Source organism: Dipodomys merriami, unplaced genomic scaffold (genome assembly GCF_024711535.1).
Source record: "Dipodomys merriami isolate MVZ:Mamm:240054 unplaced genomic scaffold, mDipMer1.0.p SCAF_16, whole genome shotgun sequence".
NCBI lineage: Eukaryota > Metazoa > Chordata > Mammalia > Rodentia > Heteromyidae > Dipodomys > Dipodomys merriami.
The window spans coordinates 1247353-1302580 of record NW_027202937.1 but is presented as its reverse complement, the minus strand read 5'-3'; the positions used below and the strand labels follow the sequence as shown (position 1 = coordinate 1302580).

Below are 55228 nucleotides of genomic sequence, written 5' to 3'. Positions count from 1 at the left end.
CCCCAAAGCCAGCGGGAGAGGCTCATTCTGGATTTCACCTCCTGTTCTCTTCAGACTGTTCATCCTCTACTATCTACCTGAAAGTCTGAGCACCACTGATGTATGTCCAATGTCTTCCCTCAGGAAGGGCCAGTTTCTCGGTGGAAAGCAGCAAAGCAGCCTGATCTAATTGTATCTGGACAGCATCATTTTATAAATCATTTTCCCTTTAGCCCTTCTTCAAATGACTGAAGCTAGTCTCTCCTGCCTACAATCTTGTTTGGCTGAGCCAACCATCACCTCCCCCCACTTCCTATTATACCCCCACCCCTCCCCTCTCCCGCCAGCCTACCCCGACCTTCCAGCTCAGCTTCATTCCTCCGGGAAAGGCAGCCAGGACCAGAGAACACTGAGGTACAGAGATCACCATTGGATCTGACCAGAAAATTTTTTTTTAAATCATTTTTGATAATTATTACTTTGGCTTTTTTTTAAAGGGTCTTGCTACTTACTTAGCCCAGGCTATCCTTTAACTCTTGGTTCTCAACCTCCTCAGTGCTGTGATTACAGGCAGGTGCTAATACACCTGGCCCTGTGCATTTAAATAACATAGCTGGAGGTTGTATTCTCTTCTAGAAACGCTTGATAGCTCCTTTCTGTATTATCACAATTGCCTTCGGCCAGCAACATCACCTCGCTCCTAAACTTCGTGAAGTTCTTGCTGAGTTTCCAAATAAACAGGGCTTTCCTTGTAACCCATTTGGGTTCATGATCAGTACCCACAGGTTCAGCTCACAGAGGGTTTCTGGTTGCTGGTCTTTCTTAAGCAGAATGAACAAATCTTAGATTTAGATACTCAGAAATCCCAGATTCGTGTCTGATTTGTTTTTTATTACTTTGCTAAGAGGCCCCCTAAAATGTTCATGTGTTGAAGGTCTGGTGAATGATTGAGAAGTGACTGAATCATGAGGGCCATTCACTAGTCGATCCATTTGAGGAGTTAAGTTTTAACGGAATGGGCTACTAGGAAGCAGGACTTCGTAAGTCTGTCTCTGGGGGTGAGCCTCGGAAGGGATTATTTTGCCCCAGACCTTTTGCCTTATTCTGTCTCTTGACCACCATGAAGCAAGCAGCGGTGCTTCCTAACACCTTCCGCCAGGCCCGAGAGCAAGGAAGCCAGCTAACCACAGACTGACGCCTCTGAAACCATCGGCCAACTCAACGTCTCCTCCCTAAGATGTCTTCACGCAGATATCCTAGATTTATAGGCAAGTCTATTTTCATCTGCACAATGGGCATGATAATGGTACCTTTTCCCCCGTTATGTGGGTTTCATAAAATGAGCACATTGCAAAATGTAAAACCATAAACATGAACAGACGGAAGGCACAAGGATTCTCCAGAAACCAGTCCTGTGGGAGAGGATGAAACCAGAGCCACACTTCTGGCTGTTCACATGGGTGTCCAAGGGCACAGATGGGCACCACCCAGCTCCAGCTTCTCATTGAAAGAGGAAGTGAAAAATGCTGATGCAGTGGGAATCCTGCAGAAACAGGGCCCCGAGCAAAGCTCCGGGGACAGGCACTGAGCAGAGGGACGTTGCCCCGACCTCCCCTCCAGTGCCCCTCTGTGATTCAGGAACAAAGATGTTTCCAACGGAAGCCTGTGATGCAGAGCCTCCCACACGTGGCATGTTTCTTAGAAGGACATGAGCTAGAACACATGGCCCAGTCATTATCTGCACATTTCTTGGGCCTGGGCGCTGTCCCTCAGCTTCTTTTGCTCAAGGAGAGCGCTCTACCACTTGATTCACAGCACCACTTCTGGCCTTTTCTGTGTATGTGGTGCTAAAGAACCAAACCCAGGGCTTCATGCATGCTAGGCAAGCACTCTACCACTGAGCCACCTTCCCATCCCTTATCTGCACATTTCTACCTCCAGGTTCTCAATTCTTAAAAATAGGGTCTGTCTAAAAAATAGGAGCCCAAGAGTTCAAGAAAGGCTTGGTATTTTCACCTGATTCCTTCTCAGTGAACCACCAGGTACCTTTCCAGTTAAACGGACTTTGCTAACTTGCATGGTTCACAGATAAGGAGGGTAAAGGTTTTAGTATACACATACTTTTCCAAATGACTAATCACAGGGTCATAACCAGAATGCATGTACAAAGAATGAGTGTTAGGGATTAAATACACCCAAACTACCCAAGTAACAAACACCTAATATTTATTAATAAATTAGTACACTTGAAGGCATTTTTCTGATCATCAGTTCCTCACGATTACCCACACATCCCGCTCACACAGAGTGAATCCACACCATCTTTGCATTAGAATCTGACCACTGAGCATTGGCGGGTAGATTCATAAATGGGAGCATAGTTGTAAATATATCAGACAAGAGTTCTTACAGCCGCAGCCATTTTTAATTAAAGTGATTGGATGATGAAGGAAATCCAGCAAGGCCCGAGGGCAGGCTAGACCTACCGACTATGTGTGTATAAAAACAAGGGCATCTTTGAAAGCAAAGCTGGGCACATTTTCTATGGGAAAAGGTGCCACTGGCACAGTTTTGTTTTTCCAAAGTGCAGCAATGTGTTCCCGAACAACTCAGTCCCTAAAAGATGAAGTTCAAGTTCTTTGGTGGCCCAGGTGTCAAGCCACTGAAATAGCAAGTAAGTCCTGATGGCTTAAGGATATTTCACCAGCCCAGAGCATATTAGCATTAAGAAAAGCACAAGTAGTCAAGCATTCTACACAGTGAAAACCATACAATCAGCAAGTGTGTCAAGTGTCAGCCATGAATATGATAATAGACAAGGCATAGTGAAAGAGAACTCAACACCTAAGTGCATTACAGTAACTTAACAGGGTCTTCAATTTGCTTAATCCTTAAGAACATTTGTAAAGGACAAATCAAAATATGAAGAGTCTTATTTAAACACAAAAGAGCAGGGATGGACATTGAAAGACAGGATGCTTATAGAATTCACAAGATGCCGTTACCCTCTGAAGGAGTTAGGAAGAGCCTCACAATCCAGTGTGTAAGAAGAGCCACACCGTACTGGCGGCAAGCAAAGAGGATTTAAAGTGCACAGAACAATTGTGAAAATACATAAGAAGGCAAAAAAAAAAAAACACCCAGAAAATATGAAACTTAAAAACTTTAGTGGTGGGGTTTTTTTTTTTTTGCAACAGGTAAATCTTGAAAAGGCTTATAAACTAACTTCCCATAAGGAAAAGAGAGGAGGGGAAAAAGAGGGAAAAGGAAGGGAGCCAAGAAAAGAAGTACCAAGAAAGAACCCAAGCACTGGCCATATACTCTGTTAAACACACACACACACACACACACACACACACACACACACACACACACACACACGCACACGCAAACACACATTTGAAGGGGGGAGGCGGAGAGAGGAGGGGGAAGAAACAAAAGAAAACCACCCTGCCACTAAGTTGATTTCCAGAATGCAGTGTCTGTGTGCTCTACAACAGATCAGGAAGATGGCTATACACGGAATCCAGGAGGGTCTGACTGGCTTCTTGACTCTTGACTCCAATGATCTCGAAGAGCCGGTCCAGTTTGTCCTCAGCCTGAGGGATCTCTTCAATGGTGCGCAGCTCCTCGGGGTTCAGGAGGTGGAGCATGTCATCGAAGATCGGCTGCAGGTCACAGGGATCCAGCCGTACCTGCCGCAACACTGTGTCCTTCTTTTCTGCAGCAACAGAGGTGAGGGAGGGAGGGAGAGAGGCCGGTGAGCAGGGCTGTGCTGGGGGGGTAGAGGGGGGGAGTTCCCCAAGGCGAGTCTACCCTCTCTTCTCACAGCCAATTAGTGTGTGACTCTCAGGCATATTTTACACAACAGTGTTTTACTTGTAGAGATCAAAGACCTGCTTGGTGGATCATTAAGGTGGCACCTGCCTAGATGTGGATGGCTTCTACATTTTCCTGATTGTCAGGAGGAAGATGTTGAAATGTATTTAAAAGAAACATATTTATTACTTTTTCCATTTGTCATGCATCTACACTTTGGCCCATTTCTTTTACGAAAATTCCAAGCCAAGGTAGTCTGTTTATCAGGCTTTATGACTACGCTGCTATACTTTTAAGACCAAACTGAGAGAGCATGTAAATGAGAAAATATTGCTTCTTACATCATACCTTCCATGGGGGTGAAGAATTATATCCCTTCCTAAAATTACACAAGTCTCTCTCTACAGCAGGTGTGACATAAATCTAAATGAAAATACTAATATTCCACACAAATACAAAATAGATTAATATAAATGTGTGAAATATACAGAATAGTAGGAACTTTATAAATTATGTACGATGAAAGCTATTAAAAATACCCTTTCATGAAAACATAATGGAATTACCTAAAAACTAGGGAAGTTGTAACTCAAAACTATTGTCTACTTGGTGTGTATGCTAACTCCCTACTGCACTGTTAAAAATAAAATGGGTCAATTAATTTGCTAGGCATTGCAATCCATTGTTTGTAAAACACTATTTGCTTAAAGGGATTGTGTGGTATATCAGAAATGGGCTTTGTGTTTTTTGCTCAATGCTGGCATACTACCATACTACCACTTCCAATGTTTGGCTGGTTGACTGGTTTACTGGAAATAATGAGTCTCTTGGCTTTGAATCTCAATCCTCAGATCTCAGCTTCCTGAATAGCTAGGATTACAGGCATGAGCCACTATCAACCAGCACATAAACGGAATTTTAGGGTACAGTTTACTCACCAACAGTATACCTCTAATCCAAGATCATTTATACGCTCAATCCTTGGACTGAGCAAGCCTGGTTAGTAATTTTCAAAAAGCCTGCCCGACTAGTTTGGATCACCAGTCCCCAGCACCAGAGGACAAGGGTGACACACACATCTCCTCTGCTCCCGCCCTGCCGTAAAGATTTTCTAGGTGAAGCGGCTTCCCCAAGGCCAGTCCGGTCTGGGAGTGAGGCCAGATCTTCCTGGGCCCATCATCCCAAAGCTCCAAGCTGCAAGCAGATGGTAGAGCCAGGCAGGAAGCAGCCCGAGGCCCGCCTAGGCCTCTCCTGCCGTACCTTTGGTAATAAAGGAGCCGGTCCTGCTGAGTGCCGAGGAGCCGCTGGACGTGGAGTCACAGCGCAGAAGGGGCTCGGACTCGTCCACGAAGAACCCCTTGTTCTTGTCCAGCGGGGAGGGCTCCACGGTCAGGAGAGTGGAGTTCTCAAGTTTCGTATTGGGACTGGGGATGGGGCTTGGGCTCAGCGGCCCGGGGCTCATCGGGAGAGCCAGTTTGTCCGTTTCCAACTGTGGAAGAGTAAAGAGAAAAAGAGTTATTTGTGAATAATTACAGACAGAAAAAACAACAACCAAATAAACCTCCATGGAAACAAAAGTCCTTCTCAAATAGTTCTTACTTCCATTCAATACTGGTCAATCCTTCTATTTTAACTGTCCATAACACTGTATTGTTGTGAGATATACACATACTTCTACAAAATAGTCTACATGGTTCAATGTTGACAAAACAAGGAATAACTGCATGTATTACTTGCTTGATTTTGGTCCTGTTTCTTTGGCATTACATTGTAGCGATTTGTGTAATCTTGTTGTATTACAACAATATTATTCGATACTGGTTTTATTATTAAGCTGAAGCAAAGGCTTATTGGTTAAAATACACTCAATTACTAAGTAATTTTTCCTTTTACTAATTCAAACTTGTGGAAGTTTAAAAAAAAAAGCTAGATAATACCGTACTTTAACCCATTCAAAAGCACAGGTGGGTAGATGTGTAAGTTTTTCAAAAGTTGGAGACCCAGCAGGCACCAGCGGCCCTTGCCTGTAATCCTAGCTACTCAGGAGGCTGAGATCTGAGGATCAGGATTTGAAGCCAACCCAGGTGGGAAAGTCTGTGAGTCTCTTATCTCAAATTAACCACCAAAAAGCGGTTACTCAGGTGGTAGAGCACCAGTTCAGAGAAAAACCACCCGGACTCCACCCAGCCCGAGCTCACGTCACGCCCCATTATCAGCACGCACACATGCACACACATGGGCACACACCCTGAGACACAGACACAGCACAGGCACACACAGAGACACACAATCAGGAAACCCATGAACAACGCCTGTCATCCAAACTACTCTCAGAGGCTGAAGGAGGAAGACTGTACATTGAAGGCTGGTCTGGGCAAATTATTACAACCGTCTCAACAAAGAAACAAACAAATACACAAAAAAATTAGAAGGCATACACCCCAACTGTTACAAAAGGACACAGGAACTGACATAGGCTGAGGACAAAGGGGCCACAATTTAAAATAGAATTAATTTTGTGCGGCTGAAAGCAATCTTAGATATTCAATTTATTCCCCTCCAGTGTGAGCAAATATTTTTCAGCAAACACCACTTTAACTCTAAAAGGAGATATCGACTCTAATGCAGTAAGATTTGAGGAGGGTAATACTCTACTTTCATCAAGAGACAGATCTCCTAGAGCAAAAACACCAACAAAAAAGCGCCGGTGGCTCACGCCTGGAATCCTAGCTACTCAGGAGGCTGAGATCTGAGGATCGTGGTTCAAAGCCAGCCGGGGCAGGAAAGTCAGTGAAACTCTTATCTCCAATAAACCACCATAAAACCAGAAGTGGCACTGTAGCTCAAGTGGTAGAGCGCTCACCTTGAGCTGAAGAGCTGAGGGACAGCGCCCAGGCCCAGAGTTCAAGCCCCATGACCGACCAAAAAAAAAAAAAAAAAGCACTGGGGTTGGGCTGGGAATGTGGCTTAGTGGTAGAGTGCTTGCCTAACATGCATGAAGCCCTGGGTTTGGTTCCTCAGAACCACATAGAACCAAACGCATATACTAACATCTGGGTGCTGCGCCCTCAGCTCTTCGGCTCAAGGCCAGCACTCTACCACTTGTGGGCTTTAGTTTTTAATGAGTTTTCTAGGCTGCACGAACACCTGGACATCAGATGACCAGAGTTGGGGAGTGGCTGGGGAGTGGTGGGCACCGACCCATCGCTTAGAACTCTCATCACTTCAAGAGAATAGTCACAAGCCCCTCATCCAAGACACCGAGTCTCATCTCCAAGAACTGTCATGAGGACACATAAGGTCTACTTCTTGTCGCAGCTTCTGAGAAGTCCTGAGAAGTTCTCGCCACCGACTGCAGCTTGTGAAGAACATGTTTAATATTCTACCAGAACTGCTCCACAGAACCACCACCCACACCCGCTTCTGCTTCAGTGCCACCTGCTGACTCAGACAGCACACATGACGTGTGTGATTTGAATATTTTAATTCACTAGATCCAGGCCTACGCCCCCTCCCTGGACACATCCATGGCCATTCATACCAATACACTTCTTTAGGCCCACAATAGACAATGGACACTTGTCTACATTCTGGTTCTCAGGAACCTAATACCGGGAGACAGATCCATCAATACAGTGCACTGTTCTTCCTTTGAAAAGAAGTTCCTACATGCAACCCCATGTACAACAGACCACGTCCACCCACCCCTTTCCAGAACTCATTTCAAAATGAAATCATTCGTCACTCCCCCAGTTTTACCAAACGGTCCAATCAGTGGGAATTAAACACACGCCATCCAGCATGATTTAGAGCAGATTCTCTCCGTAGCTAATACCGAGCTGAGTGAATGGGGATTGGTCCTATGAATGGTGTAAGCGCCACAATGGAGCTGCAAGCCGGTGAAACCACGTGACAGGCAACTTCCTAGAAACCCACTCCGTTACCAGGTGTGCGTGACGGAGCTGCTCACAGAAATTTCTTCCCTCCTAAGATTTACCACATATCACAGCTGGTCGGCATGCTGTGAAGGGACCAGGCCTTGATTTAAGTGGTATCACTAATCAGAAAATCAATTCATAGGGCTCCATTGAATCAGTTTTATTTTTTTAATCAATTATGAAAGTTCACGGTTCGGCAAAAAAAGAACATGTAATGTAAGACAGAAACACTAAAGCAAGAGATAAATATCTAAACAAGAAAGCCAATTTCCTTACCCAAGGGTCTTACTTTTCTTTAAAAAGCTTTGAGCACAAACACAATAGTAAAGGATTCAATTTATTCCTTAAGTATCTTTGATTTTGTGTGTGTGGGGGGGGGGGGGCTGGGGGTTGAACATACAAGGCTGGCTCGATACTGCTGAGCCACACCTCCAGCCTAGTTTCCCACTGGCTATTTTAGAATAGTCTCACTTGCTTCCAGGGCGCGTGCGCAAGCTGCAGTCTTCCTCCTCTAGGCCCCTGTGTCACCAGGTCATGGTGAGGGCCAGCATCCCCAGCTTCACGGAGACAGTCTTGTGGCCTTTTCTGCCAGCCATGCCTCCCAACCCACAACCCCAGCCCTAAAACCCAACTGCCCACTTTGGGTCCTCAACCAATTTACCACTAGAAACTCAACCTCAAAAACAGCTCCCCAAACATAGTGATATTTGATGTCAGTATAACTTGTGGAGGAGATGGGGAAAAACCAGTTGTTTAAGGATACAGGTGGACCTGTTGCAACAATGAGAAGTACAAGTTGTCATGTCCAAAATGAGCTTTACAACGTTGGTGCGGGGGGGGGGGGGGGGGGGGGAGGAGAAGGATGGGGATTGGGGGGGGAGGGGGGAGGCTGGGAAGTGATGTGAAGGGTAAACAAAGGAGGAGGCTGCAGTGCTTGGTAAGAAATGTACGCATTATCCTGCCCATGCAATTGTAACCCCTCTGTACAGTATGTTCACAAATAAAATTAAATTAAATTAAAAAAAAAAACAGCTCCCCACTTCTCTTAGCAGACGGGAACTCCCCCCGGGCCCGGGCAGGAAAGGAACACGTTCGCTCCCTGGCTCCCTGGCTCCCGGGGGGGACGTGTGAGGCAGGAGCAGTGGGCGATCACGGTGGGGTGGCAGGGAAATGCAGCAAGCTCTCTTTTCCTCTGAGCCTTCCCGAGAACACACCCAAGTGGGCGTGGCCTGGCGCCCCACATTTGTTTCAGCACACGTTCCTCCATTCCCACAGCTAATGTCCCAGAAAACCACTCCGAGGGACAAGGGCAGGCATATCATCGCTAACTATCTGCGCACGCCCTCCATCAGAGCTGCCTCCTCATTTCTAAAGTGAAAGGGTTAGATGAGGCGACCTGTAGGCTGCTTCCGTTTGAATTACGGATGGAATCCATCCTTCATCTGCAGACACCTCAACCCTCACTTCCCACACAAACCCCCTCTTTCCTTCCCAAGTTGCCTCCAACTGGCTCACTCAACTAAAGTTTACCACTGATTTATTTTCAATTACGCCCAATTCCAGCGTCCCTGTGGCTGTGCAATCTGTTTTCGTAAAAACTAAATTAACAACTTCGATGCATCAGTGAGCCCCTGCCATGAAGCGTTTATGACCCAGCCAGGGTGCTCCCTGCCAGCCTGCAAACAGGGCCTTACTAACCCGTGGCTTCTGGCACTATCTCACGGTGGCTATTACCAGGCCCACTCTCCCCAAGATCTGCCTGAGGGTCTCCAGAATAAAGCTGCTTTCCGATGGTACAAAGCCACCCTCTGGTCCACCGTTCCCTCTAGATCCCACCTAAGGCTTCGAGAAAAGCAAAAGCTCTACGTTACGTTTGAAGGAGTCTCTATTGCTTTAACCATGGTTTGTTACAGCCCATTTCTAAATCCAAGTGAAAGTAATTGCTATTCCACGAGCTCATGGAAAGGGACAAAGGGGGTGGTAAGAAAGAAGACATCACCAACATGGCGCCAGATGATTCAACCCAACATAGCTGTGACCTACGGTCTTCACCCCAGGTACAGCTGAGCAAAGCGGGGCTCCTGCCCAAGGTCACAGAGCCTGGGTCCAAGGTCTCAGAGCTGGGTCCAAGGCAGTCTGTCCAGCGGCAAAGTTACCTACTTTCCTGAACCCTGTCACTTCCCTGTCTGGACCTAAAGCACGTAAGGAAGTTGATTGGGAAGGTGGCTCAGTGGTAGAGCGCTTGCCTTGCATGCCTGAGGCCCTGGGTTCGATTCCTCAGCACCACATAAGCAAAAAGAAAAAATCCGGAAGTGGCGCTGTGGCTCAAGTGGTAGAGCGCTAGCCTTGAGCTGAAGAGCTGAGGGACAGCACCCAGGCCCAGAGTTCAGGCCCCCGACCCGGACCCAAAAACAAAATTAAAAAAAAAAAACAGTAAATGGATTAGAAGCAATCACGTGACCACCAGGACTTAACTAGGGGGATTGACCAGAGGGTCGACAAGTACCTCAAAACAGAGGGTATACTCTGGCTGGAGGACTATCCCGAGATAAACATGAGATTCTGTAAACAACAGACTCTTCTACCCAGGCCCAATAATTTTGGTATTTGAAAATATTTCAGATCCTAACAGATGAGTGGCCAGTAGGAAAAACAAATTCAATTTCCACCAAAGGTTTATCTCTCAAAGGTTTATAGACAACTATAAAGGTAAAATGACAACTATGTCAGGGTTGTGATATTATCTCCAGCCTGTTTTTCCCACTCTCCCAGCTGCTCTTGTAATCACGTTCAAATTAGATCTCAGGCCATCCACAGGCGCATGCAGGAACTTCAGATGGGGGAGGGGGGTAGGGTGTGAGCCTCCTGCTTGTCCTGGCCTCCTTGCCGTCCATGACAAGGATTCCTTCAAACAATTTTATAAGCAGCACTCGATGTCCGAGCTTATGAACCCCTGTGTCAGAGAACAGGAATTCAGATGATGGGGAATGGCTTACTATCCAAATCTATGTGGCTCCAGGATGTTACCTATAAATGAAGGTTCAGATAAGAAAATTATTTGTTGCTTTGTATGTCCTTCCCCCATGGTATAACCCCTGCTTTCACTGTATTTGATGTTATAATTTGTGGAGGGGAAGGGAAAAAACAAATCGTTTAAATAGGGATACAAGTGGACCCATTGCAACAATGAGATGTACAAGTCGTTATGTCGAAAATGAACTTTACAACTTTGGGGGGGGAAGGTTGGGATGGGGTGGGGGAGGATGGGAAGGAATGGAAAGGGGAAACAAAGGAGGAGGCTACAATGCTTGGTAAGAAATGTACTCATTATCTTGCACATGTAATTGTAACCCCTCTTTAGGGTATTTTCACAATAAAAAAAATATGAAAAAAAAGAAAATTATCTGAGTCTATTCAATTCCTAAGTTCAGACAATGAAGAATATTCGTATGTAGTGCTATCTCCCTTAAAAACAGCAACTATATCATCATCTTCACACCCCTCTTCCCCCAAAAATGGGAAGGTTGGTTTCGGTATAGCCCCAGAAGAGACAAATAAATTATTCTTAAATTATTGTCTCAAGTGTGAATTCTTGTTAGGCCCAATCCAGGGAAAGAGCCAAACCAAGCCAAGCTACAATCCTTATTTGCCCTCAGCAAAAGCTTTTGCAGACAAAACAACAACAGCTAAAAAAGCCCTTACAATGGAAATAGAGAGACAATGACACCTCAACCTTTCAAAGAAGGGGTATTGTGTGGAAGGAATGGAGGGGGGGCCTCACAAATGGGTCTGCAGAATAGAAACAGACTTCCATGGACACATAAGGAGACAATGTGAATGACTGATGAGTCCACTCGGTAGGTTGATGAGGGTTCCTGTGTTCTCTGTGTTTCATCGATCCTCTTTCTAAGTTATAATGACCAAAAAAAAAAAAAAAAATGAGCCAAATAACTGTAAGACAGAAATTCCCCCAACTTTTCCTAAGCTTGCTTGTCTGGCCAGAGCTGCGGGTGTTTTCTTTCCTTCTTCCTTCTCTCCTGCCTGGCCCAGACCTCAGGAGACAGCTGCAAGGAGAAGCCTTTATTGCATAAGAAGGGAACAGAGCTAACCCTTGACTCTCAAGCCCCAATTAACAGGTTGACAGCAGAGCGCCCCCTGCTGTCTGGATCTCCCCGGGGTCACCGAAGGCCAGGGGATGGACCAGGAACAGAAAGAATTCCAATATGATCTGCTCAGCATCCCCAGGGCCGGGGGGGGGGGGGGGGGGGGGCAGACCACAGCCAAGGCACAGATGACTCAACACTGAGCCCCGAGCCCCGGCAGCATCTGCAAAAGGAAGCCAAGTTCAACCCGGCTCACAAACGCCCCCCAACCACTGATGAGTTACTTTAAGGGGCGTCGTGGCCGTTCCTAGATCCAGCAGGGCACAGGACCGTGGAAAGGGCTTCCTTCCAACCACACCCTTACTGAAGACAGTGCACGGCTTGGGGCGCTGGCACGCCATCCTCTAGGTCCCTGGTCGGCTAGAATGCTGTGCACCAATGTCTCACTGAGGGCTGCCCATCATTTCAGAGTTAAATGTCAAAACAGAACCTGAGGGCTATACTTGTACATAAATGTGCCGTTGGCCAATCCTTGCCGGAAGCAAAAGGATTGTTTCTTTCCCGGGCGCACAGGAGAAAGGCTACAGAAAGACGCAAGAAGTCCGGCTCAATGCTGCTGGGGCTGGTAAGAACCAGTTTGCTGGGGAGGGAGGGAAGGAGGGAAGGAGGGAGAGCTCCGCCCCACTGCTCGGCAGGCCGGTGTCCAGTCTGCCAACACTAACCTTAACGCTGACTCACCAACTAGTTTCTCAACAAAAAAGAGAAAAAGGAAGTAAAGGTTACAACGGAGCTTTCTCAGTTCTACCCACGAAAACAAGTTGTACAAACCTTCCTAAGCTTGCCTGAAGACCTGGGTATAGAAAGTCATTTCACAGGCACTAAGACCTGGAGGTGAGAAGCCTCCCGTCCATCTTCCTGACTCGGGTTTTTGTTTTTTGGAACTTGATGTTTAATATGTCCACCCGCTGGGCTGGTGCATCAGAAGTGACACGCTGTCGGGACACAATTCCACAAGGACCTTCTGCCTTCCGGGCACCAGTCTCTCTCAGCTGTCCTCCCTGGTGACAGCCAACACTGTTACCACTTCCCAGCACCGGCTTCCAGAGACGGTCCCTACTCACTCCCGAGCAATGAATAGGAACAAAACAACTCTTGAGGTTAGCAGATAAGCAGCTGACTCACTCCTTTTGAGGACTGCATACTGTTCCACTGAAAGATGTCTAGGACTTACGTAATCAGTTGTCTAGTGAAGGGCACCCTGTTGCTTGTAGAAATAACATTAATGGGTCCTCTAGAACTTGCTCCACTGGGTGTGTGTGAATGTGTGCGGGCCGGTCCTGCGAGTGGAATCAGATCAGCTGAGCCTACTAGAGGAGACCTGGCCCGTAGCCCACCCAGACTGCTTTAACTTAATTGCCTTTCTTTAGTCCGTCACAACCCTAGAATGCCATCCCTCTTCCTCTCTGCTAGTTGGCAAGACTAGCAATCTGAGTATGTTTACAAGGATTTCCTTTTCTGTGTGCTGTCTTGTTTGTGACACTGTCCATTTTCTTATTTCATAAATTTTTTTTTCCTTTCAGAAGTTAACCCTAAGTGCAAGCAATTTCCTCCAGCTACTGTCTTGAATGGAAGGATGCTTAGTGCCTTTACTTATATTTTATGTTGCCTTTATGGATTCACTGTTTTGGAGTTTTGTTGTTCTGTTTTTTTGTAGTGCTGGGGTCTGGACACTGTAATACTGTATGTAACACACAAGCCTTCCACCCTCAAGCTGCACGAGCAGCCCTAGCTTTATTAAGTCATCAGATTGGCTCTGAATGTCTTCTGTGGTTGACATTCTTCTCTAAGAGCCTTACCTACTCTTTTGATTATCAAAACAAAAACAAATTCCACCATGTTTCTTAGCGATCACATTATTTGATTACTGCCGTCCTGGCTGGCCCTCTGACTCAGCCCAGAAATCACGAGTGCCATCTGTCTTTTTCCCCCCAAGGAAGGAAATAAGTGAGGACTAAGCCATTAAGACCCTGGAAGGAACTGAGATACAATGATATCTACTGTCTACACCACACAATCCCTCATCAGGAGCTCATTCAATATTGACACTAGGTTATATAAAGTCTCTCACCATAGCAGATAGAAGTCAGGCTGAGATGGAAGCTAATAATCTCATCTCATTATATGTTGGGCTTAAAAAAAAACAAAAAAGAAAATGTGTTCTCCAAACACTGGTAAAAGATGGTGAAAATGTTTTTTTTTTTTTTTTAGAAGAAATTGATTCTGATTTCCTCCCAATGCACTTTTTGAGAAGCCAGCAGGTGGGATTAAAACATCAAGTAATAGATGACTCAGCCTCTTTCTTAAATGTTAGACACGGTCTCAGTCCTAGAGACAGAGGAATCGAAGGAGAGAGAAAAAGAGCCCCCTTCCATCTGTCACAAAGCAGTTTCACAGAACATGTTCTAAAGTCTGGCTCACGTTACTCCTCCTACAAAACCATCTGAGTCTTAAGGGCCAATCCTCTGTTTTGATACTCGGTTTCTTTCCATTTAGTATCGCAGGTGTTAAATTGTCTGTGTTAAGCCATCTCATCGTTTACTACGACCTCTACAGTAATAACGATAATGAAACCTGTTCTTTAGAAAAGGAGAGTATATTTGAATAAAGAGCCCAGGAATCTATGTCTTCCAGGGGGTTCTCCTTACAACCTATTCCTACACCAAGTTCATCTTCCATACTTTAATTTGATCATGCATCTTTTTTCACACCTTAACATCTCTGAAGTAGGGATATCAAACCTTGTAACTTACATAACCGTATCTTACCACTGTCTACTACAATTAACAATGCTTTTCTTTCTTTCTCAGGGGCACACATAATAATATACAGTTCCCAGCTAATACAAGACCCAAGGAGATGACAACATGTCTTGATTACAATACCCACCTCGAGATGCCACAGGGCCATGAAGCTTGCTGAAAAAGCACAGGGGCAAAGCACCCCGAGCGAGCTTGGGGTAGGACAGATATTCAAAGAACACACTGGTCGCTTTCTCTGTAATGTGCCAAGTATATTTGCTCCAACCTAGACAAGTCTCTAGGATTCCCCAAGGCCCCTACTCAATGTCAAGTGCAAGACTGGATTGTTTATATCCGTCTTCTCTAATTCTCCTGAGATTCTTACAAGGCAGCTCCGGAGAAACTGAGGCCTGGACACAAGCAGACTCACTCAAGGTCACGCAATGAGGGACAAGATCAAGATGTAAGCTTTCTGGATGGAGAGTGAAGTTCTTAGACCTTCCAGTCCCTTCCATTCCTTCTGGGAGATTCAGCACCTGATGTAGAGTGGGAATTAAAACCTCACTCATGTACCTTTAATTTAACAGCTAAAGCTTTCTATAAGGAAGAAAGCAAGACAGACATATTCTGCGAGGATTGACAAGGCAGGCCGGGCTGGCCACATAGAAACAAATGGGAGGATCTGAGGAAGAAGACCCAAAGAAACCAGTCTTTTCTTAAAAAAAAAAAAAAAAAATGACTGTCAAACAACTATATATCTGCTCTAGTTTTCTGTGTATTTCTCTGCGGGCTGAGGGGCTGCTCCTTCTGAGCTCTTTAGGTTGGTGGTGGTGGTGGTGGTCGAGGGGCTTGAACTCTGGGCCTGGGCACTGTCCCTCAGCTCTTCAGCTCAAGGCTAGCACTCTACCACTTGAGCCACAGCGCCACTTCTGGCTTTTTCTGCTTATGTGGTACTGAGGAATCGAACTCAGGGCCTCATGCATGCAAGTCAAGCCCTCTACCACTGAGCCACCTTCCCAGCCCCTTCTGAGCCTTTTGAATTCTTCACATGCAATTCTACTGTAGCTTGTGCTCCTTTGTGGGACTGTACTTCCATGTTTGCATCCCCTGTGGAATCTGTGGGTATCAACCACGCTGCTGGTGCTCAACAGAACTTTATATTGACTAACAATGTGATAATAAGTGGCGCAGCCTGACATGTCACTGAAGTCTAAAGACTATGTCCAGACTTTGGTCTTTCCCATACAAGGACAACCTTAAACACACACACTCTCTCTCTCTCTGTAGTGTCCATGTCTCTTCCCAACCCAGAAGTTCCTCCACAGCCTCTGCCACACCCCGCCATTGAGTAATGCAAGTCCCTGAATGACCCCGGGAACCCCGGTGACACAGCATGCAGCAGGAGGCAGGGCACGCAAGTTTAGCTAACATCGCAGGCCTTCAGTCTGGAGGTCTCGGGACAACAGTCTCTGTTTTCAAGGAGACAAGCACCTGGCAAATTAAAAACCAGTCATTTGAATAGTCCAAAGACAACAGTGGAAATACAACTCGCCTTCACTGCTCTGTGTCTCTGAAAATAGATAGCTGGGCTCAGTGAGACCACAGATAGGGCCAGCTGCATCCTGCAGCTGGGAAGCCAGAGATCAGGAACTGAAGGCCCCCCTGAGACCCAAGCAGGAGCCCTGCTAGACAGAACAGAGTCCGTGCTCCTCCAGCTGCTGCTGCGGCGCTCATCCTACCCCATGTGGATAGCATTATACAGGATATTTACTATGACAGAAAGGGAGAGAGGCAGAGAGGGAGAGAGACAGAGACAGAGACAGAGACAGACAGACAGAACCGCTGACCAAGAGCTTTGTTCCTGAGACACAGATCTCCTATGCAGTTCAGGGAGAGGCTCACAGGCCCCCCCATGAAGATAGCCACACACAGCAGCAGCAGCAGCAGCAGCAGCAGCAGTTACCATGTTGATTCTGGGCCCACTGGGTGTTCAATGGTAGTGTAATTTTAATCAACCTCATCTCTGGTAAGGTAGTACTTGACGAACGCTCAGTTCCTTTACGCTGATCAACATCAGGCCTTTTCACCTGTGAATCTCCAGTCAAAGCAGACACCTAGTCAGACCGTACATTATTTGTCATTGTAGTCTTTGTTTCTGTGTATTCTAGTATAAGGAATTGTCCTCAGGGCCTGACACAAATTATTCATTAACTTTACCTCTCGAACCACAACTCAAGCCCTTTGTGTTTTTATTCTGTTTTTGAGACAAGGTCTCACTTCTAACTGCGTTAGGTTGGCTGGGATCATATACCTGTGCCCCTACACCCAGACGGTTAGCATTTCTTTAAGTGTACAAAAATTCTTTTCCCCTTCCATTCAAAGAGAAACCATTGAAGGGCCCCAGAATGCAAACCAGGATGGCTTCCGAACCTAGCCACTGGCAGGCAATCCCTCTAATAACCCAACAGTACCCAGCCACTGGCAATCCCTCTAACTTCCCAACTCAGTACCCAGCCACTAGGAATCACTCTAACATCCCAACTGGTGTGTCCTAGTTGAAGAAGTCACTACCTCAGTTAGTGCTGATAACCATTTCACAGAGTGTAAAGGGCTTTGTCCCTTAATGCGCCCTGAAAAGGAAGTCTTAAAAATAATGGTCTTGGAAGTGGCGCTGTAGCTCAAGTGGTAGAGCGCTTGCCTGGAGTTGAAGAGCTGAGGGACAACGCCCAGGCCCAGAGTTCAAGCCCCACGACCAACAAAAAAAAAAAAAAAAAAAAAAAAACTATATAAAAATAATGGTCTGCCCAGTGCTCCCTAGGAAGAAGAATGGAGTCCCCTCCTGTGCTCCATCCAATGGAAAGGGGGTGGGAAAGTATACAGAAAACTCTGCACTGGTTAACCCTTGGAAGTCACAACAGAGGCGGGGGGAACAGCTGCAGGCTCTGTGGAGCAATGCTCTTCAAGCCTGGGGAAAGCAGAACACTATTTTTACCCACGCACTCTGTCCTCACTGCAGACATCATTCCAACCAGCCTAAGCACTCTCGCTCAGGCAGGCAGAGGTCAGTATTTACAGTGAGCTGGGGTTTCCAGTTCTTTGGGCACTGGGTGCAGACAGCAACCCTCCAGCAGTCTCCGATAGGGGAAACCCCCCACCCAGAAGGAGGGGACCCCGAGTGCTCAGGATTTCAAAGGTCCCTCATGAGTACAGGTTGGAGCTCCTCAGGAAGGTGCTTCCATCCCTTTTGCCTCTGGAGCAGGGAAATCACTGCAGCTAGTGATACACATCCTGGGAGTGCTAAGTGCGGGGGTCCTATGACCTTCCTTCCCATGCAGCCCTGGCCCAGCAGCCTCACTGGCCCTGCTTTGTGGGGGACGAGGTCATGTGATGTGCTCAGTCCCCTCCAGAGTTTGCATCCCAGGGCAGGAATTCCCTGTGGTGTGCTTCTCCAGGCTCCTGCTCCTACAGCCCTCCTGGCTGGCTGGCTGGCTTCCTTGTAAGTCTGTGTAAGGGTCCTCTCCATGTATCTGCGAGTGCCCTGGACTGCTGTGTTGATCGTCTTTGCATTGCTAACATGGCTGGCATAATATTGGTACCACAGTATGTTACCTAATAGAGAGTTCAAAATGAAAGCCCGTCCTCTCTCCTCGGCTGCCCAGCAAGAGGAACCCAAGCCATAAAGGACCGAAAGAAAACAACTGCCAGCTTCCACCTCCATTCCTAGCTAGCCTTCAAAACTATGGTGAAGTAATCATATTTCATTTTGTTTGTTTAGTATTTTCTGGACAAACAAGAGTTTACTGTTGGACAGATGCTCTTAGAAATACTCTTTAGGCAAAAGAGCAATGGCAGAGGCTGAAGAGGCAGGAGGGTATAAAAGGCAATATAAAATATAGGCATGCAAGGAAAGCTACATAAATCTTAACTTTAAAGACAATAATCAATGGGAGAAAAATGAGGGAAGAGGTGACACTGTTCAAGAAGCACTGTACTCATTACCTGACTTATGGAACTGTAACCCCTCTGTTTATCAACTTTACAATAAAAAAAAAAGACAATAATGATCATGCCTCTGGTGGGAATCAAATTTATAGCATTAAAACCCATGGCAATGGCAATGGGCAGTACTGTGGTACACACACGTGATTCCACCACTCAGGAGGCTGAGACAAGATCAGGACTCAAGCAGTAGAACATCTGCCTACCAACCACAAAACCCTGAGGGCAAAGTCCAATATAGCCAAATAGAATCCATCACAACAACAAAAGTAAAACATTAAAAAATATATATTCTTCTACCAGGCGCCCCTGGCACATGCCTATCATCCTAGCCATACCCAAAAGATTAGGATTGTGATTGGAGACTATCGCAACCAACTAGAAGGGGGAAAAAAGGTGTGAATGATAACGGGCACCTGTCACTGCAACTGTGCGGGAAGTGTAACCAGAAGAGCTACCGTCCAGGCTGAGCCAGGCAAAAACACAGACACTACTGCACAAATAGAAAACAAGTGATAATACGGGTAATTCAAACGTAACTATACATGCGAGCACATTAAAAACTGTCAACACATTGAAGTTCTCTAGTTAGGGGGCAGAAGCTGTCTGAGTAAGTTTAAGGAAAACCTTACGTATTTGTACATTATGAGGGACAACCTTCAAAGACACCAAAAAATAAAAATAAAATGACACAGAGGTAATGCCCAGTTCAGGATGCTGTGTCAGTTGTTTGGGGGATTTTTTTTTAAAACATCTTCAGCAAAAAATCCCACTATCTGCCATGCATTATAACTTAAATATGGTTAACTTGAAAGTTGCTGCCTCTATCAAATGCTTATGCCTTGGAAGCAAAGATATGATTCCAGAAGTTTGGGTTCCATTTAAATATTCACCTTGTAAAAAGAAATGCCTGAAAAATGTCCCTCAATTCCCCGAAACAGCCAGCCATTATCAACAGCACATGGCCACCGTGCTACTCATGTCCCAGCTGCTCTGAACAGAAGCAACTGAAAGCCGCACCATAGGGCTAAGCACTCAAAAGAGAAAGGAAGAAAATCGTATCATTTTTGCACACTGAGTCCATTAAGCCAGAGGCAAAGCCTCAGAACGCTGGCTGCTCTAAACTATGGAATGATGGGGAAAATAGCTCTCAATTATGCCCCCATGCTTTCTGATCCTCTTGTTTGACTTGCCCAATCTCAGAGACAATCCATGGACACACACAGTTCCATACCATGCAGTTAATAAGAACTGGCAGGCAGAAGTCTGGGCGTGAAATGAAGAGTCAGAATTAGATTAAGAATGTTGTTAGACGCTGGTACACACTACTCACACACGGTGAAAGCACCCATCATTAACACACAGGCCACAGGAACCAAACAGAAAGCTACAGGATGTCCACACCACTGTTCTCAAAACATAGCTAATAAAAACTATAGCTGCCATTAGGGTCTTTCTGTATTACAGAGGAGAAAGGAGGAGGAGCAAGCGCGTGCACAAGGGTGGTAACTGGGAAGGTGCTTTCTTTTCAGGTTCATTCTTATTTAGGGTGAATTATTCTGCTTAGTATGCAGTCTCCTCTCCCACAGGACTTCTGCCATGGACTTGAGTTAACCAAACCCTCATGTTGCATCAAACACATCACCTTTTTTACAGGCAATCATTAAGGAGATGCGGTGATTTATGTTTAAGTATCTAATTCTACATCAATTCAGTTACAGCCATTTGTCCGGTTCTTCCCTTAAAATCACCACTTCAAGAAAGCACAGTAATGCTGTGTCTCTGGACTCCCTTTATAAAAATTACAGAACATATTTCAAGTTCAGCTTTAGTTGTGTATCACATTTATTGAAATCCCTTCTCTGGGGCTGGGAAGGTGGCTCAGTGGTAGAGAACTTGCCTTGCATGCCAGAGGCCCTGGGTTCGATTCCTCAGCACCACATAAGAAAAAAGCCAGAAGTGGCACTGTGGCTCAAGTGGTAAAGCGCTAGCCTTGAGCTGAAGAGCTGAGGGACAGCGCCCAGGCCCAGAGTTCAGGCCCCACGACCGGACCCAAAAAAAAAAAAAAGAAATCCCTTCTCAGAAAATTCTCTCTCTCTCTCTCACACACACACACACACACACACACACACACATGTACGTTGGTATGTGTGCCTTTTCATGCTTATAGTCTACTAGTAAACATTTTCCCTGAAATCACACATTTTAAAAGATGTTAAAAATATACCAGGAACTTTAAAAGACCACCTTTGAAGTTAACTAGCTCCCATAAATTTTTATCCACATAATTGTATGTGGGTAATGATGAATGTTTACTGTTAGATAAGCAGTATTGTTCTGTTAGTATAAACAGTTACAGATATTTGACTTCTTATATATTGAGTCCCTTGACATACAAATTTTGGTGTAGAATGATAGTAAATTGAGTTGATATGGTCAAAAAAACAAAACAACTCCACCTACTTCTTTTAAGGAGTTAACAGAAGACAATGAGCTTTTGAATCTCAAGTGGGTTTTATAAAGTTCTAATGGCAACTTTTTTTTTTTAATTTTGGGAAACATCCCAAAATCTGAAATTCAAAGTCTGTAGAAACTATGATCCAATACCCAATTCTGTACTTAACTCATGGCCTTGCAAGGAAGTCTACTGTAATTACACAGCAGCTCAGTAACAGGAGTTACATAATGATCACAAATACCATTTGTAGAAGACATTCTGTACACCGTGTTTACAGCATTAACAATAAGCTTGCAAATATGGTAACAGAGTCAATGGGGGTCGGTGTGAAGTAACCTTTGACGTCACTCAGCAAGCAAGCACTAGAGATGGCTCAGGTGCAGACTGTCTGTGGCCCAGAGTCAGGGCTCACTAATGCATGGGACTCACACTCCTGGGTGCCCGTCTCAGTTACATGGGGTTGAACTGTCAAGGAGGAGGCCCAGGCCTGTTAGCACCAGATGTGAGTATCACCAGTTCCCCTGCAGTAGAGGAGGGGGGTGAGAGGGAACCCCCCCAAACTCAGCCACACAACACTGAGCATTCCCTGGAGAAGGAAGAGAGGGGAGGAGATGACTTCCTTCTTGGATTTGTTCGAGTGTGCGGTGAGGAGGAGCACACACGTGGGATAGTAAGTAGATGAGGCTCACTGCCTGATGCTAGAGGCTACACCAAAGATCAAGATGAGGTTCAACTCTGCACGTCATAATCACGTGGAGAGCTTCCAAATGCAAGGCCCTTCGTTCAAATCCCAACACTGCCAAAAAACAAAACCCGAATGACTCCTAGTTCTCCACCTAGAGATTCTAATTTGACTGAGGGGCAGTGGGGCCCAAGCATCCAAACTGTTTAAAAGTTCCCGTATGGTTGTAATGGTTCTATGGTTCGAGACCCCCTACCCTGGAAGGTTGGAGAGTGTGCCCTCCACACCTGCTACCACAGCTAGTTTTCCTTGCGACCCACACAGCGGGTGAACTGCCAAGCATCCAAGACAGAGCGGCGACGAGGTGTTACCTGGGTGGTGTCTTCCATGAGCCCGCGGATCTTCTCCACGACGTCGTTGCGCCGGTGCTGACGTAGGGCACTGATGAGCTGGGCGAGGCTGGCCTCGGGGCCCCGGATGGTCCAGTGCTGCAGGGCCGCGTAGGCCCGCTCGTGGTCCGCGGTGTAGCCGTTGGAGAAAGCGGCCACCTCCCTCTCGCTGGCATTGCAAAGAAACTGATAGATATCCTTCCACTGGCTTCCCACCTGGGCTGCCACCAGCTTCAGGATGTCAATACCTACGCCAGAGACAAAACAAAACCAACTGAGAGGAGGAGGAGGAGGCTTTCCTGTCTCTCCATCAAAGGGACAGAATCACTTTCTTTCTTTTTTTTAATTTAATTTTATTATATTTGTGAACATACTGTACAGAGGGGTTACAATTACATGGACAGGATAATGCATACATTTCTTACCAAGCATTGCAGCCTCCTCCTTTGTTTACCTTTCACCTCTCTTCCCAGCCTCTCCCCCCCCCCCACCCAATTCTTCCCCTCCCACCGACATTGTAAAGCTCGTTTTTGACATGACAACTTGTACTTCTGAACATTGTTGCAACAGGTCTACCTGAATCCTTAAATGGCTTGTTTTTCCCCATCTCCTCCACAAGTTATACTGACATCAAATATAGTGAAAGCAGGGGTTATACTGTGGGGGAGGGACATACAAAGCAACAAAGAAATAATCTTATAAATGCGTTAGAAACACATGCATGAAAGAAAAAAAAAACATTAAAATACACATCTAAGGGTTCATTTTCCTAACATCACATTATCTGACCTTTTCCACTTGACTCATACATATACTAGATATTGCAAATTAGGGAAACCATGGGACCTGTGTTTCTTTGGGCCTGGCTTACTTCACTTAATATAATTTTTTCCAAGTTTTTCCATTTCCTAACAAATGGGGCAATGTCATTCTGATGGAGGCATAGAATTCCATTGTGTATGTATACCACATTTTCTTGATCCATTCATCTACTGAGGGGCATCTGGGTTGGTTCCATATCTTAGCTATGGTAAATAATGCTGCAATAAACACAGTTGTGCTGGTAGCTTTAGTGTGGTCTTGTTTGTAAACATATGGGTAAATACCCAAAAGTGGGATTGCTGGGTCATAGGGGAGCTCTATGTGAACTCTTTTGAGGAACCTCCATACTGCTTTCCAAAGTGGTTGAATCACTTTCTATCACCAAGTGCTTCATGGACAGACACGGTGCATCCTGGGACCCTTGCTTCCTGGGCTGAGGGCGTGGCTCAGTAGTTAGAATGTTTGCCTGATAAGCAAGGGTCCTGGATTCCATCCAGATACCACAAAAATACTAGATTAAAAAAAAATCACTTCCTGAATGTGAAACCAAAGAATTATGCTGAAAATAAAACAGATCACTTCCCAAAAGATGTCTGGAGTGCCAAGTCAATGAAGGTCATTGGGATAATCCCTTTGTTACTACTTAAGTAACCAACAAAGTAGCAGCAGCTTCATGGATATAGAGAAACAACAGCAGTGGACCATACCAGCTTGGGCTGGTGGAATGAGCAGATTCTGAGAATGCTGTCTGTCCATACGTCAGCTGACTACTGTACCCAGCTACTCCTCCCCAACAGACGCACTCCTTAAGAATGTCCACCTTCTGTACCCTTATCTATGCTCCACAAGCAACTTTCTTGGCTACTGTGCAGTTTTCTAAGTTGACTTGCAGAGACATAATGAAGACAGAAGTCACAATGACAGCACAATAGTAGATGTTGTCTTCTGGGTATTATGTAAAGGCATTAGCTCAGCGAACATTTTTAGAAGGCATTAATATTCCAACTGCACAGGAAGAAGAGGAGGAGCTAACCTATTGGGGCTCAATGTCACAAGGATGGGTGGGTTAGGTACTGAATCTACCTCATCAGGTTGGTAATTCGATTCAAACTCCCCAAAGTGCAAACCACTACCAAATGCGTTAATACACGCTACAGTCCAAGAGAGAGAATACACCTTTGAACAAATGACCTAAGCTGGTTATCTGCCCTCCTCAATAATTAACATCTGTTGGTCCTCTTTAATCCACAGGATTCAATCCAAGACTCCCCCAGCGGGGATGTAAAACAACCCAACAATAATTTTACTTCTTTCCCATCCTAAGCAGTCACTTGGCACACACCATAGCTGTCCTGTTCACAGGTAAGGGTATGATGGTAAAACTAGCATGAACTGATGTTGTTCCTTGTGCTTTCATACCCAGAAGGTTAATTCTTGCTGGAAACAGGAGCCAACTCAGCATATGACTTTTCATTTGTTATTGAGAACTTTTGCCTTTTATGACTTCTCTTTTGCATAGTGTGAATTGTTGGCATTACCACTCTTAATGCTGCGATCATCACTAAGTAAAATGAGGATTATCTAGACACAAGCACTGTGCCCCATTGATAAGCAGGGCAGGTATGAGCTGCACCCAACGGATTGACAACCCGAGGGCATTCCAGTCAGGGGAGGGTAGGAGAGGGCAGCAGACTTCACCCGGCTAATTTCCTTTCATATGTTTAGACTTTGCTACCAGTAACCAAAAACATGAAAAGAAAAACTATGGACAAGTGAGGGACTGACTGCTTAGTGTATTCTTGTTCTGACTTGTTATTCACTCTGTGGATCTGTGTGTGTGTGTGTGTGTGTGTGTGTGTGCGTGCGTGCGTGCGTGTGTGTGTGTGTGTGTGTGATCTATGTGCACATGCCTGTGGTCTTCAAATCCAAGGAACATAGGGTACAATGCCAAAATCTCATCTCAGGATCCACAAAGTCAGATAAACCCCTGGCATGAACCTCTCTCTTAAGTAGTGCTCTTTGGTGGCTATGGCTTTGTTGCTTCCCTCTGCGACTACAAGTTGACTTTGCCTGAATTAATACACAGTGCAGATGCAAGTAGTATGAAGAGCTGTGGTATTTGAAATCAGTGGTGAATCACAATGTCATGTCTTTGAATGAGGCCACATTCATATTACCTGATACAGGGTTATTAACAATGTCTTTTTAAAAAATGAGCCGGGTGCTGGTGGCTCACATCTGTTATCCTAGCTATTCAGGAAACTGAGCTCTGAGAATCCCAGTGTGAAGCCATCCTGGGCAGACAACTCCAAGAGACTCATCTCTACTAACCACCAAAAAGCCAGAAGTGGAACTATGTCTCAAATTGTAGAGTGCCAGCTGTGAGCAAAGAAACTCAGGGAGGGTACCCTAACCCTGAGGTCAAAGCCCAGTACTGGGACACACATATTTAAAATAAATAGGGTCCCGTTCCCATGTGAGATTTAGGGAAGAGAAGAAACAAGGTGAATAAAGAAGAGCTTGTTTAGTTTTGGTTCATTTTGCAATTCAGTTGTTGAGGAAAATATTTATAAAATGAATTTCTGCCTAAGAAAACAAGAACAATTAATTACACACGCCATGTTTTTCTGAACATGGATGAGCTGGGGGTCCCTCTGCCTAAGTCCTTAGTTTGCCATGGCAATTCTACTGAGGCAGATGCTTATGTTCGCATCCTATATCAGAGACCTGAAAATTGTTTCCAAACATCTAAGCTCCGAGGAGAAGGCTCCTTTCTCACCAACAGTAAAAGGAGACTGCTATAAGAAAATAGTCATGCACCAAGCCGACGCATCACCGTACCTCTTACACCATCTGCCCGGGTGGTGTAAGGAAAACCTGAGCCAGCAGACATTAAATGTTCGTAGTGGTGTTTCGTTGGAGCAGAACTTTTCATTTCAAGCAAAACAGACTCAAAAAAAAAAACCCAAAACAAACAAAAACAACAACAAAAAACCCAAACCCAAGTCCTATTTAAAACCCACGTGTAACTTTAAGAAACAAGCTAGCTCTTTCTAGAGGTTAATGTGGTAACTCTTCCACACACCCTGGGTCTTAATTTAGGTCAATTTGACTAAGGCCCACAGTGTCTTACATGAAAACATGGGTTTTTTCTTCTAAGCAGAATCACCGCTTACATCTCTGTGAAGCCCATGACAGAGTGGCTTTGGGCAAACCACTAACTGTCATGTTCATTTCCTCACCCGACAATGAGGACACTCACTGTGGTCCCTGGGGATGGGCCGATTAACATTCTCTACAGCTAATTTATTTTTGGAAGCACACCCATGAGTATGAATGCTCCCTATATACTGAGCGCTAAAACCTAAGGCTCGGTGCACATTAGATGCAAGTACACAGCCTTTAAAGTGTAATTACAGATTGTTTTTAAGCTTCAGAAAAGCCCCTTCTCCCAAATCTAGTCTGTTTTAAGCCACAAAATAAAGAAGGAGGGAGGGAAGGAAGAAACAGGCAGATGAAGGGAGGGAGAAATAAAGGGAGGGAGGGAGGAGTCAGGCAGGCAGGCAGGCAGGCCTACAATAAAAAATGAACACACTGATTTCTGTTCTAGAAGCCAAGTTTAAGCCTTCAGGCTGCAGACTGGCTCCATCCCGGCCTCTTACTCAATGCGAAGCCCCCCTATGAAGCATGGAGTTAACTCCCCGAGCCGGCCCTGCTCAGCAGCGTTCTTCACCGCCCTCTGGGAGGAAGTAGGAAGGCAAAAGCACACAGAGGGGTTTCAGAGAGATTTGCTAAGCTGGAAGATGAGAAAAAAAGAAGGTATTTTTAAAATTATTCTGCTGTGTGTCTTGCTATTTCTTTTTAAATTCCATGTATATTCCATGTACATCCATAACACACAGGCGCTTACTGGCACTCTGTGTCCACGGACTCACACACCTATGGATCCAAACAACTGCAGATCAAGATGTATGGGATGCTATCGGCAATGGGAAGATGAATTTGCCATGTAAGGGCAGTGTGTGTGGCTTACACGGAGTGCTCTGCTGTTTCACATGAGGGATGGGAGCACCCTGGGTGCCGGTACCCAGGAGGGCACCTTGGGACCAGTCCCCTCAGACTCTGAGGGTGTACTCGACACATGGTTGTCATGAACAGGCGTGCTTCGTGAACATGACCTTGCAAGCGTTTTGTCTTGGTGACAGGAAATCTCATCTGGAGAGGTCAGGACCCAGTACACGGTCACCCAGCCAAGTAGTGAACGCCCTCCTGTCACTAATGCTGGGAAGCACTGTCACTGGAATTATGCCGTCGAGCTGCATCATGATGCCCTCACTCCAGGCTGGCCAGACTGAGTCATGTATTGCTGAGACAGATTTCTCAGAGGCTAGTAAATTCCTTTCTTTCTTAAAAAGGATGGAACTTGAAACAAGATGAGCGTGAGGAGGCCAGCCTGCTTCTTCTTGTGATGGTGATGACAATACGTACGTGTGGCTTTGAGCACTCAGTAGCATCTCTGGTGACCGCTCGGCCATGCTGTATATGGCCCAGGTAGCCCTCACCAGTCCCAACGAGACTGGTTCTGTTCTCACTGTAGGATTTGCAAAACCAGGCCCAGTAGGGCTGGGTGTGGTTCACCAACCCTTGTGGCCACTGAGAGCGAATCCCACCGGATTGTGAAGGAGCATACACATTTTGAAAAAGTATGTTGTTAAAAACATTTTTTTAAACTGTCTCAAGAAACAGTGGAAATTCCCACTGATTATTCATTGATATCTAGCTGGGAAAAAAATTAAGTCAATGAAATAAAGACCACCAAGTCTCTGCTTGCCTCTGTTCCATCAAAGTTCATGTCTGGAGACAGTCGGCTAATCCAAACTGCTTAACTGAATAAAATGCCTCATCTCCTTTCTCTCAAAATAACAACACTCTTCCTGCACTGAAGGGCTGAGTGTTTGAAGGCGTCAGGCCCAAGGAAGCAGAAGCTGTAGCTGCCAGGAGCTGTCTGTGCTGAGCGGTCCTGGCTCAAAGGAAAGAAAGCATGAGAAGTCTAAGGATTAAGTCATGGGATGATCATAAAGTCGGCAGTCACAAGCTTTGGTCTCCAGCTCCAGCTCCATGGCTCGTTTAGCAGAGTGACCCTGCCAACCTCTAAGATTTCAGGGCCCACACAATAGAAATGGAAATACCATTTCTTCCCTGGTGGGCTGAACATGATTACGGGATTAAAGCATTAAAAATGCTCAGTATACTTCCTCTGACCTGTGTCTTCATAGACAGGAAAGACATGTACATAGAGTGGGAGGAGTTCTGTGCAGACAGGTGCTAGGCCAGCCCCCGGCTGCCTGGGCTTCCCAGCTCCCTAGAACATAGAGGTAGCCATGGAGAAGCAACTAGGAGAAGGGAAATACTGCTGCCACCGCGCCTGCCACACACAGGAGACACAAAGGTCCTCTGTGGGCCCTTCCCCAAAGCTCACACCTTATCCACAGCAAGAGAGCCAAAGAATAGAGGCATGAGGTAACCCACGGTCATGAGGGAAGAAAGGACACTTCCCAGTGCTTTCTAAAACCTCCAATCAGATAGCATCTGGGTGACAACTCTAACTTGAGCACTACTTGGAAATGTTCAGTTCGCCAAAAAAAAAAGACAAAAACACACAAAACAATTGAGCTTCTGTAAAGCTTTACAGAAGCTGAACTGAACTATATAACGACAGGAGGTGCTAAAGCTGAAATACGTGTCGTCAAGCAGAATCCATACAAAAGCTTTCCTTTGTTTCTACAATCACTACTCGGCCGAGCTGCACAACACTGGGAAGAACCAGTGCATCAAAGATGCAACGAGGCTTCCAGCACTAACATGGCAGCCAATCATTGCTTGAAAGAATTCAGCACTCCCTTTGCTTCTTGCATGCAGAATACATGAGATGTCAGTCCTCATTATTCTTCTAGAAAGAGAAGATTCCCATAGATGCAATTAAGGCCTAGCGTCCTCCTGGGACAGAGGACTCTCCGTGATGGTTTTGTAACAAACACCCAGCAGTCTCCTGAGAGCCCGCGTGGAAGACAGCTGCTCATCTTCCACCCCCTTCATCCTCCCAGAGACAAGCGTCCACACAGACTGCACATATGGAGGGTGCAGTGTCAAGTTCAGACTTGGGATGGAAGCCGGTCTGAGTGCTGCTGCAGGGATACTCCACCCTGAACAACGCTCATGAAGGCAGAGGTAGTCTTCCTCACTACCTTCTCCCCAAGCCCTGCATCTGCCTTGATCGCCACTGTTACCACCATCCACGTGAGTCTCATGAACATCAGGAGTATAACAAAAACCTTTTGACGAATGAATGAATGAATGAATGAATGAATGAATGAATGGCAGCCTTTCTGTCACTGCCACCCTCGTAGCCGAGTCTCCCTTCCACTGTCATCTAACTTAGGCCACTGAGAATCCTTTGTGGCCCTACGCCCGTCACACAAGCCTGGCCACATGGCCCTAGCACGTCCCCAGGTTCTGTGATGATGTAAAGTTAAGTCCTGATGTTCAACCGTGAGTAGAACCTGGGCTTCCTCTTCCACGCTTCCCACTTAGAAAGCCCAAGTTCACAAACAGGAAAGGCCCCTGAGCCTCTCCCGTCACAGTGGAACCCGTCTGCGGAGGTCAGCTGTCTAAGCCACATCTGTCCTGAAGTGTCCTGTAAAGAAACCAGCACCGTAAGGTGATTACAGACGGCCAGCTCAGCAGGACAACTCCCAGTCCATGCAGTACCCAGGACCTGCCGCCTCAGCACTGGGAACCTGGGATGCTCCCGGGTCAGGACAGAATGCTGCAGGAACCGTTTAGTACTTTTGTTGAATTCCCCCTGAAATGGTTTGAATTAACTACTACTTCATTAAATAACAACTACAAGTTAATAACTCTAACTCAACAGAAACTATTACGCACTGATGAATCTCGGGATCTACAAAAAAAAAATCACCATCTCCAAAATAAGCATAGTAAGGCAGGGCTGAAGGCACTGCTCAAGTGTAGAGTACCAGACTAGCAAGAGTAAAGCTCTAGAGAAATCTGGGGAGGAGGGCCGATCACATCACACTTCTCAGCAGAGATTCTACATTCAGTCTCCAAGAGTTTAAAGAGAGAAACACCACTAGGCAAACTCGGCACCTGAATGGTATTACTGTGACTACTGTATCAAGAATAAACCGAAGAGACCACAGATGATAATGAAACCACAGCGATAATCCAAGAAACACTCAGAGTGATCCAAATATGAGGTGAGAAAGACACGAATCAGGGACAACTGAGGTTGTGGCCTGTGTACCTGCAAAGCTGAGGAACACTTTCCACCATGGATACGAGGTGAGGAGGGACGGTGGGGATCTGGTACTATATATCCTAAGTGTGAGGTACCTGTCAGCTATTTGTCTAGCACGCAGAAGGAGTTAGGTACAAGGTCCAGGCTGGGTTTTATGCACCCGGGAATTACTCATAGATAAAGGGTTATTTAGAGTCGTGGATCACCTAGGGAGGGAAAGTGTGTAGGCAGGAAAGAGGTATAAACATGACTGTCCTTACACCACTGCTTAGAGGTCAGAGATGAGGAACCAGCCAAGGAGACATGGATGGAACAGCTGGCGACAGCACAGGAGAACTGGGGATGTGTGGTGTCCTGAAAAATAACCAGTTAGAAAGTGGATCAAGGAGCACAGAGCTGAAGACTGCTGTAAAGCCAGGAAGATGATCCTGGGAACTGAACAGTGGGGTTAGAACTGTGTCCTCTGACAATGTGGAAAAGAGATGTGTGTGAATAAAACATTACCAGAGTCCAACCATCACGCCAACGCCACCACCGCTAGGGTCTCACTAGACTAGGTAGACTGGCCTCAACTTGCAATCCTTGCAATCTTCCTGCCTCAGCCTCCTGTGATTACAGGTAATCACCACCAGGCTGAGTTATAGTTCACTAATTCTAACACATCCGAATGCCTACTTCAACCACTGCCTTTTCCTATCTGAACGTCTGTTTCAACCACTGCCTTTTCATAGCTTGGTGGCAGTGTCTTGTCTTGTTCTCTTTAGTATCTACAAACAAATATACTGCATTCTACACATCCACTGCAGCGTTAACCAATGACTATAGAGAGCCATCAACACGATTGCAGAAAGTCTTCCTCCTCTGCAAAACCTGCTTATGTAACACCTGACCAGGTTGATTCAAGGACACACATTTTTCCAGAATTCTTTTTTTCTTTATTTGTGTTTGAGCTCTACGTGGGGGAAATACTGATGTTTTTCACTAGTTCAAAAAAGCTTTCAATTCAAAGGCTGGTAATTCAACTATGGAATAAAATATTCATTCTGAAAGTAAACACCTTTCTCCTAAGTCTCCTGCAAGTCAAGGTGGAGGGGAAGGGGGTGCAGAAGCCTCTGCTTTGCCAGGGCTTTAAAGGGCCATGGTGTCTACGACCACTGTGTAGTAGAATGCTATGCATTACTGTAGAGCTGTGGAGCAAGTGACAGGCAGCGCTCTACCACTAAGCTACACTGCCATCCCTAAGACAATGCCCTTGACCGCAGCTGTGCGAGACCACGCCCCTGCAACGGTTCCGTGCGTTTCATACCCCTAAGACGTTAAGAGAAGCGCTCGAGTGCTTGTCTAGCACATCTGAGCCCCGGGTTCTAGCCTTGGTGCTGGGAGGAAAAAATGGCATTATGGGAAGCAAAGACAGGGAGTTAGGGGCCTGGAGTGGCCCTATAACATGCCGGTGGGCTCCTGGGGCCCAGAGGCTGGAATGACAGGACAGAGCTGCCTCTGAAAGGGAGAATCCACTCTCTTCGGCCCGACTTCCTGGTGTTTACAATTCAAGTCCCCTTCCCCTAGGAAATCTGGGCTCTCAGACAGGATGACTGTCTGGAATTTGTAGCCAAGGCGTCTCTGGCAGAGCGAGCAGCTGCCGCTGAGAGGTGAGGAAGGGCAGACGTGTGCTCCGCTCGGCGCTTGCGCGCGGCGGGACTCCATCGCCGCGGACGTGAGGAGCAGTCCCAGTGCTCACAGCAGCCCTGCCCACCCGCCAGACACTGACAGGCTGTTTGTCCATTCCAAGCAAGTTACAAGAAGTCAAGGATGCAGAGTGACCTCTGCAGAGGTGAATTTGTGGTTGGTGACAATTTCTAGGTGTCCTGCTTCCTTCCAAACAAGCTGGGTTTTGCCAAGGGAAATACATTTTTTTAATTGACCATGTTTTGACTGGGGGTGTAGCTCAGTGGAAGAGTGCTTGCCTGGCTATGAGTGGGGCCCTGGGTTTGATCCCCAGCACCACCACAAAAATTGGGAAATGCTAGCGCTCATTAACAGTTGTGATCATGAGGCAAGGCCCACAGTATCCTAATAGTTGAGTTTAAAACCTGACATTGTCCCGTGGCTGTGACTTCAGTACGTTACTCTGTCCCTCAGTTTCCCTATTTGTATTATATAGACACCACAGGGTTACAAAAATTAATATTTATAAAACACTCAGGAAAGCACACAGCACTTGATAAGCAGGAGACATTGTCCCTGCTACAGCTGACAATGAGGGACTGGAGCTAATTCACTGGTAGACTTGTTTTCCTGGCAAACTAATATATATTAGGCTCCAGGTTTGACCCCCGGCACTACAAGAAAACAAAATGGAATTGAGTTGAGCATGGTGGTTCACTACTACAATCCCAGCAGTCAGGAGGGCCATGAGTTCATGGAAGAAGACAAGGAAGAGAAGGTGAGAGAGAGAGAGAGAAAGAAAGAAGGGGGGAGGGGGAGAGGGAGAGAAAGAGCTACAAGGAGAGGGAGAGGGACAGGGAGAAAAAAGCAAGCAAGCAAGAGAAAGAAAGAGAGAAAGAGAAGGGAGGGAAGAAAGGAGGGACGGAGAGAGGAAAGGGAAGAAAGAGAAGAGAAGAAAGAAAACTAGCCAAAACCTCAAGTCACCTCTTGATCTACCCTAGTAGGTGGTGGCAAATGTCCCATAACTTTACTTAAACAAAAAGGACCTGAAGAAGTACTTCCTTAGTACCAATTCCTAACCCTTGGTTTGCTCTTCATTTCTGAATACTGTGCATTGTGGTTCTAATAATTCAGAGGAAATATTTCCTTAAGTCATTTCCTTAAGTCATTCCCAGTTCAAGAGTTTATTGATATTGCTCCAAAACATCCGTGGCATGAGCTCCACAGGCATAGTACCTGTCACCCAACCACAGCCACCCCTGGGAAATATTTATACAAGAAACACGAATGCAATCCCATGCCCACTAGGGTGCTGGTATTGCAAATCAGCGCCCCTAGAGGGCTGGACCTCCTGCTCATGCACTTCCCTCCCAGAAAGACAACGTCCAAGCTTGTGGGTTGCAGGATGAGGCCCTGCTGGGAAGAACGTGTTCTCTGGTGCCAGGCATGGTTCTTGTCCACAGCATCTAGCCGTAGCCATGACAACCACAAAAAAATGCTTTGGGGATGATTGATTACTCCTTGCCGTTATTATCTCTCTCTCTCTTTGTTCTGCCTTTTGCTGTATCATCATCTCACAGTTGAGAGTTGTTATTATCTGTGTGTTAGATTGTTTTTCCTTAAGAAATAGCAAAAGGTCAGGCTTGAACCTCAGTTCATTGTTGTTCTGAGTAAAGAAATAAAATATATGCAAACATTTCCATGCTCATCACATAGTCTAAAATGCTCTGGAGTCTGGGAGACATTGGTAACCGGGTTCACGTCTAAGGAACCCCAAGGTAAGGAACACAGGGTGGGGGACACTGCACTTCACTGAATGACATATATTTGCACACCAAGTTCAAGGCACTGTTCTAGGAGTAGCCCTGACGAGGGCTTATGCATGCCAAGTGGCTGTTTTGGCTTTTCTTTCTTTCTCAGTTCCCTTTTTCACATACCAAACACTGTGTATTCAGTTCACTGAAGAAAGTCAAATTATGAATATACAGATGTACAGATAGCTCTATAAAGTTATAAAAACATACGGCAAGGACCGGGACGGTGACTCAGTGGTAGAGCACTTGCCTTGTATGCATGAGGCCCTGGGTTCAATTCCTCAGCACCACATAGCAGAAAAAGTCAGAAATGGCGCTGGGGTTCAAGTGGTAGAGCATGAGACTTAAGCTGAAGAGCTGAGGGACAGCACCCAGGCCCAGAGTTCAGGCCCCACGACCAACAAAAAAATCAAACCAAATTAAACAAAAACGTATGACAGACAGAGGTGTTTGCTGGTGAGAGCTGGGAACCAACGGCCTCGCGTCAGAGAAGCGAGGGTCTGCGGGGCGCTGGGAGCAGGGCAGGACCTCAGCACATGACTTCATGTCCAAGTGAAGTCTTACAGAACCTCTAACAGAAAGCTACCCAGGGCCAAGACAGTTAACCTGTGCCCCCAGCCTCATGAGCAATTTGGTGTGAAATGAGCTAGAAGCAGGAAGAGAGCGCCTTATCCAGGATAATCCATGGCCCGATCACGGTGCAGTCAGATCAACCGAGCATTGCTTCCAGACAACTCTGAACACCTGGAAGGGTTTCTCCTGCACAAAACCTCTCCTTGTAACACCATTTTTACCTGGTTGTACCTTCGAGACTAGCAGCTTGGCGAGAAAAGACCATCCTTAGAAAGAGACCTTGAACATACACAACCCAATGCAAAAACCTGGGTGAATGGGAGAACTTCTGCAGATAGCTGCTGAACGAGACTGCTGTGATCCAGTATGGAAGGCATAGTGCTGACATCTCGCTTCCACAGAAGGGTACGACTGGCTTGTGTGTGACTTAGCACATCCATTCTTAAAGACACAGACATAGTTTAACATGGTAACAGTGGCCATAAGAACGTTTAAGGTCACAAAGCATTATTGAACTGCTTTTCTGCTAGACCAGTTTTCCCTTCTACAATTTGTGTTCTCAAGAGTTTTGAAAATCATCCTGCAAAGGAGTGTTTATAAATTCAGCTGGCCAATCTATAAAAACAAATAATGAAAAGAACGGAGTTACTTCATTAGGAAAAGGGATGATCAGAGAATGGTTCTAAATTCATATAATCTAGTAGAATAGCCTCATCGTTTTGTACTAATCAGGTAAATAAGGAATAGAATAAGCTTTTAAACTGGTTACCCACAGGGCAATTTAATGCAATACAGAATTCTAAACTGGATCTCCTACTCAAAAGGAAAAAAAAAAAAGATGATTTTTAATTAAGGGCCTTACTGGAACAACACACAACACTAAAATACAGATGGCAAAGCATTAAACCCATGTTAAATTGGCTAAAGTTGTTCTCAGAGACTATTCTTGTTAGAAAATACAAATTCAGTTATTGAGGCATAAAGGATTATGAAATGATTTGGAGAAATTATTTTGTGCATGTATGTTCATGTACATGTAAACAATATACACTATAGATCACCATATTAAATACATGAACTGCTCTGTAATACATAACTTATTGTATGAAATACATTACGTGGCTTTAGAAACTGAGCAAATGATAAAGAGTAGAGGGTAAACAGGTCAACCTGGGAACAGGTCTAGGACATTCTTTATAGTATGCTTGCAAATCATGTGCACGATAGAATTATGTGTAGGTGAAAAGCTTTGTGGTGGCCGTGTTCGAGAGGAGTGAAGGGTCTGAAGCTATCTCTGAGCCAGGTTTCCCAGGTTTCCCACCAGCATTGTCTTACCTAGGCCTGGACAGCCTCCACATCCAGTAGGCTATTTGCCTCAGCCTGGCTTTTCTCACAGTTTCTGACAACTCACACCAGTCAGAAAAGGAAGAAAAACAAATTGTGCCATTTCTTCTTTTTTTTTTTTTTAATGTCGGTTGTGGGGCCTTGACTCTGGGCCTGGGCGCTGTCCCTCAGCTCCTCAGCTCAAGGCTAATGCTCTACCACTTGAGCCACCACGCCCCTTCCAGCTTTTTCTGCTTATGTGGTACCGAGGAATGGAACCCAGGGCCTCATGCCTGCAAGGCAAGCACTCTACCACTGAGCCACCTTCCCAGCCAGGTGCCATTTCTTTTGTTACAAAAGAAGTATTGTAGGTGGCATGAAAGTCCAGAAAACTCATAAGGAAGGAAAACACCCATACCCGTCACACATCACTGAAAAATAATTGTCATTTTGTCATGTTTCCTTTCAACTGTTATTGTAAAATTTTAAAATAACTTGGGTGGTATTATAGAAACTGTAGCCTTTTTCTTTGACATAATAAAAGACAATAACCTCGTGAAATCTTCCATGCCGACATAAATATCCCATCATACAGATAGGTCTTAAGTCACCTAGCAATTTCTCGAAATATTGACCATTATTTCCAGTGTTACACACAATGCTGAGTTAAAAATTTCAGGCCTTTGTGCTTCTACATTTTTAACAGTATTTCTGTCTGCATTAAATGGAATTGCAAGACCAAATGGTATTAGCTTTTTTTTTTTTTCAGTCTTGGGGCTTGAACTCTGGGCCTGGGCACTATCTCTGAGCTCTTCAGCTCAAGGCTAGCATTCTACCACTTGAGTCACAGTGCCACTTCTGGTTTTCTGGTGGTTAAATTGAGATAAGAGTCTCAGGACTTTCCCGCCCGGGCTGGCTTTGAACCACTGCGGGCTTTGAACCACTGTGATCCTCAGATCTCAGCTTCCTGAACAGCTAGGATTACAGGCGTGAGCCAGCGGTGCCCAGCTGGTATTAGCTTTCTTAAATCACCATCAAAAGGCCAAATATTTTAGAAAAGAATACACCTTTAGACTTAAAGGGAAAGGAAATACTTGAATGGGATTACCACAAGAGGGCTGGAATTCCATTTAGGATTTAAAGAAAAGGAAAGTTACTATCATGGCTGTAAACTATAGTCTTCAGGTCAAACTTAGCTCTGAGACAAGTAAGTTCTGTGAGCTCACTTTTGTCTTTAAAAGAGGAAAAGAACAAAATATTCCAGCCTGTATTAAAGACATACTGGCTATTAAATAAAAGATGAAGGGCCCCTGCCTCTGATGACAAATACACACTCTACTGTCACCCAGGGGAAATTCAGATTACCCTCAGGGTAGAAAATGAGATTCCAAATATTGAAGTAGAACATTTTTTTTAAAGTATGCATGTGGAAAGTGATAGGAACTGAAAACCAAGGTTCCAATTAAAATTTTGCAAAAAAGCCTGTGTTTACAAGTTGGGCTTTGCCCTTGCTCTATTTTCTTAGAAAAAGGAAGGGCCCCAACGGTCAGGAGATACGGTGTCTAGTCCCATTTGTCCTGAACAAACAACTAGACTCTTGTTTGGGTCAAACCTATTCGAATTCAATTTCCTCACTTGTTAAGTAACACAGTCCAACCAAGTCCCTAAGGGTAACTCTCGAGGCTCTCATTGTACAACATTCTCCAGTTTTATAGGTGGCAGGAAAGGTGAGAGAAGTTCCACCTGAATGTCTCAGGCTTAATGGAATGAGGAAAACCTTTTCTCTAGCCTGACAGACCCAGCCTATGGACAGCTCCCCCCATGCCCTGCCCCAGACCAGCCTGGGAGAGCCCCCCTTGAGCACTGAGCCAAAAGATGCCAAATCAGGAGACAACAAGGACAACTGCACCCCATGTTCACTGCTGCACCGTTCACCACAGCCGAGTTACAAAAACAGCCCAGATGGACAATGCGATCTTGTTTTAATGTGATGTGTGTGTGGACTTGAAACAATCATGTTAAGTATTTCAGGCTCACAAACACAAAGGACACATTTTCTCTGGTGTGGAAGTTAGATCTAAAGTATGAATGTATACGCAAACAAGATATACAGGGTCATATGCGCATACACACAAACATATTAGCTGAAGTATGACATATGCAAGAGAGGGTTCCAACCATGTAGCGCCCCTGAACAACTATCTTGTAGATGGGCAAAATGAGTACCAAGCTGGGACAGGTACTGTCACTGGAGTCAGGGAGTTGTGAGGTCAAGGGGCGGGGAACAGAGGAGTGGAAAGAGGAAGAAGGGTGGGAAAAGTGCAGATAATGGTCAATGTACACATGTGAACATGGAACTAGGTAAACTGGGGTGTGGGGAGGGGAGACAGATGGAGAAGAATGCTGAAAGGGCTGACATCAGCCAAGGTGCCTGGTTCTCAACAGCTGGGACGCTGGATGGAAACCTCTTTGTACAACCACTCAGGGACGGGAAGGTCCAGGAGCAAGAAGGGACAGGACTCACCATGGCCGTTGCAGTAATAGATCCACTTCTCCCGGTTCTGGGTTGGAGTCACAGATTTCTTCAGCCCGGCCTTTTCCACAATGGCACTGGGGTCCTGCCGGGGCCCCTTTTTCAGAGTCCTGGAGCTTTTCCGGACACTGCACACCACGATCACCACGAGCACCAGCAGCAGGAAAAGCACGATCATCCAGGGCAGGTGCTCGTTGATGTCAAAGTGCCTGTGGAGGTTCTGCCTGGGGTGGCCCCTCGCGGGGCCCTTGATGGGAGTGCTGGACTTCTCGCCCCCGGTGGCCTCCATGGACGGCAACAGCTTCAGAATGTGTCTGTGGTGGGGGCCTTGCTGACGAGTGACCACCTGGAGGGCAGGGAGGGTCTGGTTCCCGCCTTCCTCCCTGCTGGCTGAGCTCCTGTTGTCAGGGACTGTCCCTTCCTGGATGCCACTTGGTACCTTTGGTCTAACGGAGGCAGAAGAGTTGGAGTCTGTTGAGTTCATGCCTAGAAAAAAAGAGTAAGGAGGAAGGGAGAGCTTTTCCATATTGGGGTCTATATATTCCTTACCCTTCCGGGTCATCGCCAGACTGAGCTGGATAAGGAAGAGATGCTGGCTGGAGAGTAACTGTAAGTCGTATTGCACATTTTCTACTTTTTACATAAAGTAATATCTGAATAGCTCAACTCACTTTTGTATAGCCAAAACAAGTTCACCCCCAAAAGATCTGAGCTTCCTGGCATATTCTGCTATACAGAGGTATAGTTTAGCACTCCAATTAATTGCTTTGAGTAGCCAGAGAATGAGCGCAAGTTTAATTCCTGTTTACTCTCTTCTTTCTCCCCTTTAGATCATTTCATGATGCCATAGTAAATGTGAGCATGTGGCTATGCTAAAGGACTCAAATGGTCAGTGAATAAAAGACAGACATTCCTTAGTAGCCATTATCAACAGATTAAGTAAAAATGGGGCTGACTTTCCCCATGCAGTCTTCACTAAGGAGTGTGAGACCCCAGATACAGGGGTCTACGTCAGCCCGTGAGAAAGTCTAGAGCGGGCCACAGGAGCTCTTTGGAGCTGTCGCTTCATTTCAAAATGGTAGCCAAGAGAAGGCTCCCCCTATAGGTGGAAAGCCGAGTCACCTGACAGGAGAGAGCACGAGGTAACACAACTCAGGGTGGTTACCGTCTCAGGAAAATTATACTCACACAAAAGAATTCAAAAAGGCTCAATTATATATTCTGCTGGAGGATTAAGTGGAATTTCAGGAAAACTCAGATACTTAAAAAAGAATGCAGTCAAGATCATTAGAAAAACATGAAGAATTCATCTCCTGATCTGGGTACTACAGAACATATTTGCCGTTTCCTGAAATTTCTAATTTTCCCTCCCATTCTTGGCCCTCGCTTGCATTAACCATTCTTCTCTCCCTTCTGAATGCAATGGCATTCCTGCTCCTTCTCACTACGTGTCTAGGTGGAAAACCTTTTCATCTGGAAGGAACCTTAGACATTTAAATTGCTTACAATTTAAATTGCTTACAATTTAAACAAGACCTGAAGATGTCAAGTCACGGATATAAGTCAAACACTGTCCCTCTCTCTGTTCTTATTTTCTAGCTTGATGGTAACCTGGGTTTTAAGTGTTTAACCTCTCCTAATTAAAAAAGAAAAACACTTTTTGGAGTTTAAATCTTGCTAGTTAAGTCCAAAGAGCCAGATTTAATTAGCAGCAGAAAAGAGCCGCCTTCTCTAACGTCTGACTTTGGGAAGCACAAAGCGAGAGAGCATCCCTGGTGCCTCCGTGGGCGCGAGGCCTGCTACACGCCAGTCATTCACGAAGCTGCATTACCTTTGGGAGCGTACGTGGAGGAAATGACTTCATGGGAAGCCCCATGCCCCGAGCGTGAAAAGATGGCTGTGTCAGGAGAGGGGGGGGCTGGGCTGGAGAAGGACGGGCGTGGGCCACAGACGTTGTCTGCCTCCTTGGTCCCCGGCTTGACCACCACCAGGTTCTGACTCAGGCAGTCTGTGTGTGCTTTACATTTCATCACGGTGGAAGGCACATCGGAGAAGGTACCCCGGGTACACTGCTTACACCGCACATCCTCATTCTCTGTCCCTTTCTTCCGCACGCCCCAACCCACAGGACACACGGTGTGGGGGGCGCAGGTGCCATTCGATTGGAACATGCCGGGTGGGCAAGTGCATTCTCGGTCAGTCAAGGCAGCACAAGGTAATTTCTCAACCATCAGCCGTGGGCATGGCTGGCTACAGTCATGGCATTTCTCGATGCCATTCTCATGCCTGGTAAAAGTCCCCGGAGGACAACTGGTGCACACACGCAGGCTCGTGTTGGTACAATGCTCGGAGACATAGGTTCCTGCTGGACACTTGTCACAGGTTAGCACCTGGCCCGTGGCACGGTCAACATGGCGGTATGTGCCTATGAGATTTGGGGCTTTCTGCTCTGGTTGAGCTGTGATGGTGCTAAGGGATCCAAGCTGAAAGAAAGAGAACAGATGGAGGGACAAAAACCACAAGTTATTAGGTGGTAACACAAAAGGACCAACAATTCCCACCCCTATTAAATCACCCCTATTAAACATCTGGCCAGCACCACATCTGCTCAACACAAATGCTAGCATCCGTGAGTAGAGTAGGAGAGAAAGCAAGACTCAATTGTTCCCTTAGCATCTGACCTACCAGATGTGAGCCTTAGTTTTAGTTTTCCCTCTGCAAACTGCTGCTGACAATGACTGTCAAATTGATTCTAAAAATCAGTGGAGAGCCAGGCAGCATCAGCGGTTTACACCTGTCATCCTAGCTACTCAGGAGGCTGAGGTCTGAGGATCAAGATTCAAAGTCACCCTGGGCAGGAAAGCCCATGAGACTCTCATCTCCAATTAAACACCAAACAAGGCAGAAATGGAGCTGTGGCTCAAGTGGTAAAGCACTAGCCTTGAGCAAAAAAAAGAGCTCAGGTGAATGAAAGCACTTTCTAGCCAGTATTAAAACTGCTGACCTGGGCAGGGGGACACACAGCTGTAATCATAGCACTCAGACAGTAGGGACAGGAGAGCAATGAGTTCAAGGCTAGCCTGATTATACACTGCAACTTGTCTCAAAACAAAGCAGACAGGAAAGATGGGTAAGTGCAATCATAGTAACTGATGTACCTATGTGGAAATCAGGTAAACTGAGAGGTGGGTGGGGTTGGGACAAATTGAGAATGATGGAAGGGGTGGCATTAAATACACTATGCTCACAAACTGACGTGCTGAACTGAAACCTCTCACACAGCAACTTGAAGCTAATGTAACAAACAAGAATTAAAACACAAAACCACAAATGCAGCTCAGTGGTACTGTGTTTAACTTAGTGTGTAAACGTTCTGCAAAAAGTAAATTTTAAAAAGTGCTAGGTGAAAATCAAAATCCCAATACATAGAGAAAATAAACAGCTGAATAGTTGTCTTCCGCTGCCCTATGGCACCTGAGAATCAGCATGGCTATTGTTCAACTGCATGACAGGGCTGCCTACTTGGGGCTTCACCTACAGATGGAGCATGACTTTCTTTTCAAAAGTTTCTTCTATGTGAAGATAGTCTTTCATCTTGGTGCTGTCTCTGAGCCTTTGTGCTCAAGATTAGCTTCTACCACTTAAGCCACGGCTCCACTTCTGTCTTTTGGGTGGTTAAATGGAGGCAAGAGTCTCATGGACTTCCTGTGGGGATTGGCTTCAAACTGTGATCCTCAGATCTCAGACTCCAGGTTCCTGAGTAGCTAGGATTCCAGGCATGCCTGTAACCGGTGCCTAACTTAGTCTTTTTATCATTTTGTTGATAAGGTGAAGGGTTTTCAAACTGAACTCAGAAGAGCACCAGACTCAGTTCATATGTCTGCCAAGGAGTGTAAGGTAGATGCTTAGCGCCCCACCCACCCATCTCTACCAAAACCCAAGCTGCCCTTCTTTGTCAAATCTAATCAGTTCTCTAGGAGTTCACCTGAAGGAGTGTGTTCCTCAATTAAGCCTTCCAATCCCTGAGCTAGGGTCCCCTATGAGATCCCATCCAGCTCCACCTCAGCAGCTCACCACCCTGGGCTCCCCAGAGGGACGGCTCCCCTGGAGGCACATGGGTAGGGAGGAAGGCATCTAAGAAAGGCTATTTGCCTTAGACCTTTCCCCACTAGCCTGGTCACTATTTTTAACAAAATAAAAACCCTCATTTCCAAACATGATTCTTGGACTAATGTACTGAGTAGGGGAGACAAAGGGGATTCAAATTTAAATTAGCATGGTCTCTGTAGGATGTGAAACCAACCAATGGGCAAACACTGGAAAAGGCAGACGCAGTCACTGAAAAGGACAAGGGAATGGGCACCCAAAGCCTGGGAATGGGCCCTACTAATCCAGATCTGCTCAGAGGTTCATCAAAGCCTCCAGCACCAGATGCAGAACTGAAATTCCCTGGGAAAAGAGTCTTAAACTTCCTATCCCCAGTCTCACCCGCTGAGGTCACTGTGAGGCTCACAGGTCAGGAATAATGTGTTTTGTCCTTAGCTCTAGAGTTCGTTCTGTTTTTAAGCTCTCCATGTGACGCTGATGCCCAACTACATTTTGGACTCCCTGAACTAAGTGTAATATATATATATATATATATATATATATATATATATATATATATATATACACACACATATATGTAAAATATATTTATATATTTAATATACATGTTTGTATGTAACATACATATATATATATATATTACACTTGATATATTCCCCCCCCTTTAGTTCTAAGATTCTGAGTCGTATTTTTAACATAACCCAATCCTATAGTCACTCCCTTGTCTCTTACCCAATCTGGCACATCTAATGGTCCTCATATTTCTTATCAGTATTTTTAAAACAAAAATAAATGTTCCTGGGCTTCTTATAATCAGGAATATAGAAATCCCCTTTGCATAACTACTTAAAGATAGTAAAATAAAATTTGGTAATTAAAAAGAAAAATATAGAATAAAAGTATTTAAGCCTGCTCAAGTCCATTCATCTCCAGAGACTGGCTCAGTTAATTTTCCTGATAATCTGAGCACATGTTCTTTAAATTAGCTATGTCTGTTGCTTTTGGTTTTGTTTTAACAAGTTTTACCTATGGGCCAGGCTTTACACGTGATTTGCTTCCATTCAATTTCTTTTTTTTTTGGCGATCATGGGGGCCTGAACTCTGGGCCTGGGCGCTGTCCCTCAGCTCTTTAGCTCAAGGCGAGCGCTCTACCACTTGAGCCATCGCACTTCCGGCTTTTTCTGCTTAGATGGTGCTGAGACCTCAAACCCAGGGCCTCATGCATGCAAGGCAAGCACTCTACCACTGAGCCACCTTCCCAGCCCCTCCACTCAACTTATTAGTGTTCCATCATTGAATTCTTTTTGTACTGGAATACACTGACCATTTCCTTCTTAACAGTCAGGGTCTCTGGACTGTCTCTAACAGAGGCCATAAAGATTGCCTCTTGTCCCTGTCCATGTATCTATTTTTCTATCTTCTCTTTCTCTTTTCTTTCTCATCCCCAACCTTTTCTTTCCTTCTCATTTCAAATACCAAATACAATCACATGGCTCTGTCTTTTGACAAGTACTTTCTTCCACATCAAAAGAAGTCTCGACGCATAAGAACTCGTAACTTGGAAACTCTATTCATCTTCTCTTCCCTATTCACTAGAATCTACTATACATGTATTTTCATATGTGTAAATCTAGAAAGAATACAGGGAGGAGGAGGGAGACTATTCAATGAGAGAACTTATATTTTTGTCTAAACTGTCTTAAAAAAAAATATCAGCCTGACCTCATTTTATTTGCTCGCCAAAACAGTAGGTTGTATTAGCTAGGGTTGTCTTCAATTCCATCCTACGAAGTGCTGTGCTTACTTACATACGGGCTCTACCTTCTTGGCAAACCTTTCTGATTGTTCCTAGACATTCGGATTCCAAACAGATGAGCCACCTCTTCATCCCATTTCCTGTTCCTGGCCATCATAGCGGAAACTAATTACAGACTGTTTTGTAATGTGTGCTGATGACCCACAAATGTATATACTTAGGTTGCTGTAATGACTTCAAGCAGCTCAGGGCCAGGGACAGCCATGTCCCTTGCTTGTTGAACCACCTCAATAATGAAGATTGTGGAAATAATTAGCAAAACATCCTCTGAGCCGGAGGGCAGCAAGGGAAAGCCAACACAGCAATTCCTCTCATAAACAAGTTTATTGGAATCCAGACATCATTTACGTAGGTGTTGCCTACGGCTGCTTTCATGATGCAGTAAGACCAGGCAGCGACCACAGGGACCACGTGACCCAGTCTCTCAACGATCTGACTTTTTATATATTATATACTACACACACACACACACACACACACACACACACACACACACACACACACACACACACACACACACACACACACACACACACACACACACACACACTACACTACACTTGACCAGGACAAAAGAAATACCAAATACAAAGACCAACCGAGTCACAGAGACCCTTAGAGCTTCCCTTAGCACCTGCCATGGGTGTTGAGGTCTCTTCTTTTCTCTCCACCCACTCCAACTCACACACCAATTCTGATCCTCTCCAATGCCCTGGGAGCTTTGGTGCTCAGAGCTAACACTACCATGTGAGCCACAGCTCTACTTCCAGTTTTGTTTTGTTTTTTGTTGGTTCTCATAGACTTTCCTGCCTGGGCTGGCTTTGAACTGAAACTCTCAGATCTCAGCTTCCTAAGTAGCTGGGATTACAAGTGTGAGCCACCAGCATCCAGTTTGTTGTTGTTGTTTTAAAGAAAGGCAGCTATAGTGACGACTGTAATGCAACCAAATTGTTCCTGCTACAGACATCAAAACATGCTGCAGATGACCAAAAGGCAAAGGCTACATACCCTTACAATTTGAGCGGCACATTAACTGTCTAATATTAAGGCACTGATATTTGGAATTCTTCAGATATGAGAGGAGGAAAAAAAGAAAACACGAACAAAATTGCTTCAAGGACAAAGCTTCCGCTTCCACAACTCACAGCAGAACAGTTCCAGTTATGTTATATAAACCTGGTCAGCTCTGATTTCCTATCATCCTCTCTGAGTTGAAAAAAAAAAAAATCTGCTGTTGCCAGGGCAAAAGCAAAGACTTAAAAAAAAAAAAAAAAAAAAGCTGGTGAATATGGAGAATGCCAGGGAGAGAATACGCTGACTGCAGGGCCAGAGGGAGGGGAGCTCAGGAGATGCGGAGGAGGGGGGTGGGAGGGGGTCCACGGGGGAGGGGACGGCATCAAGCACCACGACGCTGCAATGCAGCGGCCATGTGCCATCTGCACGCTGTGCCCACTGCAGAACGTCACCTTCCTCCAGCACTACGGCGATTTCTTCCTTTTGTGTGTGTGCCAGGACCGGAGCTTGAACTTGGGGCCTGAGCACTGTCCCTTAGCTTTTTTGCTGAAGGCTGGCACTCTACCACTTGCACCATACCTCCCCAACCATGGACTCTCCTACTCCTGCCTGGGCTGGCTTTGAACCGCGATCCTCAGATTTCAGTTTCCTGAGTAGCTACGATTGATTACAGGTGTGAGCCACGGATGGCTGGCTGCCTGCTCACCACAGCTGTTCCTCAGCCCTCCACCTCTCTAGGGATGCCAAGTGTTGACTTATTTATTCACTACGTTGTAAATGAACCGGCATCACGTGCAAGACTTCAGGCAGTGATGGGGGCGGGGAGGAGGGGCACTCCATACCTCGCTAAGGATTTACAGAAGAACAAATAAACCCAGGCAAGAACAACTTTTCGGGCTGGGAAGGTGGCTCAGTGGTAGAGTGCTTGCCTTGCATGCATGAGGCCCTGGATTCAATTCCTCAGTACCACATAAGCAAAAAAGAAAAAAGCCAGAAGTGGCACTGTGGCTCAAGTGGTAGAGCTAGAGCGCTAGCCTTGAGCTGAAGAGCTGAGAGACAGCGCTCAGGCCCCAGGACCAGACCCAAAAAAACAAAAAAACAAAAACAAAAAACAACAACAACAACTTTTCCAGCAAGTGTGGAAACTCTGGCATTAAAGTAAAAAAATCTATCTGAATTTGGGGTGTGCCAAGCAAGCCCAGCTCTACCAAGTACCAGTTGGCATGATTCAAAAGATTTATATACATATATATTTTTTATATATATTTTATATATATATATACACACATATATATACATACATACACATATACACATATATATGTATATACACATACATACATAATATATATATAACGATATAGATAGACAGACGCTCAGTCTCTGCCTTAAGTTCCTCAAAAACAGCTCCTAATCTCAAGGGTTATGTGAGTAGCTTTTGCAGGACTGACCATAGATGAATGAGGGCTGAAGACCCTTAGGAGACTGGGCACCAGGAAAAACTAAGGCTTGACTACGGAGTTGTAGCTTTTAGCCACATCCCCAACCTCCAAGGAGGAGAGGAGCTGAGGTTGAGCTAATCACCAATGGTTAGTGATGTAATCGATCCTGTGCCTTCATAATGAAGCCTCCATAAAACTCCAGAAAGGCAAGGTTCAGAGCTTCCCGAGAGCTGAGTGTATGCGCGGGCCGGAGCATGCACGCATGCACGCCCACAGCAGACACGAGGATCCAACAACCCTCTCTATGCTCTGACCTCTGCTATTGGACTCCTCTACCAGACTGCTTGCTCATCAGCATCCCAATGTAAGAGCTTTTATTAATAAGCTGCTGATGTAAATAATGTAAGTAAAGTATTTCTGAGATTTGGGTGCTCACACTAGCAAGTGTTCTTTGAAGCCAGGGACAGAGGGTTAATAGAAAGGAGTTTTCTAGAACGTCTACTCAAGAGTTGAGACAGAGGACTGCATGAACAATTTCAAAGGAAACTACCACAGAGGATAAACTGATGGTGTTCCTACCAAAAAGAGACCTCTACATATCTAAATTAGAGACATAAATAAATTAACATGATAAACTCCAGGGCTGGCAGGTTTGTGGAGTAAAAATCGCATTCATAGGTGACAAGTGGCCCTCTAAATTGTCTTCCTGAAGACAAGCTGGCACGATGTAGCCCAAGCCATAAAACTACTCGTTCATTTCCTCTGACCTAGAAATTCCACTCTGGGGATCACACCTGTGGGAAACAACCCAAAAGGTTGTTGGTTTGGACAAGCCAACTTGAACAGCAGCAAGCCACACACTCAACAACAGGAGGACGGCTTCACACACGAGGACAGCCGGGCCTGGGCTCTTACACGGCGGATGTGAAGGCCCGCAGGCTGCCCTGCCCGCCACAGACCCAGGCAGCCGGCCTCCGTCACGGCCTCTCCTCCCCACCACCACCGGCCCTGCCTGCCTCAGCAGCCTTCAGCAATTCCCTCCCACTCCCACGGACTTTACAGAGCACTCTGTTTTAAAAGTTGGGAGCTGGGGATATAGTTCAGTGGTGGAGCACTGGCCTAGCATAATAAAAAGGCTCCGGACTCAATCCCAAGACTTGCAAAGATACAGAAAAGACTGTTTGATAAAACTTGAATGTGAATTTTCACTGCACTCAGATCTGGTGGAGACCACACCAAGGATGGCAAGCGACCTGGCTTTGCCCGTGTCTCCACCGCAACCCAAGCTCCATTGCCTGGCTCACCGAGCACCGAGAACACTGGCCGCCTGGACACCCAGCTCTTCACTATGGCTAGGGGACCCCACAGGCCTCTTTCCTACTGCTTTCCTCCTCCTCCTCCTCTAGGTTCCCACCCAACATCTCCCTTCTGTGAAACCCCAGAGGAAGAGACCAAGGACTCTTACTCGTACATATCCCTGAAGTCCACTTGTGCCTGACATTTAACAGATGGTCCACAGAACTCATTACATGAATGAAAAAGTACAAATGCAAGGGAACAAAACACACACACACACACACACACACACACACACACACACACACACACACACACACAGCGTCAAACACACACGAGTTAAATCCTGCCAGCTATCTGCCACCATTTTTCCCTTTGGGTCTCTTTCTCCTTCCCCAACCCTCCGATTTTCCCATTCCCAGTTGAGTAGCACTGCCCATTATCTAGGGTGAAATCAGATCATTGGTCTTGTCCCAAAGGTTCTTGAGGACACCAGAATTCCAACGTCTTTCCTAGGACAAATGATTAAACAAATCCCACTCTGCCTTTTGTCTTTGTCTGGCCTATCTATTCAAGCTTTCTAGAGGGATGTTCAAAATCTTGTTTAGCTGTGTGGTGCCAGTCAGTGTGACAAGCCCCCCCCCACACACACACACAATCATCATCATCATCGTCGTCGTCATCATCGTCATCATCATCACCACCACCATCATTATCAGCACCTCTCACATTACCAATTTCAGTTTCTAAGAGACCTGAAATGAAAAGTGAACAAAAGAAATACCAGTAACAGATGGTGCAAGCCCGGGCACTTCTATTCAAATAATCAGGCTGGCAGCAAAGAACCCCTAAAATGTTCTCAGATTCTCAGAGCGAGGTGAAACCACATTACTAAGCAGAAAGCGAGTGTCACTGTTACTCACTAAGCAAATATTTTTCCAAAATGACCCACCTTGCAGGGAAGCAAAGCCTCCGCCGCCTATTTATACCACTCCCGCTGGCAGGAGGATCTTTCCATCTTCACGGTGGCGCCACAGCCCGTCCGAGTCACCCCACAGAAAGTGCCCAGCCTTCTCCTTCCTGTCCCTTCCACACTCGGTGCCCCTTACCAGCGGGCCTGCTAAACTTCCAAGCACCGCCACGGGCGGAACTGTTTGTCCGATGCAAACAGCAGGCTCAACTCTTGAAATTTAAAATATCTGGTACAGTGAACCATCCCCCTCCCCATAACTAGGCAGACGGTGTGTTCGAAGCCACCCTGACCTAGCCTTGAATCTTCTCTCCAGTCCCCACCAACGCCCTCAATCTTCATTCCTCTATGTGAACACGGGGCTAGCACTTCCGCTTCGGGAACTTGTAAGATGTACTGAGATGGTTTGTTAGCAGCCCTTAACACAAGCCCAGGAGACCTCCTCAATAGGCAAGGGCTAGTACCATCAGACCCGTGATTGCCATTAATAACCACTTCCCAATCCCGCCCCTTGGGCTATCAATGCCCAGGCCCTGTTGACTCCACCACTGCTCGCACCCGACTCCAGGACGCATGGAATCACTCCTTGTTTCCCTCGTACACGTACGTTCCTCTCCCAAAACAGACGAGATCTGCAAGTGGTGCCAGGTAACAGAGCCGCGTGGCTCTGCGTGGCGGAGGAGCGCAGGGAAAACGACGTAAACATCAGCACCCAGCTCACCTCACCAAGCACCTCTGGTTTCTTTTTATTTGGGTTTTGGACGGTGTGAGGCACCGGTGTCGACCATTCTAGAGAGAGGCTGACAGGAGAACCTCAAGAACAGTGACACTGCTGCTGCCCTGAGTCAACAGCATCCACGTGCAGATCCGCCCTCACTGCAGGGCTCCGGCCGCCCAGGCTCTGTGAGGTGCTCTGCTTCCTCACATTACATAACCTCTGCTCAGTCCTCCTCAGGCTAGGAAAAAAAAAAAAAAGTGGTAGGATGGCCAGGTGACAATTCACAAGCCAATTTCAGACTCCCTGTTGATTTTTTGGTATTGAACAAATATACACACTGGGGGTGGGGCAGACTGTATTTATGATGCTGTCCTATTCTGCCGTGAAGCCCAGACTCCTCCCAGGGTCCACCACACAGGACCATCTGCGTCCAAAGGTCCACCCTGACTTGCTTCCGAAGCTCTGAAGCGATCAGGCATCATCTGTCACAGAAGACAAGTGCCGGAGTTTGCCAAGAAGTGGCTGGTGGCCTGGCATCACCGCAGTGTGCTGGGCCAGCCTAGAGGAAGAAGGCCAGCAGGGTATTAGCACTTACTGGAAAACAGGCATAGCTGTGTCTACAAGCAGGAGCCTTCACTCCATCCCAGCCCCTGAATAGTCCGATGATGCATCTGTCTGTTTCCCGTCACCAAAAGAAAAATCATCATCATCATCAGCTTTACTTGAGCCAGTTAGAGTTGACATGCTGTGAAGGGCTGGCTCAGGAAGCACATGACTCAGGAGGCTGAGATCTGAGGAATCCTGGTTCAAAGCCAGCTCAGGCAGACAGATCCAAGAGCCTCTCACCTCCAGTCAACCAGCAAACCTCCAGGAGCGGAGTTGTGTGGCTCAAGTGACAGATTACCAACTTTGAACGGAAAAAGCAATAGCTGGAGGCCGAGTCAAGTCCTAATACAGGCACCAAAAAAAAAAAAAAAGATCAAGTGCAAAGTTCAAGTGTGATGTCTACCTCCTGGCCTACCACTGAGAAAGCAGACTGCTCACAGAGCAGAGCCAGCCCAGAAGCCCACACGGCGTCGTCCTACCAGCCAGCACGACCTACAACACATTGGGAAAACATCACATAACAACCCCCCTCCTGTAGCTAACGTGTATATGGATATATATATACATACATACACACACACACACATGCACGCGCACGCACACACACACTTATTAGAGAGATGGTGGATCTGCACTTGAGTCTTATGGTCTTTTTCTCAAGTGAAAGTAACATACATTGTACTACAAGGAAGTATGTGTGTGCACGTGCGTGCGCGTGGTATTCAATGTGCATATATACACTGGAGGCTTCTTTATTTGCTCTCAATCAATGCAGTGGCTTCAAACACATGCCCTTGGTTCAGATGGGCAGTCTGATTCCATTCTGCACCTTCAGACAAGGGGTAACGCGGGTTAAAGCAGGATTCCTTCATTCCACCGTGAGTCCCGCCTGCGTTGCCCATCCCTCCCCATTCCTCACTTCCCCTAAGTCACTTGGCCTACTGAGGCGAGCAAATGTGAATCTGAAGGTGGACACTTCCAGCTAACATGGCTTTGAGTATTATCATCAAGAGTTTCATGTCCACCACATTTTCTTTTTTTTGTGTGTGGTTTTTTGTTTTTGTTTTTGTTTTTTTTTTGGTCGGTCGTGGGGCTTGAACTCTGGACCTGGGCGAAAAACTTTTTTTTTTTTTTTTTGTCGGTCCTGGTGCTTGAACTCTAGGCTTGGGCGCTGGCCCTCAGCTCTTCAGTTCAAGGTGAGCACTCTACAGCTTGAGCCACAGTGCCACTTCTCACATTTTCTATGTCCAGCCGTCATACCCTGGCCCACACGACCAAGAAAAGCCCAGTCCGCGCTGAGCTGCACACATGGCCATGGGAGCGGCACCTTTGAGACAAGACCCGAGTTCCCGCTCAGCTCTGGTCCACTGCCAGAGCCTGTGCCTCGCTCAGAACACAGTGGCTGCCGCGGCTTGTTAGTTGAGAAAACAAAATAAATTTTAAGAAGTCACTCCTGCAGTGCAGCCTGCTTTTTCTCTCCACCAAGAAATCTAAAGTAATAAACCAGAAGTGTTTTAGGCTTCCTTCCAACTTTCACACTCTAGGACTGCAGAGTTTACAGAAATCACGTAAAAAGGAGAAGATACTGTATAGATAATACCAGCTTTTCTTTTAAAAAAATAAAACGTTTGTAGCTCTATTTGTCCGTGCTGGTATTAGGGCTTAACTCAGGGCTTTCTCCCTCCAGACAGCGCTTCTCCCTCGAGCCCAAGCTCTACTTCCTTTCATCCAAAGCGCCTGGCCTGAGTCATGGCAGGAGCCGCACCTGCCTAGCGAGCACACCAGCGTGGCGCAAGAGCCTGGTCAAACGACCCGCCAAGGTCAGGAAGCAGAGCTCACCCACCTCCGCCCGGTAACACTGTCCCGTCATCAGCCTGGACATTAAGGCACACAGTGCTGTGTCTGCAATTCACCGTCCTTACGAGAGGAAGAAGGGATGTCTCTCTTCTCTTCTGGCCGCCCACCTGGCCAGTGCTCAGTGCAGGCGGCCACTGCAAGCCCCTGAGAACAGGGCACATCTCCGACTCTATAGTGTCAAATGAGGCAAGCCTTTCTAGAACATTCTTAATGCTGACATAAACCTAAAAGGTCTTATTTTACCTTGCTCCAGACTCCGGGCCTGCAATACATCTCTTGTGCTTCAGTTTGCATATTCCTACATCACACCCTCAGGGTCAACTCCTCAGCAAACCGGGCAGTGAAGAAAACCTCCCTAGGCAAGTCCCGCAGCAAACCAAGCCCCGTCTCTACATCCCTCCCCACATCCCTCCCCACGAGGCTTCTCTTCCATGACACTTCACCGTCAAGCAATTAGAATGTTAGCAACAGGCCGTGAGGCACAGGTGGAGCCAGGGAGCCGAGGGTCTTCACGCCCAAGCTGGGTGGCTTCCAAGAGACCAGTGACACCCTTGGAAACTCTATTCTCTCACCTGCAAAATGGAGAGGCTGGCACTACCTTCTCCTGCTTCACACCTGGCATCTAGCACCTGCTATCCATGTACAGTCACTACACACATACACAGCATGTGTACGCATGTGTGTGCAAGTATATATGCATCTGCACACGAGTGTATAAACATACGTGTATAGACATATCTATGTGGAGATACATATACATATATGGCTGAAAGCCAGCCTGGGCAAGAACAGTCTGTAAGATAAGAACTTCCAGTAAACCACTCAGAGAAAGCAGTCAGTGGCACTGTGGCTCAAGTGATCGAGCCTAGCCTGGAGCACAAAGAGGCTCAGGGACAGGGACAGAGCTGAGGCCGAGTTCGAGCCCCAGGACTGGCACATTAGCAAATCTATCAGATGCCCATGTGTGTGAGTGCACGCGCACACACACACTCACACACGTGTGGGTCTCAGGCTGGGAAGAGGAGAGTAAAGGCAGTCCTGCCTCTCCTCGTTCAGATCGCTGGCTGTTCCCAGGCACAAATGCACCAAGCCCATGGGGTGTAGCCCACAAGCTTCCCATGCACCCCAGAACTTCCAGGCTTACACACCTAACACTGTCACCACCATCCATGGGCAGAAGACGACTTTCGCGGGGAGGGGGGAGCCTGGGTCGTGCCTGACTGTAAATGCTCTGACCGCCATGCTTTCCTCCTCTGGTGAGGCCCCGCGGCCCCCGTGTCCCCGTGTCCCCGTGTCCCCACCACCACCACCACCGCGGCGGGAGCCCGGGCAGCACGGATCCTCAGGCCCGGGCAGCCACCGCCCTGGGCCGGGGCTGGCGGCGGCCCCTGCACCCCCGCCCGTTTCTGGGGATGCTGGGGTGTCTCCTACGGCCTTCTGGTTCTTTCTAGCTCGCCACCTCCGCGCTCCCCGCGGGGGTGAAGGCCGGGAAGTTGGCGATGACTCCAGGGTTTGATTTCCCGTCTCCTTCCTTCCACCTCGGACTGGGAATGAAGGGGGAAGGGGCTGGGGTCACCACGCGGACCCCCGGGCTCCGGCCAGGTGAGACACTCCGGGCAGCCCGCACAGCCGGTGCGGGGCGGGCAGGGCGCGGCGCGGGGCGGGCAGGGCGCGGAGGGCCGCCCTGCGCAGGCTCGGCGGTGGCCGGGACCACGCCTCGGCCGGCCCGGTCCGCAGCAGGTGCCCGGGAGTGGGGGTCCCTGGGCTCGTGTGGGGGTGGCGGGGGGGGGCCTGGGAAGGGAGGGAGGGGATCTGGTGCGCACGGCCGCTGCGGGAGCGCCTCGGCCGGACCCCGCACTGCAACAAAGCGGGGACGCGGGGAGGACGCGGGGATGCCGGCTCCCCGGGCCGGGGCTGGGGTCCGGGACGACCGAGGAAGACGCCCCGGGCCGGGCCGGGCTGCAGGCAGAGCCGTGGCCCCGGCGCCCCGCAGCCGAGCCGGGGACCCCGACGGGAGCGCCCCGCGCGCTGCCCGCCCTCCGTCCCCGTCGCCCCGGGCGCCGGCCTCCCCGCGCCCGGCCTCCCCGCACCCGGCCTCCCGCACCCGGTCTCCCCGCGCCCGGCCTCCCCGCGCCCGGTCTCCCCGCGCCCGGTCTCCCCGCGCCCGGCCTCCCCGCGCCCGGCCTCCCGCACCCGGCCTCCCTGCGCCCGGTCTCCCCGCACCCGGCCTCCCCGCGCCCGGCCTCCCGCGCCGGCCTCCCGCGCCCGGTCTCCCGCGCCGGCCTCCCCGCGCCCGGCCTCCCGCACCCGGCCTCCCGCGCCCGGTCTCCCGCGCCGGCCTCCGCGGCACTCACCAGGACGAGGACGCCCGCGGTCATCGCGGCTCCGGCGCCCATGGCGGGGCCCGCGGCTCGCAGGGGCGCGCGGCGCCTCGGCGGCTGGGCTCGGCCGCGGCTGCAGCGGGCGCGGCGCCCATCTACCTCCAGCAGCCCATGGCGCGGCGGCGGCCGGGCGGCCGGGCGGCCGGGCCGGGGCCGGGGCCGGGCACCGGGCGGCTCGCGGGGCGCCTCAGCAGCGCCCGCCCAGCGGCGCGGGCGCCCGGGCCGGGAGAAGCCGCGGCGGCTGCGGCTGCGGCTGCGGCGCGCGCCTGCCCGAGTCCTCGCCCTGGCCCCGCCGCGCCTGCCCAGACCCAGCCAGGAGCGCCGGCCGCGACAGCGCGCGGGAGCCGCTGCCCATAGCGCCGCCGCCGCCGCCGCCACCGCTGCGCCCGGCCCGCGGACCAGCTCTGGGCGCCGCGGCCGCCGGCGCGGGGACGCACGTGGGGCGGGGGCGGGGCGCCGGCCTTTGTGACGTCACCGCGAGGGGGCCGGCGCCGCCGCGCCGCGGCCCGGGGAGGGGGCGGGCGGGCGCGCCCCCTGGCGACGCGCGCGGGGAACTGCACCTTGCTGCGCCGCCGCCGGGGCCCTTGGCTTCCTTCCACGCCTTCGGGCTGAGGATCGTGAGTTCCAGGTCAGCCTGGGCTACGAGAGAGATGCGCGTGTCTCAGATTAGGCCCCCGCCATGCCAGGTGCGGGTGGGCGGCTCACGCCTGCCACCCCAGCTACTCGGGAGGCTGAGGTCTGAGGATCGCGGTTCGAGGCCAGCCCAGGCAGGGAAGTCCGTGAGACTCTGATCTCCAGAAAAGTCAGA

The 55228-nt window shown here is 47.4% G+C and overlaps 1 protein-coding gene across 1 annotated transcript; it reads right to left on the bottom strand.

Annotated features, from left to right (window-relative positions):
* Positions 1-2188: 2188 nt before the first annotated feature.
* Tnfrsf21 (TNF receptor superfamily member 21) lies at positions 2189-54554 on the bottom strand. The gene is made up of 6 exons (XM_070023575.1): positions 54394-54554; positions 40045-40696; positions 38205-38699; positions 22148-22413; positions 5059-5287; positions 2189-3700 (listed from the first exon to the last, which is right to left on the bottom strand). Exons 1-6 carry the CDS (start codon positions 54433-54435, stop codon positions 3471-3473), a joined length of 1914 nt encoding a protein of 637 aa, XP_069879676.1. The 5' UTR covers positions 54436-54554; the 3' UTR covers positions 2189-3470.
* Positions 54555-55228: the final 674 nt, after the last annotated feature.

Bases quoted from the DNA above. Each gene is read 5' to 3' on its own strand.
- Tnfrsf21 (XM_070023575.1), bottom strand. From the start codon at position 54,435: ATGGGCGCCGGAGCCGCGATGACCGCGGGCGTCCTCGTCCTG. The intron at 40,697-54,393 runs GTGAGTGCCGCG...TCTTTCTTTCAG, and splicing joins CCGCGGGCGTCCTCGTCCTG to CTTGGATCCCTTAGCACCAT. The intron at 5,288-22,147 runs GTAACACCTCGT...ACTCTTCCACAG, and splicing joins TCATGGAAGACACCACCCAG to TTGGAAACGGACAAACTGGC.